This window comes from Mirounga leonina, unplaced genomic scaffold, assembly GCF_011800145.1.
Source record: "Mirounga leonina isolate KUSES-001 unplaced genomic scaffold, KU_Mleo_1.0 Mir_101664, whole genome shotgun sequence".
In the NCBI taxonomy this organism is placed as follows: domain Eukaryota; kingdom Metazoa; phylum Chordata; class Mammalia; order Carnivora; family Phocidae; genus Mirounga; species Mirounga leonina.
Genome location: NW_023270175.1, coordinates 24,386,423 through 24,458,511, shown reverse-complemented (window position 1 = coordinate 24,458,511; position 72,089 = coordinate 24,386,423). Strand labels below are relative to the sequence as shown.

General features: G+C 43.8%; 1 protein-coding gene and 1 pseudogene across 1 annotated transcript; one reads left to right on the top strand and one right to left on the bottom strand.

The window, feature by feature from the left end:
- The first annotated feature begins 23,078 nt into the window (after positions 1-23,078).
- LOC118011652 (40S ribosomal protein S27-like) lies at positions 23,079-23,486 on the top strand. Its single transcript, XM_035006533.1, has one exon. It carries the CDS (start codon positions 23,212-23,214, stop codon positions 23,461-23,463), a length of 252 nt encoding a protein of 83 aa, XP_034862424.1. The 5' UTR covers positions 23,079-23,211; the 3' UTR covers positions 23,464-23,486.
- Positions 23,487-40,131: 16,645 nt separating this feature from the next.
- On the bottom strand, positions 40,132-40,530 carry LOC118011636 (annotated as a pseudogene).
- Positions 40,531-72,089: the final 31,559 nt, after the last annotated feature.

Sequence of the window (72,089 nt, the reverse complement as noted above, 5' to 3'; positions counted from 1 at the left end):
GTGGCAGGCAGTACAGTATCCCCCACATGCCAGATGAATCAAGCTGAGGGCCAGATCTGGGCTGTGGGCCAGAGGCTCCCCACCCTGATTTATAGTGTGGACAGAGATGTGGGTGTTTTGTGAATATATTTTGATGATGATAAAAAAGGGGGGGGGGGAGAAAAAAAAACCCACCCTTCCTAAAAAATGTGCTGAGGGAGGGAGGTTCAGGCCTATCTGCAAGATTAGAGCAGCCTGACTGTGAGCAGGAGTCACTCGTAGGAAGGAGGCCCCGTGGAAGACTGGCCTGTGAGAGGCAATGCCCCTTGAAACGCAGTGAATTGTGAATGAGGCCCCTGTATGCCAGCCATTGGGGGTTAGACCGGGCCTGCTGGCCCTCCGCAGGTGTGGAGTGGGGGACTAAGCCTGCATTTTAACTCCCCACGTGCACGCCCCACAAGCCGGACAGAGACCACCGGACTTGCTGGGCTCTGGGGAGACCCCCGGCTCCCATGCTTCCCTGGTCCTAACACTTCTCCAGAAACTGGCGAGGCTTTGCTTTGGGGGTCGGGCCTACATCATTGCCAACGGGCTGGGGACAACAGGCGAAGTGTGGGAGGGCTGCCTTGGATGGAGTTTGGAAAAAAAAAAACAAACCACCCACATCCAGGATTTATTCTCAACCTTCAACCCAACACATTTGAGAGGGCTCCCAACTCTGGGGCCGAGAGAGCAGAGTGGAAGCAGGGAGGCCAAGTAGGGGCTGGGAGTGCGGGCTCCTTCCGGAATGTTTCCCCTCCCAGACAAGGCAGAGCCAGGCACAGCCCTCCTTGCTTCACTCAGGAAATGTCAGGCCCAGCTGGCCCAGCTTGCTGTATTTCATCTGAGAAAGAACCTCAACCAGGTTCCCTAGGACCCGTACAGATCTTTGAAGACAAGCGGTGTATTTCCCAGACGTGAGGCGGCTAAGCGGACATCATGCTGGAGCGCACAGCACGTAGCCTCACATGGATCTGCAAACATTTTTTCCTGAGGGAAGGGCAGGGAACACTCTCATGCCAATAACCTGTAGTATCTGACAAGTACAATCTGTTGGGTTTTTTGTTTTTTGTTTTTTTCACTTCTTCACCTCTCAGCACTCCCAGCCTGGGGCCCTCCATTCAAGCCAGGCCTCATCTGGGTCCCTAGTACCCCTGCCACCCGCCATGCTCATTTGTGCCTTTACGCTTTCGCTCTGTCTAGAATCTTCTCGTCCCTTGGCGATCTACAACCTCCTTATCCAGTTTTCTGAGGAAACAGCCCCAGGTACCCCTGGCCTCCCCCACCATTGTTGCCGGGCCCAGTTCTTTAGGGGCACATACCACCTGTGTGTACATCTTCACGAACTCCAAATTAGCCCATCAGTACAGAGGGCAAAGGAGCTGGAAAGGAGAGGGTGAGCCTCTCTCTGTTTGGCTGCCTCTTCAGATCCAGCTCCAATGGGTTTTGGGGAGCTTTTCCTTGGGGTTTGGTTTTTTTTTTGCACACACTCCCCTCTTTTATGCGTTCACTCCACCAAAACACAAACCCACCACACCTGCAAGGCCAACCTGGGGTTACTTTCAGAGCCTACAGTGATTTCCCCCATCAGATGAAGCTTCTCTGGCCCTGAGCCCCGCAATTTCTCTGCTTTACCTCTAGGATGAAAAGTCAGGCTCCATGAGAGGGGCTCCAGTCTGTATCACTTGGTGTTGGCTCCTTCGCCAGGATGGTGAGAAGCCCCCGAAAATAAAATAAAATGCCTTCTCAGGCTCTTTTAAATTTCCCATTTCCTTCCTCAAAGCTCAACAAAGGACTTGTGTGTGAAGTGTGAGTGTGTGTGAGTGTGTGTTTGACCATGATGGGAGAAGGCACACAGGATCCTTGTTGTGCATTCCCTTTCCTTGGGAGGAAACCGAAGTGGGTGTCCCGCCGGCTTGCTGGGGATGTCTTTTACTAATAGTTTCATTTGCTGTAACCAAAGAGTTGCATCTCTGGCTTCTGACTACGTCCTACTCCTGATTTGATGCCCGCCAAAAAAGCATGTCCTGTAGATGTTTGGGAGACTGCATATTCCTAGCAGATAAGGGAGTGGGAGGCCATTCCCTTCTCGGGGTGCTGGTGGTTCATTGTAACGAAGGTCAGGGTTTCATTTCCCCCACAGTACTGCTTTTTTGATGATCCGGCTACGGCCAACTTCTGTCCCTGCTTTGGATGGCCCTGTCTCAGCATTTGGGAGCGTGTGCCAGGGACTGGGCTTCATAAAGATTGAGTTTGCTTTGAGATCCTGTTAAAAATGGAGGAAGCATTGTGGGTACATGCTCATTGCAACCCTGGGAACAAACTGTTGGCTAGGAGTATAGTGGGGCCCATTTACAGACCAAATGTGCTAATTATAAATGGTTCTTATCTTGTCATTAAACAGATCTGGCAGGCCTGGGACTTGGCAGCTCTTGGTTAGCTATTAGTTCCACATGCTACTGTACCGGCTGGGCAGTCATAAAACTGTATCTTTTTGAAAAATGGTCCATAATATAGACCAGCCTCCTCGGCACCCATTAGCCCAAATTGGTATGACTTGATGGTCCAATCTTGGGCTGCTCAGATGCTGGATTTCATTTCTTCCTGGAGCTTTAGGCAGACTGGAGGGAGGGTCACCAGAGCTGTGTGCAGTGAGGTCGGGGCAGAGGCTCTGGCCCCCAGCCCCCCACCTCCCTTGGCACCACTTGCCTTCCCGCTGTGAGACAGGCCCTCTATGTCACATACTCATCCTGTGTCCCACGCTGTCGAGTCCTGCTAAGGTTGAACTGCGAGTTGGGGTTTAGTTGATAAGAGCCTGGGGCATAGCAGGTATGCACGCCTGTTAACAAGACTCTAGGAGGCAAAAAGCCTCTGTGGGTGGAGGCCACAGTGCTAGAATGAGAGCTGATAGGGTAGATATTTTTGGATTAAGTTTCCTCAGAAGACCACGCAGACCTTTCTGGCATCAGGAGGGAGTGACTGGGAAAACAGGGTGCGGGGGTGGGGGGACAAGTCCCAATACCCCAGAAGTCCCAACAAAGAGACCACACTGAGTCTCCAGGCAGATGGTGGCAATCTCTCTGCTCCTCCCTGGCAGTGTGGTAGAGAGCATTTATGAAGTACCGGGTGGCATGTGTGTCCTTGCAAGTTTAGGGGCCGGCCCCTAGGCTAGCTTATAAGGTAGATGAGAAGGCTTTACCCAGCGTTTCTAAAGCTTGATTTGGCTTTCATTTGATTTAAATGTCTCAAAAATAGAGAAAGGAACCAATCTTCTGCTTAAAAAAAACACAAATTTGGGAATCAAATCCAACCATTGCTCATTTATTCTCTTTTAAAAGCACGTATTGCACACTCAGTATGTGCCAGGCGCAGGGCTTAATATATGGCAGGCAAGTATGATTATATCCCCATTTTACAGACCAGGAAACTGAGGCTCAGGTACATTAATCCAGGTCCCACAGCTCTGAAGTGTGATCCCGGAATTAAAACATGGTATAGCAGGGCACCTGGGTGGCTCAGATGGTTAAGCGTCTGCCTTCGGCTCAGGTCATGATCTCAGGGTCCTGGGATCGAGTCCCGCATCGGGCTCCCTGCTCCTCGGGAGCCTGCTTCTCCCTCTGCCTCTCTCTCTCTCTCTGTCTGTCATGAATAAATAAATAAAATCTTTAAAAAAATAAAAATAAAAATAAAACATGGTATAGCAAAGAACACGGGTTCTGAGGTCAGGCTGCAGGGAACATTCTTTGTCTTATAGATGGATGTATGAAATTAAGGGATGTTTATTTTTGTAAGTGTTCTCTGGAGGGGACCCCCGCCCACCTAGGACAACAGCTGTAGCTCAGCGGGGAGGTTTAGTGTAAGGCTAGGCCATCAGCACACAGAAGGCAAGTGAGGGCCGGGAGAGAAAGCACCAGCCAGAATGACTTGTTCAAGGTCATACAGCCATCAAGGGCAGAGCCAAGCCCAGGCAAGAGCACTTCCCCCCACTACTCCCTGCAGCTGGCTGGAAAAGCAGAGCTCTCAGCTGCAACCTCCACAGCAGGAGGTCCTTCCCCCAAACTGTTCCTCAGCCCCCTTCCTCTTGCTTTCAGACAGGAGTTGTTTCCCAGGTAGCCATAACCGTATGACCATCAGAGGAATTTGTGCGGAGTAGTATCTCAGAGCTAACTGAGGGCACTTCGGGACAAACAGACAATCCTGGGGTTTTCATCACCATTTCCCCTGAAGAGCCTTGTTCCAAAGGCTCCCGCATGAAGCTTTCCTTCTCAGAAACTCAATGCTGTCTGGGAGGATGTTTGCAGAGCAGTGACTGTCCTCTGACCAGGGCTGGGCCTCTCCAAAACAGTAACATTTGTCTCTTGTTGGTCTCTACCTTGTTCCTTTCTCTCCCATGGAGCCTCAGGCCCTCCTGCTCTTGTGTTTTTCCCTCCCCTGACATGATGGCATCTTATGTTAGCTGTCTGCATGTGCACAGGAAAAGCATCTCTCCCGAAAGAATATCACAGCAGCTTGTGTGCCCTTTCCTAGGTCTTTGTTTCAGGGGACAGGAACTTAAGCCAAAGGAATATATCTCTATCAGTGGAATTTCAGGCATTGGCCAGCAAGTGGGAGGGTTAATAAAGGGATATTGAGAGAAGGCACCTTTCTGGCACTTCTGAAATCATACTACTGGCTCTGGATGTCAACTCATTTGGAAACTAGTATCTATAGCTGGAAAATCCTCAGAACTCGTGTGGTCACGTGGAGAGGGCACAGGCTCTGGAGTCAGACTGTCTGAGGTCACATTCTGGCTCTGGCACTCACGAGCTGTGGGACCGTGCTTAAATTATTTAAATGCTCGGTGCCACAGTTTTCTCATTCTATAAAACAAGGTAGTCCTAGGACCTAATTCACAGGGTTCTTACATGAATGCAACTAGATAACTTGAATGCATATGAACACTTAGCATGGTGCCCGGCACAATGGGAAGCACTTAGTAAATGATACTTAGTCTTGCCATTCCCTCGCGAAAGCTGCTTTGTCCTTAGGTCCCTGAACTATGTAGATCACTCTGGGTGAACTCAGTTCAACTGGGATTATGGAGTATCTGCTGAGTGCCTAGCCCTCTGCTGGGGGCAGTGTGAGTAATACAGTAGAAATCTATGAAGGAGGAGCTGTTTTCAAGGACCTTCTCTGATGGGATGTTTTGAGCTTCTTCCAAAGAGCCCCCTCTGGCAGCTAGGTGGAGACGCCCAGGGTCTTACACAGCATAGAAAGGGCTTTAAACTCATGGGCTCTGCTAGCAGGCAGGCATGTGTTCGATTCTTACCTCCGCCTCTGGACTGTGGTGTGACCTTGGCAAGGCTCACTACCTCCCCATGCCTCTGTTTGGGCATGCCTTGGCTCTTGATCTGTAAAATGAGCATCATCATTACCTTCTTTTACATGATGTACCCGTCAACATAGATCCATACCTATTGCTTTGTGCAGTTATCTTTTCAATCAGATGGAAAAAAGGTATTACAAAATGCATTAATATCTTTAAAATTTACCTATAAATATTAATATTATGTGCACTGGTGCTCTTTATTTCTTTGTGTGGATTTGAGTTACTATCTAGTGTCCTTTCATTCAGCCTGAAGGACTCCCTTTGCCATTTTCCCCTCTCTTTTTTTTTTAGATTTTATTTATTTATTTAGAGAGCAGATGGCGGGGTGGGGCAGAGGGAGAAAGAGAATCTTAAGCAGGTGCCACGCTGAGTGCGGAGCCCATTGCTGGGCTCGATCCCACGACCCTGAGATCATGACCTGAGCTGAAACCAAGAGTCAGATGCTTAACTGACTGAGCCACCCAGGTGCCCTCCACTCTTTTTTTAATTGAGGTATAATTGACATATAATATTGTATTAGTTACAGGTGTAAGACATGATGATTCGATATTTGCATATATTGCAAAATGATCACCACAGTAAGTCTAGTAATATCTGTTACCATATATACTTATAAAAAAAGTTTTTTCTTGTGACAAAGAATTTTGAGATCTGTTCTCTTGGCAACTTTCAAATATGCAATACAGTATTATGAACTATAGTCACCATGCTGTACATTCCACTCCCGTGACTTACTTATTTTATAACTGGAGGTTTTTATCTTTTGACCCCTTCACCCACTTTGCCCACCCCTAGCATCCCCACCTCTGGCAACCACTAGTCTGTTCTCTGTATCTATGAGCTTGGGTTAGTGTTTTTGGTTCTACATATAAGTGAGATCATATGATATTTGTCTTTCTCTGACTTAGTTCACTTGGCATAATGCCCTCAAAGTCCATTCAGGTTGTTGCAGATGGCAAGATTTCTTTTCTTTTTTTTTTTTTTCTTTTTTTGTGGCTGAATAATATTCTTCATTTTTAAGGATCATTTTGCTGGGTATAGAATTCTCAGTTGATAGCTTTTGCCTTTCAACACGTTGACTATATCATCCCACTGCCTTCATGCCTCCCTAGTTTCTGATAAGAAATCAACTGCTAATCTTATTGAGGATCCTTTGTATGTGATGAGTGACTTGTCTCTTGCTGTTTTCAAGATTATCTCCTTGCCTTTGGCTTTTGACAGTTTGCTTATGATGTAACTAGGTGCAGACCTTTTTGAGTTTATCCTGCTTGGAGTTAGTTGAACTTTTTGGATGTGTAGATTAATATTTTTCATCAGATTTGGGGAGGTTTTTGCTATTATTTCTTCAAATATTCTTCCTGCTTCTTTCTCTCTCTTCTCTCCTTCTGAGACTTCCCTTATGTTTATGTTGTACATTGAGGGTGTCCCACAGGTCTCTCAGGCTCTGGTCATTTTTCTTTATTCCTTTTTCTTTCTGTTTCTCACATTGGATATCAACATCTTCAAATTTGCTGATTTTTTTCTTCTGCCTGTTCAAATCCGTGGTAAATTTTTCTCTAGTAAATTCTTCACATCAGTTATTGTACTTTTCAACTCCAGAATTTCTATTTGGTTCTTCTAAAAACTAATTTCTACCTCTTTATTGATATTCTCTCTTTATTGAGATCTCGTTCTCACACATTCCTTTAGTTCTTTAGACATGGTATCCTTTAGCTCTTTGGACATATTTAAAATGGCTGACTTGAATCTTTGTCTAAAAAGCCCAACATTTTGGCTTCCTCAGGGACAGTTTCTAGTGGTTGTTTTGTTTTTTCCTGGGTATGGTCTACTTTGCAGGTATCATAATTTTTTGTTAAAAAACTGGTCATTCTGAATATTATGATGTAACTCTGGAAATCAGAATCTTTCTCCTTCCCAGTGTTTGTCATTGCTGCTGCTTGTTGTAGTTGTTGTTTGTTTGTTAAGTGACTCTATTTGAACTTCCACAAGAGCTGGTTGGCCCTATCTCATAGTTACACTTTACAAAGTATAACTCCCCCTACTGTTTGCTTTGGCTGACCCACAACTCTTTTGATGAAACTTGAGGCCAGTCACTGGGAGGAGCAAATTATAAATATTAAACTTGTCTTATGCTTCTTAGATCTCTACTGATCTTATGCTTCTTAGATCTCTTCATTTCAAGGAACTCGTAAATCACAGGGCCAACCAGCATTCATTATTTGCCTTCATGTCAGAAAGAGAAAAAAAAAATCATGAGAAATGATCCCATTCCATTTCTCCTAAGAGGGTGAAAACGACTTCCCTAAAGAGAATCAGCCACAATCTGGAAAGAGAGTTGAAATCCATGTCACCCAGGATATATGCCCCCAGCCCTCTCCTTCCATTCCTGATCTTCCCTACTTTTTAAAAAATTTTATTTATTTATTTGACAGAGAGAGACACAGCAAGAGAGGGAACACAAGCAGGGGGAGTGGGAGAGGGGGAAGCAGGCTTCCCGTGGAGCAGGGAGCCCGATGCAGGGCTCGATCCCAGGACCCTGGGATCATGACCTGAGCTGAAGGCAGACGCTTAATGACTGAGCCACCCAGGCGCCTCACTGATCTTCCCTACTTTTGAGGGAAGGGGCACACATCCCTGCAAACTGGGATGGGCTAAAGTTCTACAGTGTTGCCAGAGACAGGTTCTCACCCCACAGCAAAAGGGGGCAGTTTTCATGGCAATCTGGAGGCAATCAGAGACTGGGGCAGAGGGACTGGAAATGTAGCCTGAGGAGCATGGGCAGAGTATATCCGGCACTGGACACGGAGTTGGGGAGGAAGGGAAAGGGTGAAAGGGAGACAGGCAATGGGGAAAAGAATGGTTGATCAGTTCTGTGTGACTGGGGCAGGCTTACAGCAAGAGGCAGTTTGCTTTTTCTGATTCTATATTTTCACCAGTTTGTATTTTTTATTTATTGATCTTTTTAAAACTTTTTTTTTAAAGATTTTATTTATTTATTTGAGAGAGAGAGAATGAGAGACAGAGAGCATGAGAGGGAGGAGGGTCAGAGGGAGAAGCAGACTCCCTGCCGAGCAGGGAGCCCAATGTGGAACTCGATCCCGGGACTCCAGGATCATGACCTGAGCCGAAGGCAGTCGCTTAACCAACTGAGCCACCCAGGCGTCCTAAAACTTTTTTTAAGATTTTATTTTTAAGAAATCTCTACACCCAATGTGGGGCTTGAACTTACAACCCGGAAATCAAGAGTTGCATGTTGTACCAACTGAGTCAGCCAGGCGCCCCTCACCAAACAGTTTTTAATATTGTTATTTGGGTTCTGGTGACACTCCCCAACTATCAACCTTGTACATTCATTTAACAAGCATTTACCATGTATCAGGTACTGGGGATACCGATATGAATAAAATAGGTCCCTCGGGGTCATAGGGGAAACCACTGTATAGAAAATTACAGGATAGTGAGAGCAGGAAAGAAGGCCAGAGAACTGGGGACCCCAGAGAGGCCCCTCACTCCAGCGTGGAGAGGGGGTAGGAAGTAGGATTCTGTTAGGTTTCTGGAAGGAGGTAATGTTTCAGCTGAATCTCTAACCTTAAAGCACAAGAAGTTAGTTAAGTGTTGATGCGAGGAGCATGTGAGAGTGCAGGCATCCTAGACAGAAGGAATAGCAAATACAGACAGAAGCCAGAGAGAGCTTCTGGTACATTCTGAAATGGAAAATAGCTTTGGAGGATGGATATGCAGTGAATGGAGGGTACCAGAAGGAGATGAGATTAGAAAGCTAACTAAGGCCAGATCACGAAATGCCCTGTGTGTTTTAAGGAGGCATCTGTGTTTTATCTTAAGGTTGTGGAGGGGTCAATGAAGGATTTTGCAAGAGGATGACCTGGGTAGTGTAATAAGGTGGTTGACTGTAGAATCATATACTATTGATGTTCAAAACTGTAGCCCTTCTACCAACAGCAGCAGTCTCACCTGGGAACTCATTAGAAATAGAAATTCTTGGGCCCCATCCCAGACCTGCTTGATCAGACACTCTGAAGGTGGGACCCAGTCATCTGTGTTTGAACAAGCTCTCCCAGTGATTCCAATGTTTGCTCAAGTTGGAGAACCACTGCCCGAGACAGATCACCTAGGTTGGAATCCTAGCTCTCCCAGTGTATTACCATGGGCAAGTGCAAAATTTTTCTGAGCCCATTTCCTCAGCTGTAAAATGGGGATTATGAAGCTATTGTGAGGATTAAGTACATTGATGTGTGAAAAGTGCCTGGAGTAATACGTGGTCCATCGAATGTGAGCCATTTTCATGAATGTTATTGTCACCCAAATTCTTTCTGGATGGCTGAATGTTTTTATCTGAACTGTGGGCCTTAGTTTAGTGTCATCGTTCTTCTCCTCCCTTCCCTCTCCTCCCCTCATATGTAGAAAAATAGCTATTACATGTCTGTTGCAAGCAAAGGGGTGCTTAAGGGGAATTCACCTGGAGCTAACACTAGCACCCTAATGAGAATCCAGGTTTGCTGACTATAGAAGAGACGGAGTTCAGGGTGTGGCCTTGGACAAACCCCCTTCCCGGGTCTTGTCCTCAGTATGCTCATCTGTGGAGTGAGGGGGTTGGAACAGATGATTTTGGAGGACTTGGACATTCAGTAATTCTACTTACCTTTAAACGTCAGATTCATCAAATGTTCATTAAGTGTTATTCTAGTAACTTTTCACAAGCCTGTGAGATAGGTGGTATTATTATCCCCCAATTGAAAATGAGAACACGAAAGCTGAGAGAAGATAAGCTTGCCCCAGATTGCATAGCACCCCATGGCAGGGCTGAGATTTGAGCCAAGTCTGGCTGATTCTAGGGTGTATGTCTCTTCTGCTTGTCACATTGCCCCCCCCCGTGGCACACTGTGGCTTCCTTCAGAGAGATAAATGGGCTTGCCCAAGGTCACACAATGAAGCAAGGGGCAGAGAAAGGACCAAAACCCAGGTTTTCTGACTCCAGGGCCTGTGTTTGGTCTACAAATCACAGTGGCCTCTAACAATGAAGGCTAACAGCATGCTAAGTGCTGGACAGATTAATGGCCTGCCTCTTGCCTTACAGGCTCCAACAATCTAAAGTCAATAGACAACACACCAGCAGTGTAACGAACGGCCATGTGGCACAGAGGTCAGCAATCCTCTGCAGGAGCCAATTTGAAATGCCTAGAGGGGTCCAAGAGGGTTTGAGGTGGACTTCCTGACTGAGGATGCTTTCAGGAGCTATTTGAAGGTGTTAGGACAAGTGTCATGCTGCCTCTTTCCAAGCAAATAATGGGTAAAGTTGGAGATTTCTCCATTCACCCCACTCCATCTCCAGAGCGGAGTGTGTACATTGGGGGGCAGGAAGAAAATGTTAGAACGTCTATTCCCATTGCCTCTTTATCACTTTTAAATGTCTATTTTCTGTATATGCTTTATGATGTAAAACAGACACACTAAAATTCAGGAGTGCCTGATTAGAATTTACAAATTTCTCATGCATAATTTATAAATTTCTGGTTTTGTATATATTATATAATGTCCACAATTATTTTGTTAGTATGCAGTATGTTAATATAATTTGTAAATCGGCAATATATATGTACTTAAGTACATATGCATAAATTAAATATATAAGTAAGTATATTGAAATTATATAATATTTGGGGATATACCCAAACATTTTTCTTTTTTTCTCTTTTTTTATTCAATTAGCCAACATATAAATACATCATTAGACTCAAACATTTTTCTAAATAGGGGTTCAGGGAGATAGGCACCACACCTCACCATCATCCACTAGGAAGCAATATTCTGAGACTTGCTTATGTTTTGGTAGAGCAGAAACCCTATCTTCTTTGGCATTTATTAGCCACAAATGTCTGTTGGTCCATTTTCTTGGTCTAAGTGCCTACCCGGCAGGCAGAGAATATGGTGGAAACAGAGACCCTGGCTCTGTAGGGTTGACGAGCACAAGATCTCATAATAGGGGGTCAGTGACATCGATTTTGGTGCATCCACACAAAGGAATTTTATCTTGTGATTTAAAAAAAATTAATTTAAATCATGAATGTTAACTAAGTAAAATTTATTTTTTATTTTATTTTTTTAAGATGTTATTTATTTGAGAGAGAGAGTGAACGAGCGAGAGAGAGCACACAGCCAGGGGATAGGGGGCAGAGGGAGAGGGAAAAGCAGACTCCCCACTGAGCAAGGAGCCCGATGCGGAACTCAATCCCAGGACCCTGGGATCATGACCTGAGCCGAAGACAGACGTTTAACCAACTGAACGACCCAGGCACCCCAACATTTATGATTTAAAATGTAGGACAAAAATGTCATGATGTGGAGAGATAGTCTTATATTGTAATTGTAAAAAAAAAGTAATTTGCAGTTATATTGGGATGATTGGTATTTTTATTAAAAGCCCCCCCCCCCAACCATGTATATATGCATGGAAAAAGACTAGGAGGAAATAGCCCAAATTACTCATCATAGTATGTAATTGCAGACATTTTTATTTTCTTCTTTGTAGCTATTTTTGTTTTCCAAAATTTCTATAAGAAGTTTATTATATTTTTTTTACTTTGAGAGAGAGATTGAGAGTGCACGCAAGTGGGGGTGGAGGGTCGGGGAGGGGCAGAGGAAGAGGGAGAGAGTGAATCTTAAGCAGGCTCCATGCTCAGCACAGAGCCCGAGGCGGGGCTTGATCTCACAACCCTGAGATCATGACCTGAGCTGAAATCAAGAGTCAGACACTTAACCATCTGAGCCACCCAGGCGCCCCTCTATAAGAAGTTTATATTGCTCTTGTAATCAGGAAGAACACTCTTTTTAAAAGAAAGAAATAAATAGAGCACCTGCACTCGAGAGCTGTGAGCATCCTCTTAGTGCACAATGCCGACCTGCAGAAAGAAAAATGAGGCCTACTTGTTGCTGTTTCCTGTAAGAGGATGCTAAAGACCTTATCACATCAGTGTGAGGTGAGGGCACCAGGGGAGAAGTTTCTCTCGGGTCTCAGAACCAGGAAGAGCTGCAATGGTTTGCTTTTGTCTCATGGACGCTGTGACTCATGTAACTCAATAATCATCAAACGTTTTTGCCTCACAATCCCCTGTGATTTTCTTAAATGTTTTATTTTGAAGTCATTTTAGATTTATGTGAAAGCTGAAAAAAATAGTACAGAGAGTTCCAGTATGCCCTTCGCCCAGTCTTCCCTGATGTTAACTGACTTAACCATGGTACAGTGATCCAAACCAGGAAATTAACATTGGTACAATAATACTGACTAAATGTCTTAGTTCAGGCTGCTATAACTAAGTACCACAGAGTGGGTGGCTTATAAACAACAGAAATTTATTTCTCACACTACTGGAGGCTGGAAGTCTGAGAAATGGGTGCCACCATGGTTGGATGAGGGCCTTTTTCTGGGTTGCGGACTGCCATCACATGGCAGAAAGAGGGAGAAAAAGCTTTCTGGGGTCCCCCCCCTTTTTTAAAGATTTTATTTATTTGACAGAGAGAGCACAAGCAGGGGGAGCAGCAGAGGGAGAGGGAGAAGCAGGCTCCCCGTGGAGTAGGGAGCCCGATGCAGGGCTTGATCCCAGGACCCCAGGATCATGACCTGAGTCAAAGGCAGACACTTAACTGACTGAGCCACCCAGGCACCCCTGGGGTCCCCTTTATAATGGCACTCATTCCATCCATGAGGGCTCCACCCTCGTGACCTAATTATCTCCCAAAGTCCCTACCTCCTAATGCCATCACATTAGGGGTTAGGTTTCAACATATGAATTTGGGGGGGGGACACATTCAGTCTGTTGCACTAAACAACAGAGTTTATTCACATTTCCCGAGTCCTTCAACTGATTTTTTTTTTTTTTTTCTGTTCTAGGATCCAATCCGGGATCCCACATCGCATTGAGTTGTCATGTCCCCTTAGTCCTTTTCAATCTGTAACAGTCTTTCTCTTTCATGACCTTGATGCTTTTTTAAAGATACTGACCAGCTACTTTGGAGAATGCTCCTCAATGGAGGGTTGTCTGATATTTTTTCATGATTAGATTGACGTTATCCATTTTTGACAAGAATACCACATAAATGATAACTGTGCCATACTCAGTGTCCTGACCTTTTGATAACTAAATGTCCCCTTGCACATTTTTATCATACAGTTTTACAGTCTTAAGTGTAAACAGTTGCAAAGATGTTATTTCCAATCTATTGTAAATATCAGCATTTAAAATATAACTGTTTCTTTGTTCTTTTAAATGTATTAATGGAATCTAAACACCAAAGTGATTTTACCCACCATCATTTTATTTGAAAACATATAAATGAGATCTTTTTAAGCATTTAACACTGTACTCCCTCAATCTGTATTTCTAATTCACTTCCCCCAGAGAATTTTATCTTAAGGTAGTACATTTTTTAAAAAAGATTTTATTTATTTATTTGACAGAGAGAGAACACAAGCAGGGGGAGTGGGAGAGGGAGAAGCAGGCTTCCCACGGAGCAGGGAGCCTGATGCGGGGCTCGATCCCAGGACCCTGGGATCATGACCTGAGCCAAAGGCAGACGCTTAACGACTGAGCCACCCAGGTGCCCCTGGGTAGTACATTTTTATACACAAAAGTCTAATGCTCCCCCTCTCAGACTTCTTGGTAACAAAAATATGCTTATAAATTGAAATTAACTTTTACTTCCTGTGTCCACAAAACACTAATTATTTGAAAATATTACAATTGCTGTACACAAATGATAAGAACAGAATATATATGTTAGAAGGTTTTGAAAATAGGGGAGCCTGGGTGGCTCAGTCAGTTAAGCATCTGACTCTTAGATTCGGCTCAGGTCATGATCTCAGGGTCCTGGGATCAAACCCTGCTTGGGCTCTGCGCTCAGCACAGAGTCTACTTGGATATTCTCTCCCTCTGCCCCTTCCCCTGCTCGTGCTCTCCCTCTCTCTCTCTCTCTCTCTCTCTCTCAAATAAATAAATCTTAAAAAATAGAAATAATTATTAGCTACAAAAAATAAGTTTATATTTAAACGCATCTTTAATGAAATGGGTGATATTTTTTTTAAGGTATCTGTGGATAGGGCGCCTGGATGGCTCAGTTGGTTAAGCAACTGCCTTCGGCTCAGGTCATGATCCTGGAGTCCTGGGATCGAGTCCCGCATCGAGTCCCGCATCGGGCTCCCTGCTCGGCAAGGAGTCTGCTTCTCCCTCTGACCCTCCTCCCTCTCATGCTCTCTGTCTCTCATTCTCTCTGTCTCAAATAAATAAATAAAATCTTTAAAAAAAAAAAGGTATCCGTGGATAAATATTACTTATTGCTAGAAACACAATATTCAGCATCAATTCCATTTCTAATTTTCTTTCTTTATATACATAAAGACTGAGAAATCTTATTCATAGAAATAGGAAAATGAGAGTTGACATAATTCCATGAGTTCCTTCTGAGTTACATACCAAAAATCAGAGTGATTGCCCCCCAAAAACTTTTTCCCATTTTTTTATTGCAATGTAATTCACATGCCATAAAATGTACTCTTTTAAAGTATAAAATTCAGTGATTTTAGTATATTCAAAAAGTGGCACAATCATTACCACTATCCAGCTCCAGAATATTCTCATTATACCAGAAAGACATTTCTTACACATTAGCCATCACTTCCCATTCCCTCTCGCCCCCAGCCCTTGGCAACCACTAACCTTTCTGTCTGTATGGATTTTGCTCTTCTGGGCATTTCATGTAAATGGAATCATATAATATGTAGCCTTTTTTTGGTCTGGCTTCTTTCACTTTGCTTAATGTTTTTAAGGTTTATTCTTTTTATGGCTGAATAAGATTCCATGGTATAGATGTACTGCATTTTCTTTATCCATTTATCAGTTGATGGACATTTCAGTTGTTTCCACCTTTTGGCTATCGTGAATAGTGTTCTTTTTTTTTTTTTTTTAAAGATTTTATTTATTTGACAGAGAGAGACACAGTGAGAGAGGGAACACAAGCAAGGGGAGTGGGAGAGGGAGAAGCAGGTTTCCCGCCGAGCAGGGAGCCTGATGTGGGGCTCGATCCCAGTACCCTGGGATCGTGACCTGAGCCAAAGTCAGACGCTTAATTGACTGAGCCACCCAGGCACCTCTCTCTTTATAGTTCCGATTTGCATTTTCTTGGTGGCTAATGATGCTGAGCATCTTTACATGTCCTTATTGGCCATGTCTTTTCAGATCTTTTGCCCACTTTTAATTGGGTCATTTGTCTTTTTGTTATTAAGTTTGTAAGAGTTCTTTATATATTTGAGATACAAGTAAGTCCCTTATTAGGTGTGTGACTTGCAAATATTTTCTCCCATTCTTCATGCTGTCTTTTCATGTTCTAGATGGTATAGTTTGTGGTACAATGGCTTTACATTTTCACACAGTCTGATTTATCTTCTCTTTTTTCTTTTGTCACTTGTGCTTTTGGTGTCCTTTTTAAGAATCCATTACCCTAATCCGAGGTCACGAGGATTTATAGCTATGTTATCTTCTAAGAGTTTTAGTTTTAATAGTTTTAGCTCCTGGTCTCTTGCCATTTCCATGTGAATTTTAGGATCAGCATGTCAATTTCTGCATGAAAAGCCCACTGGGATTTTGTTAGGGATTGCATTGCATCTGTTTGATTCAAAATGATTGATTTGGGGAGTATTGCGATCATAACAATATTATGTCTTCTAATCCATCAATGAAGAATGTCTTTTCATTTATTTAGGTCTTCTTTTATTTTGCTCAATAATGTTCTATAGTTTTCAGTGTGCAAGTCTTGCACCTCTTTTGTTAAATTTATTCCTAATTATTTTATTACTTTATTGTAAATGGAATTGTTTTCTTAATTTGATTTTCAGGGTGTCCATGGTTTATGTATTGTAATACAATTGATCTTTTAAATTTTTATTTTAAATTCTAGTATAGTTATCATACAGTGTTATGTTAGCCTCAGGTATCACCCATGTATCACCCAGTGCTCATCACAACAAGTGTACTCCTTAATCTCCATAATCTGTGTAATCCAGCCCCCTATCCACCTCCCCCCGGTAATCATCAGTTTGTTCACTATAGTTAAGAGTCTGTTTCTTGGTTTGTCTCTCTCTTTTTTTCCTTTGTGCTCTCTCTCTCTCTCTCTCTTTTTTTTTTTTTTGTAAATCTTGTATCCTGCAATCTTGCTGAGCATGATTACTAGCTTGAATAGGTTATTTTGGTAGATTCTTTAGAATTTTCTACGTATAGGGGCACCTGGGTGGCTCAGTCGTTAAGCGTCTGCCTTTGGCTCAGGTCATGATCCCAGGGTCCTGGGATCGAGCCCCCCCATCGGGCTCCCTGCTCCGCGGGAAGTCTGCTTCTCCCTCTCCCACTCCCCCTGCTTGTGTTCCCTCTCTCGCTGTGTCTCTCTCTGTCAAATAAATAAGATCTTTAAAAAAAAAAAAAGAATTTTCTACGTATAAGATTATATCATCTATGAATAGGGATATTTTTACTTCTTTCTTTCCAATATGGATGCCTTTTATTTCTTTCTCTTGCCTAATTGGCCTGGTTAGAACCTCTGGTACAATGTTGAATAGAAGTGATGAGAGTAGAAATCTTTGTATTATTCCTGATCTTAGGGAAAGAGCTTTCAGTCTTTTTCTTAGAAGAAAGATTTTATTTTATTTTTAAGGTTTTATTTATTTGCGAGAGAGAGAGAGAGCACACATGAGCAGGGGCAGAGGCAGAGGGAGAAGCAGACACCCCGCTGAGCAGGGAGCCCGATGCGGGACCCGATCCCAGGACTCTGGGATTATGAGCTGAGCCAAAGGCAGACACTGAACCAACTGAGCCACCCAGGCACCCCTAAAAGATTTTATTTATTTATTTGAGAGAGAGAGAGTGGGCAATAGAGAGCATGAAGGGGGAGGGAGGGCGGAGGGAGAGAGACAAGCAGACTCCCTGCTGACTAGGGAGCCCGACATGTGGCTTGATCCCAGGATCATGACCTGAGCCAAAGGCAGATGCTTAACTGACTGAGCTGCCCAGGCACCCCAAAGCTTTCAGTCTTTATACCATTACATTTTATGTTAACTGTGAGTTTTTCATAGATGCCCTTTGACGGACTGAGGAAGTTACTTTCTATTCCTGGTTTGTTGAGTGTTTTTATCATGAAAAGATATTGGATTTTGTCAAATACTTGTCCTGCAACTATTGAGATGAACATGTGGTTTTTGTCCTTTGTTCTATTACTATAGCATATTATAGGGATTGATTTTCATATTGAAATGAATTCCTGGGAAAAATCCCATTTGGTCATTGTATATAATCCTTTTTATATGTTGTTGATTTCAATTTTGGGGTACAGTTGACCTTTGAGCAATATGGGCTTGAAATGCATAGGTCCACTTATATGTAGATCTTTTTCAATAAACAGTAAATGTATTTTCTCTCATGATTTTCTTTCCTTTTTTTTTTTTTAGAAAGAGAGAGGGCGGGGGAGGGGCAGAGGGAGAGGGAGAGAATGAATCCAAAGCAGGCTCCATGCCCAGTGCAGAGCCCGACGTGGGGCTCCATCCCACGACCCTGAGATCATGACCCGAGCCAAAACCAAGAGTCGGATGCTCAACTGACTGAGCCACCCAGGCACCCCTCTCTCATGATTTTCTTAATAACATTTTCTTTTCTCTAGCTTATGTTATTGTAAGAATATAGTATATAATATGTATAACATACAAAATATGTGTTAATTGACTGTTTATGTTATTGGTGAGGCTTTCAGTCAGCAGTAGTTAAATTCTTGGGGAATCAAAAGTTACATGTGGATTTTTCGACTGCATGGGGGGATTGGTGCCCCTAACCCCTGCATTCTTCAAGGGTCAACTATATTTTTGTTGAAGATTTTTTATTATTGTGGTAAAATACACATAACATAAAATTCACCATTTCAACCATTTCAGTGTGTCCAACTCAGTAGCATTTAGTACATTCACACTGTTGTGCAATCATCACTGCTATGTAATTCCAGAACATTTTCATCACCCCGGAAGGAAACCCCATACACATTAAGCAGTCACTCCTTATTCTTCCCTCTTCCTAGCCCTTGGCAACCACTAATCTACTTTTTGTCTCCATGGATTCACCTATTCTGAATTTTTTGAGGATTTTTACATCTATATTCATAAAGAATATTTGTCCATAGTTTTGCCCAGGTGTGAGGCGAAAATGAAATTCTTTCTATTTAGAGAATGACTATTATAAATTCTTTATCAGTAAGCAGCCCATAAAGAGGGGGCCTAGCCTTTCTGCCAAACACAATCATTCACAGGCCCCTTTGTACCCAATTCATTTGGCAAGGGAGGGAGGTGTGCAGAGAAAAGGAGGTGAGCAATCTTTCAGCTTTGTCTCCCTTCTGTCTGGTGAGAAAGTAGGACTCTGAGAGAAGTGCTGCCCAGCATGGCTCCAGGCAAAATATAAACAATTTGTTTTCTTTGCCCTCAAATCTCCCTCTTCTGCTGCTGTGTCCAGCCCCTGGTGGCCTCAGGTAGCCAGGTCCTAGGATTAGATCTCTGAGGTCTCTGCCCGCCCCCACCCCTCAGCTGGGACCTTAGGCCCTGAGACTACTCTCATAATTGGTTCCCTATTGAGTGCCCCTTGCCCACAAGCCTTACTAACTGACCAGATGGCATCCACTTGCTTGAGTCACGTGTTCTTGTTTGCTAAGGCCTCCCTAAGTTACCCTGTCCAAATTCTCTGATCATGAGGAATGTCAAGCCCTAAAGCTGTTAAAAGAAAAAAAGATGACTTGCGAGAGAGGCCAAGAAGGAGGTATTTCTGGAGAGCAGGGTGTTCCTTAGGTACTTTTCAAGTAATGTACAAAGGCAAGTTCGTTGTTTGGTGAAGCTTGTTCAGGGAATGGGGAGTGAAAGGTTATACTCCTACCCTCACAGTGCCCTTCAGAGCCCAAGTCCACCCTACTGCTTTGTTGAGAGCCAGAAGTCTCTGGAGAGACTTTGTGACGGGGAACATTTTTTTTTGCTCCATGGAGGCTTCCTGGCTCACACTTCTCCAGACCCCAGAGACACTCCCAGGCTCAAGATGATGTCATTGGAGCGTTTTCAGATAGAGAATTTAAGACTTTCTCTGACTTCATGTGCTTTGTGTTTACAGCTGAACTCAAACTTTACAAGACTTAGGTTCATTTACCTTTAGTCAAAAATTCTCTTTCTTGGCTCCATTTCTAAATACACATGGGCCTCTTAAGTCTTCTTGGCCATCAGGTACCTGTTGATCAAAAGTGCCACATACTTAGGTGGGACTAATGTGGCTGACATGTCCTTTGAAGTTCAAATAGGGTTGGAAATGAGTGCAGTATTGCTCACATGATGTCAACTCACATGTTTGAAATATAGTGTGTGACATTTGACAGACTCAAGCACATGGAAAGACAGTCATTCTTCTTATAGAACCAGAGACTCAAGAATAGGGGAATGACTTCCCATCAGGGTCTGCTTTTTTTGATGAAGAATGCTATTTCTGGGGCACCTGAGTGGCTCAGTCTGTTGAGCATCTGACTCCTGATTTCGGCCCAAGTCATGATCTCAGGGTCCTGGGATTGAACCCTGTGTGGGGTTCCATGCTCAGTGGGGAGTCTGCTTGAGGATTCTCTCCCTCTCCCTCAGCCCTCTCCTCCCGCTCATGCTCTCTCTCTCAAATAAATAAATAAATCTTTTTTTTTTTAAGATTTTATTTATTTATTCATTAGAGACAGACAGAGGCAGAGGGAGAAGCAGGCTCCCAAGGAGCAGGGAGCCCGATGCGGGACTCGATCCCAGGACCCTGAGATCATGACCTGAGCCGAAGGCAGACGCTTAACCATCTGAGCCACCCAGGTGCCCAGTAAATAAATCTTTTTAAAAAGAATGCTACTTCCAACCCTAGGCAAGCAGTGGGTTATTTGAATAGTTTTGGAATTTTAGTAGGCAGGCCTACTCTCCATCCTTGCCTTTACTGTGGGGGGCAGTCCCCACTGAAGCCTTAAGCTTTTTTCTTACACCTGCATGGCTGATAAAAGCAATTTGCCATATGTACACAATGTACTTCTCCCTGAAGAGTATTCCAAGATGGTTCAGGGTTGGCCATTTTCATGGCCAAACCAGAGAAGGCAAATCCCCTGTAAGCAAGCTCCCATTTCTCCTATCTTCACTCATAGCAGGCCTTAGAGCACTGTTTTCCATCGAGTTGGGTTGAGACCACAGAATCCTCAATTCAGCACCCCCAGCAATCTAGACCAGTTGCCTGGAGTTGATATACAAAATGATAATAACTAACATCTTACTGAGGACTTACGGGGGTCATGCACTGGCTCAGTGCATGCATTATTTTTTTTAATTCACACATTACTCTTTTTATGATACTATTATTTTATAGACAAGAAAACCAAGGCCAAGGGAAGTTATCTTTCCCAAGGTCAAACTGGCAGAACTTGGGCTGCAGTTCTGTTCTGACTTCAGAGACTGACCCCTCCACCATTACATTATGCCAGTTCATTCATTCACTCAAGAAGTGTTTAATCAGCACCAATGAGATGTTGTCACTGTTCTAGGCACTGGGGGTACAGCAGTCAGAAGAGCTCTACCCAGTAGAACAGGACACTGTGTGGGCCTCCTGGAGGAAGAAGGCCTCTGTGGATCAATGACCCAACAGTGGGCGATATATCCGTTTACTAGCAGGATGAGGGCTCTCAAAATGCGAGAGCTCCAAATTTCGAGCACAGGGAGTGTATGAAAAACACAAGCCACAAGGCAAAGGAGCAGTGGTGGAGTTTGAGCTTAGCTCTGGTCCCATCAGGGCTCCGTGTGCTTAGTATAAGCGATGGCTCATGCTTGAGGTGGAGAACAGGCCCATTCATCTCTGTAACGCTATAAAGGTCAACCACCCAGGGCCCCTCTAACCATAGGCCAACCTTAAGCTTCTCAAACACCCCATGTCTGCTTCTCTCTTTTGCCATTAGCAGCTGGATGTGTGAAGCTCACAGCTCCCTGCAAGGAACCCTGGGGCAGGTCACAGGTGGGGCTGAGCTCACCCTTCCTATGGATACATTTCTCCCTTGTGAAGGGCAAGGAGATAGATCAAAGGACACCTGGGCCCATTTGCTTGATAGGGAGACCCGGGGGAGCTGGAAAGGAAGAGGGAGGAGGGGACTGGGGCAGCCTAGAGCCGTGCCATGATTTATTGGCTTGTTTTGCTCCTGCACTTCTGTTTACCCAGCTGGGCCTGCTGCTGCCCAGGGTACCGGCATGTGCAGAACCACTCTGGCCAGCCTTTGGGGTAGCATCAGAGAGAGCTGTGGACTTGGCCAGCTCCTAGCAGAACTGAGGCAATTGAGTTTGTGTTTTCTATTTGCAAGTTCCCGGCCCCACTAGGCTTTTTCTCACCTCCATGGGGCACCCCTCCACACCCCCCCCCCCCCCAGTCTCAGCCACAAAGCCCCTCAGCCCTTCTTTTCCTTGGTAGAAAGTGGTGTCACTTGGGCTTCTAAGGCACACTTACACGAACAGGTAAGCATCTGCCAACAGCCTCAAGCCTAATTCTTCTAGCATTTTCAAATGCTGGGCACCTCTGTAATCAATCCATTCAAGAGCAGATTGCCTCCGGAGAGGAAATGAAACAAATAGCTTATGGAAGAGTAGCAGATCCAAGAACACGAATCAAGTCCCGAGTCTAGGCCAGGCTTCTTTCGGCTAATTGATGAACAAAGTTAAAACCAATCCCAGCATCTCAATAATGCTCGCTGCCTGGCTTAAACAGCAATAGAGAAGTCCTGACAGCCCCCAGAGTAGAATGATTTCAGAACTCTTTGTGTGTGTGTACATGCGCGTGTGTGTGTACGCGCGTGCGCACGTGCATGCAAGAGGGGGGTGGCCAGGCTTTCAGGATCCAGAGGGCCCTTCCAGGCACATGTGGTCAATGGTCTGTCAGTGCATAGAGTCAGCTCTACTTTTCTTACAAACCAACCCAATCTGAAACCAAACAGGAGGAACTGGTGGCAGAGGGCCTCTGGGCCTTGCGTAGGCACTGGGAGTGGTGCTTCTGAGTAGAGGCTTTGCAGTCAGACAAGCATATTAACTGTTTGGCCTTAGGCAAGTAGCTTAGCTTTTCTGCGTCTCAGTAGAAGACTCTGTTATACGGGAGAAACACCCACCTTACTGCATTATTGTGAAGATTAAGCACAAGAGAGTGTGCCAACCACTTAGCAACTGGTCTGCGTGCTAGTAATACCTGGGGGCTGTGGTGGTCTGAGACGAGGATTCTGGAGAGCAGAGGATGGGGCACCGGAGAGCTTCAGCACTTCGGGTGTTCATGCCTAATGTTTCCACAATTCAAAGGCAAGTTTAGAAGGTGGAAGCAATGTAAGCAAAAGGTGGTATGTCCATACAGTGGAGTATTACTCAGCCTTAAAAAGGGAGGGAATTCTGACACCTGCTACACACGACAGATGACACCTGAAGATGTTAGGCTAAATGAAATCAGCCTGTCACACACACACAAAAATACCATACGATTCCATTTACGTGGGGGACCTGGAGTAGTCACATTCATGGCGACAGAATGGTGGTTGCCAGGGGCTTGAGGTGGGGCAAAAGGAGAGTTGTTTAATATGTAGTTTCAGTCAGGGAAGACGAATTCTGGAGAAAGATGGCACACAACGGTGTGAATGGGCTTAATGCCCCTGAACTGGACACTTAAAAATGGTTAATGTCAATTTTATGGCCTTTCTGGTGGTGACGACCTGCCCATAAGAATATGCCCCTCACGAAGGACCTTCTCCACCCATCCCTGGAAGAGGAGAAGAGGAAGCACAACAAGAAGCGCCTGGTGAAGAGACTCAACTCCTGCTTCATGGACGTGAAATGCCCGGGATCCTACGAAGTTACTACCGTCTCTAGCCACACACAAACCGTAGTTGTTTGCCGGCTGTCCCTCTGCCCTTTGCAGCCCACAGGAGGAAAAGCAAGGCTTACAGAGGGATGCTCCTTCACACAGAAGCGGCACTAAAAGCACCCAAAATGAAGATGAGTGGGAAACTATCCCAATAAACACATTTTGGATTTAAAAAAAAAATGTCGGGGCGCCTGGACGGCTCAGTCGGTTAAGCATCTGACTCTTGATTTCAGCTCAGGTCATGATCTCGGGGTCCTGAGATTGAGCCCTGCATCGAGCTGCGCATTGGATTCCGCGCTCTGCAGAGTCTGCTTGTCCCTCTTCTTTCCCTTACTCTCAGCTCTCTCTTTTCCTTTCTCTCTCTCTCTCTCACCCTCCCTCTCAAATAAATAAATAAATAAAATCTTTTTGTAAAAATGTCAATTTTATGTTCTGTGTGTATTGCTGCAATTAAAAAGAAAAAGGTGGAGAATTACTGGGATTTGGGGTATACATGTGAGGAATGAGAGAGAAAAACAAAAGCTCTGGCAAAGGGATGAATGCCCCAGGGAAAGCCTTGCTGGGATTCTGCTATATTCTACTCTACTATGAGAGGACAGCCAATTTCCATAAAGGGACAGAGAGACAGACAGACAGACAGACAGAGACAGAGAATACAGAAGCAAGAAAGGAGGGGGGCCTGGGGCTGTGAGTGTCAAATAAAAGCTACAAAGGAATCGAGGTTTCTGAGCTCTGAAAATGCAGCAAGCAAGGAAAGAAGGCTCCATCTCAAGACAGTGGTTACCCCTGGGGTGGGTGAGTCCCCAGCCCCATTTGGGCCTTGGCTGTGCCCAGATGGGGAAACCTCAGGAGGGAAGGAGGAGGTGGTTTGGGCTGGCCCGAGGTAAAAATGGCAGATTCATAAATATGATGGGCTCAGCTCCCCACCACTTTCCAGGCAGAGTGGCTGGGACCAGCCTGTATTCTCTCCCCAGTCTCACTCCCTCTAGGCTCCACAGGGCCCCTGGAGGCTGCCTTCTCCTTTGGTTCAGCTGCCCGATTTCCCTGGAGAGGAGGTTGCAGAGGGGGGCTGCCAGTCCTCACATCCCCAGGCGCCTACTCTCCCCCCCACTCCCCCTGGCCGTGTGGACACACCTGAGTCCAGGAACGACCCAAGCTGCAGGGAACCCAGCCCAGGCACGGAGGTAATTAGGCACGTCTTCTCTGCTCCTGAAGTAATGTTTGTCTTTCAAATTCTGCCAACCAAAATGGCTTGGGCTGTGATTTACCATCACAACGTTATGTCATACTTCCTTACTGCTTTTATGACCAAGAAAGACTCCAGGCACAGTAGCCATATTATGTCCTAGCAAACTCCTGCCTAAATTAAGTCACTATTTCTGGTCCCTGTCGCTGGTCAAAAATGACATCCAAGGGTAATTGCTGTTTTAGGGGCACATTTTAAGGCAAATGCAAAAAATAATGAATGTACCTATTTTTCGGACTGAAATTTGCATCCGTCTTTTTACCCTCTCCTGGCAAACATGTTTTATGTTTATTTAAACGGTCCTTAATAAAAATGTACAGCTGCAAAGCATCTTACTACTCAATGCTTTCTGGTTAAGAAAATTGCCCATAATCACAGTTGACTTTCCTATTCGTAACAGAATATTATTTTTCATCGATGTGTGGCTGCCGCCCAATGTGCAAATGTTACAAACGCGGTGGGAGGCTTATCTGAGGTCGCAAGCACTTCATTCATTCATTCCCTCAGTCAGTCAACAAACTTGTTTTGTGGACTTCTTCGGTGGGGTTTTAGACCTTTTGGAGCAGTGGGAAGAGCATGTGCGGAGGCGTGAGAGAGCATGGCAGGTCACTGACATGACAAGAGGAACCATTGTGATTGGCTGTAAAGTGTTAATGTAAATAACTTGCTACTGATAGGAGTGACTGTACCAACATTGCTGACTGCTTTACTGTAGTTATAAGTTGGAATGGATTCAAGGTTATCCTTCTGTGCCTGCTTGCGTTTCAGTATGTTTTAATGAGAGTTAGAGAAAAGGGCCCGATTAATAGCTGGCGTGCCAAGAATTGTGTAGTCCCCAAGTACACCCATGGGAGTATGTGACACACGTGAATATCATCTGTCAGTTGTATCGCAGTTGAGAACTGGAGCTGCACCTACCCATCTCGCCTCCCCAAGTTCATCTCTCTCCTCTCCCACAAGATGTGTGCTCTCTGGGAGAGGAGAGAGATGAACTTGGGGAGGCGAGATGGGTAGGTGCAGCTTTTCAGAGCTGTAGTACACACATTTTCATTTGGATTGCCCCCAAATTTTGCATAGCAGATTGTCATTGATGTCACGGAGCTACTGCTCATTTGTGAGGTTCCAGTATTTTCCCTGATACAGAGATGGGATCTTAATTAAAGTGGTGACCGTCAACCCATTCTCGCAAATTTAGCTTGTCTTGGAGAACCCATAATTATACTTCTTGCAATCAACTACTTCTAGCACCGGCTGCATTGCATGTTGAGCTCCTTAGAAATGAGAAAGTGATCCCAGAGGCAGTTTCCAGGTTAGGTTTAATGCAGTGTTTGTATTGGGGACCTCAGATGTCTTGGAAAACAGATGGAAATTCTCAGTAATGAGTCAAACTAGAAAAAGGAACTTACTAGTAATGAACTTGATATGCTCTCTCTCTTAGGCACATGGAGAGCCGTTGGGGTACAGAGAAAGATGCCTATGTTGCCTTACCTTTCTGGACTTGACCAGAAAATATTAGGAATGATATATCATGTGATGTGCAAATAGAATAACTGATTGGCTTGGTGTTCTGTTTGGAAGGGTACTCAAAATGTTTCCCTTTCCCTGAAAACACTCTCCCACTGGTGCTTGATTTTCTATTATTAGAAACTGTGGTGGAATCCTTTGTTTTAAAATTATGCTTTAGGGGCGTCTGGGTGGCCCAGTCCATGAAGCATCTGTCTGCGGCTCAGGTCATGATCCCAGGGTCCTGGGATCGAGCCCTGCGTCGGGCTCCCCACTCAGCAAGGAGTCTGCTTCTCCCTCTCCCCTACCCTCTCTCGTGCTCTCTCTCTCACTCTCTCTCTCAAATAAATACATAAAATCTTTTAAAAAATTATGCTTTATTTCTATGCTTTGGGAAAGGAGGGTAGTTCTTTTAAAAATAAGAAGCACATTCAGGAATGAACTGGAAACCTGCTAGGATTGTTGTTAAGAAAACCAGTTGTGTGTAGATGCGACCTCAGTAATTAATCAGTGAGCATCTAGCCGCCAAATATCTGATGGGAGGGAGGAGGCCCTCTCCTTCGAGAGGGGGAAAATGACTCCCTTCTGATTGAAAAAGCACCATCCCAGACCTTCTTGCTGCTGACATGCAGATGTGCATCTGGCTGTAATCTCTCACTCCCTGCTAGCTTTTGCCAAGCTGTGTGGAACAGAAATCCAGTTTCTCCCCCATGTAAAGAGACAGAGAGAAATTGAATAGTTAGATAGTTAAAATTCTGAGCACTGGCTAGGAGAAGGAACATGCCCAAAGCAATAAAAAGACTCTCACTTAAAAGCCGTGGTTGCAGAAAGATTCGAGCCGTTTAAACAACTGGCAGAGTTGATCGGGGTGAAGGGAGTAGGAGTCTCCGAGCTCTGGACAAGACTTGATACTCCACAGACAAACCAAGAAATATTTAAATTGTGTTCAGTCTACTCCAGGTTGACGAGCAGGGTAGAATCCATGCTTGATAAAATTTGAGGGGGTTTGTTTGCACATAGGTGTCCGTGTTTCTATAAACTTGGCTCTAAATTTTATTCCATGTGGAGTTGTTTCAAATGCAGCTGTATTTATAAAGAATGAAAGCATCATTGAATGGGAAAATGTTCTGTTCTCTCTGAGCTGTCCAACTTAACAGGAGCCTATCATTCGCTCAGAGCCGTGGCAACTTACCCAAATTGCAAGACTAGCACAGGGGAGGAAGATAACTCCCTTTGAAGTTTTGTCTTCAAAACTCCCAAACCCACAGTTCATAAGTGACAGCAAATCCCACAGTGCCTCAAGCTTTGGATTAAACACTGCAGCCTTCTTTAAAAATGAAAGTGTCCCTGGGAAGGTTAACATATAAAGTTACTAGTACCTTAATATAATGGTTCCCTAAACTGAGTATTTATCAGAAGCATCTCATGCCACACCTTTCACTTAGAACTTTCAAAATATAGGAATGTTCAGAGAAGAATGTAGCAAGCATTGTGTTCTTGTCATGCAGAGTGGAAATACACTACCATATTTATTTTGTTTTCCGTTTTTTAAAGGTTTATTTATTTATTTGAGAGAGAGAGAGAATCTTTAAGCAGACTCCACACTGAATGTGGAGCCTGATGCGGGGCTCGATCCCACTGACCTTTAGATCTCACCCTGAGTGGAAACCAAGAGTCGGGTGTTTAACCGACTGAGCCACCCAGGCGCCCCTGTCTTCCAATTTTTTTTTTTTAATAAAAAGAGTAAAATACTTAAGGAAAAGTTGAAGTTCCCTTTATCTCCCACTTCCTGTCAACCCATTCTCAGCATTATTTCCTGAGATCAGTCCATGTAGGTTATCTCACTGCTGAACAGCAACCTAATAGTACAGCCATGACACACTTAATTTCCTCATTCCCCAGTTGATGGATATTTAGGTTGTTTCCAATTTTTTTACCAATAGTCCTCCCAGTGGTCTACGTGTTCCCATGACACCATACCACTGGTAACTTTTGAGTTTTAATTTTTGCCAATCTGACAAGTATTTTCTTGAATACTAGTGAGGTTGAGCATCTTTTCATACATTTGTAGATCATTCTAGTTCCTTCTGTTTGTTGCCTGTTGGTATTCTTTGCCCATTTTTCTTTTGGGTTGGTTGCCTTTTCAAAATGTATTTATTATGTATCTTTTGGATACGGTTTCTTTTTCAATTTTGTGTGTGGCAAATGTCTTCTCCCACTGTATGGCTTGTTTTTAACTTTATAGTGTCATTTGTTTTCCATAGACATTTTAATATTTAAAGCAGTCACATTTATCAGTCTTCTCTATTAAAATTTGTGAGTTTGTATGCATGTGTGATTAATAAATTCTTCCTTACTCCAAGATCATAAAGGTATTCTATATTTGCATCAAAATGTTATAAAATTTTGCTGATCTCGGGGTCATGAGTTCGAGCCCCACATGGGGTGTAGAGGTTACTTAAATGAATAAACTTAAAAAAATAACATTTAGATCTTTAATTCATTTTGAATTAATTCTTAGGTAGGATTTGAAGATATTATCTAATTTTATCTTATCTCACATGGATAATTTTAATATTTATTGAATAGTCTATATCATATCTTCCATGATTTATATATATTTTAAAGAGTTTATTTATTCTTTTTTTGAGAGAGAGCACACACGAGCGGGGTTGGGGAGGGGCAGAGAGAGAGGACTAAGCAAACTCCCTGCTGAGCAGGGAGCCCGATGCCAGGCTCGATCCCAGGACCCTGGGATCATGACCTGAGCTGAAGGCACATGCTTAACAGACTTAGCCACCCAGGCGCCCCTCTTCCATGTTTTATAATCAATGTCTGTCATATGCCTACTTCCCACAGATTTATAGGAGTTATTTTTAGGCTCTTTTTCTATTCCACTGATCTATTTATCCATCTGCCAATACCACACTGTTTTAATTGCTATACCCTGATAAGTCTTGATAATCTGTTCTCCATTGCTCTTCTTCAAAATTGCTTTGTCTATTCTTGGTGCCTCACTCTTCAGCATAAACTTTAGGATCAGCTTGTTCAGATCCATTAAAAATCCTGTTGCAATTTTTATTGAACCTGAATTAAATTTATAGATCAGTTTGAAGAGAATTGACATCTTGATGTTGAATCTTCTCATACATGATCACTGTATATCTCTGCTTTTTGAGATTACCTTTTTGGAAAGTTTTTATTTCAATGTAATTATGGATTCACGGGAAAATGGAAATGTAGTACAGAGACATCCCCTGTACTGTTCACCCATTTTCTCACAGTGGTTATTTTGTTTTTTTTTACACAGCTTTATTGAGGAACAATTGATATACCGAGAGCTGGACACAGTTAATGTGTACAATTTGATGAGTTTGAAGATATGCATATACCTGTGAAACCACCACCACAATCAGGTGATAAGCATATCCATTACCTCTCAAAGTTTCCTCCTGCCCCTTTTTGTGGTTGTTGTTTTATGGCAAGAAACTTCACATGAGATCTACTGTTTGTGTATAGTTCTAAGCCTTTTTATTATGTGTAGATTTGTATAGACACCATTGCAATCAAGATACAGAACTAGTCTATCACCACAAAGATATCCCTCATGCTACCCCTTATAGTTACACCCAGCCTGTCTCTAACCCGCAGAAACCACTAATCTGTTCATCTCTACAATTTTGTCATTTTAAGAATGTTTTATAAATGGAATCATACAGGGGTGCCTGGGTGGCTCAGTTGGTTAAGCATTTGCTTTCAGCTCAGGTCATGATCCCAGGGTCCTTGTCCCTCTCCCTCTGCTGGTCCCCCTGCTTGTGCTCTCTCTCTCTGTCAAATAAGTAAATAAAATCTTTTTAAAAAAAATAAAAAATAAATGGAATCATACAGTATGTGACTTTTTGAGAGTGTCTTTTTTTTATTCATCATAATTCCCTGGATATTCATCCAAGTTGTGACGTGTATCAATAGTTTTCTCATTTTTATGGCTGAACATGAGTCCATGGTATGAACGTAGCACAATTTTTTGAACCATTCACCTGTTGAGTGACATGTTGGACATCTCCATTTTTGATGTTTTCTGTTTGTTCTATCTTTTGTTTTCTGTTTTTATTTTTTTAATCTTCCTGTGGGTTACTTGAGCATTTTTTAGAATTTCATTTTGATTTATCTATAGGTTTCCAAGAGTATCTCTTTGTATAGCAATACTATACAGTATCTCTTTGTATAGAGATACTATACTATACAAAGATACTATACTAACTGATGTCATTTTACCTAGTAGAGCAAAATGTGAAAACTTTGCCTTCCTTTATGTCCCTTTACCTCCTCCCCAGTTTATAAGATAATTGTCTTAAATATTTCCTCTACAGGTGCACCTGGGTGGCTCAGTTGGTTGAGTCTGACTTCAGCTCAGGTCATGATCTCAGGGTCCTGGGATTGAGCTCCAAGTCAGGCTCTGTGCTCAGTGGGGAGTCTGCTTCTCCCTCTCTCTCTGCCCCTGCCCCTGCTCATGCTTGCTCTCTATTTATTCATAAATAAATAAAATCTTTTAAAAATATTTCCTCTACATATATTGATAAACATATTAGACAATGTTTTTTTTTTTTTATTCAACCAGCAAACAATTTAGAAAACTCAAAAGAAGAAGGAAAACCTATTGTATTTACCCTTATTTTTTGCTCTTTCTTTGCTCCTCTTTACTTCCTGATGTTCTAAGAGCCCTTTTTTTTTAATCCTTTCTTTATTTTTGGAGAACTTCCTTTAGCCATTCTTTAAGTGTTGGTGTACTAGTGACAAATTCTTTTAATTTTCCTTCATCTGAGAATGTATTGATTTCCCCTTCATTTCTAAAGGATACTTTTGCTGGACAGAGAAGTCTGTGTTGGTGGTTCTTTTCTTTCAGCACTTGAAAAACATTATGCCACTTCCTTGTGACCTCCACAGGTTCTGATGAGAAACCCACTGTCATTGGAATTGTTTTTCCTTGATAGGTAAAGGTATCATTTCTCTCCAGCTCTTTCAAGATTTTTTCTTTGTTTTTAGTTTTCAGAAGTTTGACTATGTAGCTCAGCCTGGATTTCTTTGGGTTTATCCTCTTTGGGTTTATCCTCTTTGGGATCCACTACACTTCTTGAATCTGTAGGTTTATGTCTTTTGCCAAATTGAGAAATTTTCAGCCAGTATTTCTTTGACTACTTTTTCAGCCCTGTTTTCTTTCTCTTCTCCTTCTGGGATTCTGATGCCATGAGTACTATATCTTTTGATACGATCCCATATGTTCCTAAGGCTCTGTTCATATTTTTTTTGGTCTACTTTCCCTCTGTTGTTCATCCTGAGTAATTTCCATTTTTTTATCTTCAAGCTTACTACTGCTTTTTTCTGTCTCATCCATTCTGCTGTTGAGCCCATCCATTGAGTTTCTGGTTTTTGTTTTTTTTTTTTAACCCATCATTGAGTTTTTTATTTTGGTTATTTTGCTTTCTCAGTTCTGAAATTTCCATTTGGTTCTTCTTTATATCTTCTATTTCTTTGCTAAGAGTGTTTTACCCTTTGTTTTTATATTTGGAATTACTGGCTCAAACATTTTTATGATGGCTGCTTTAAAATCTTTGTTGGGTAATTCTAACACCTGTGTCATCTCAGTTTTGGCATCTGCTGATTATTTTTTCTCATTCATGTTGAAATCTTCCTGGTTCTTGACAATGATTTTGATATTTTGATATTTTGGGTATATATTGTTATCGGGCATATATATTGTTGAAATCTTCAGTTTTATCAGGCCTTCTCTGACAATGCTCCAGTGGAGGAAGAAGAGCTATAGCTTCATTACTGCCAGCTGGAGGTGGAAGTGTAGGCTCCCCACATAGTTGCCACTTTCACCATGTGAGGAGGGACCTTGTTACAGTCCTGGCTGCCCATTCAACTGCCCTCTGACAACACCCCAGGTGGGTGGTTGAGGTACCTCTTTACAGTCTAGGGAGGGTGAAGTCCAGGCTCTCCACTCTGCCTTTGCTGGCATAAGTCAGAGTGGGATCACATTTTTTTCCCCCTGTGTGTATTTAGCTGGAGTAGAGAACAGTTATTGTTAAAAGTTTTCCGTCCTAAAAAAAAAAGTTTTCTGCCCTACTGCATTGCTCCTTTCCTGGTACTTTGGCTAGAGAGAGGAGGCTTTTGTTAGGACTTTTTTGGCCTGTCCTTGTTGGTGTTTTGGGGTTGCCAGTTTCTCCAGCACCCAGTCTGGGATAGATGAGGCCAGAAGAAAACAGAAGGAACTTACTGACATGTCTCCTCAGTTCCCAAGGTCCTTGGGCAGTCTGAGTCTTCTCTCCCCACCTATCAGAGTCTTCTGATGTTTGTTTTCTATGTAACATGAAGTTTTTACCTATACTTAGTGGGACAAATAGGGAGAAGCACTTCTACATCATCTTGTCCTGCAACTGGAAGTACAAGGTCATCTTTTATGACTTCCAAAATGTTTCATAAAGGTCTTACACAAAGTTTGTGTATATGTATTTCTAGATCCTTGCTAAGAATATATATTTTGATTAGTATCATTCCTTTTTAAAAAATTACATATCCTGATTGGTTGTTTCTGGTATATTGAAATGATACTGATTTTTCATATTACTATATCCAGCACCCTTGTTGAATACTCTGTTTTAATGACTTGTAAATCCTCTTGTATTTTATATGTCAGCAACTATATCATCTGCAAGTATGATCATTTTCTCTTTCTTTCCAATCCTTATATATCTTATTTCTTTTTCATATACTATTGTGTTTGCTGGGTCTTCGATTACAGTGTCAAATGCAATCAGTAATGACAGGCATCCTCATCTTCTTTTCTCTGAGTTTTCAAGTAAATGCTTGTATTCTTTTATCATAAAGTATGATTATCTTTTTTAAAGATTTATTTATTTTTGAGAGGGAGTGAGCAAGCGGGGGCAGGGCGGCAAAGGGAGAGGCAGAGAGAGAGAATCCCGAGTAGACTCCCTACTGAGCACAGAGCCCAACACAAGGCTGGATCTCACGACCCTGAGATCATGACCTGAGCTGAAATCAAGAGTCAGATGCTCAACAGTCTGAGCCACCCGGGTGCCACATTAAGTATGATTATTGTAGATCTTTGGCTACTATGTAAAGAAAGGACTGTAGAAGGGCAACAGGGGAAACTGAAAGACCAGTTAGGAGGTTAATGCAGTAGCCTGGGTGAGAGGCTGGAGTGACCTGGATTAAGATGGTAGCAAATGAATGTAGCAAATATAGAGAGAAAGGGACATATTTGAACTATATTTTGGAGACAGACTTGAAAACATTTGAAAGGGGGCTGAGGGTAAAGAAAAGCGGAGAAATCAGATTGATGCCTTGTTTGGGGCCCAAATAACTGCATGGATGGTGATGCCATTTTCTGAAGTATAGAACACTGAGGTAGGAATATATTTTGGGGACAAAATTAAGGGTTTTCTTTGGGTTACATTAAATTTGAGATTCAATGACAGACATACAAGTGGATATTCTACAAAGACCATTGGATAAGAGTCTAGAGCTCAAGAGGAGATATCAAAATTGTAGATATAAACAGCATATAGATACCGTTTAAAGCCATGGGATTGTATGAGATAATCTAGGGTGTAGTAAAGCTAGAAAAGAGGGCTAAGGACTTTAACATTTAGAGGTTAAGCAGAGAAAGGGAAGGTAACAAAAGAGACAGAAGAAACAGCCAGCAAGATAGGAGTAAAGCTAGGAATTTATCCTAGTTAGATGATTGAACAAACATGTAGAGATATACATGTACAAGTATACTCATCACACTATTTTTTATAATAACAGAAATTGGAAATAAATGTTTGTAGGGAGATGATTAAATAAATTGTGGTGCATATACACTCTAGAATGTACTAGGCAGACATTAAAAGGATGACATAAATCAATACTTATTGACGTATAGGGAGGTATACGACACATTATTCCACCCAAGAGCAGGTTACAAAATAGCATATATAGTATGTATCCATTAATGTAAAATTGTATGTGTGAATGTATTTGTATGTGTGTGTAATTAGGGCCATGTGGGTAGTTTTGTTTTTCTACTTTGTTTATTGATCATCCCGTGTGTCTAAAACAGTGTTTTAGCACACAGCAGGCACTAATACATGTTTTTTTGAAAGAAGGAGTGAACAAATGAATATTGGAAAATGCTCCCCAAAATGTTCCGAGTGGTTATCTCTAGGTCTTGTGATTAAGGGTATTTTATTTTCCTTTCTTTTACATTTTGTTTGGATTCTCTTACAATAAGCATACATTCTTTTAGTTACCTATGACCTCGAAGTACCCCTGTTTGGCTGAATTCAGAGCAAAGCAGTGGCTTTGCCATTGTAAAGCCATATTTGGGCAGGAAGATCAGAACGATAGCAGGGAGATATGTTGGCTCTTGGAGAGCTGGAGGCAGGAAAAGTGAACTAGAAGATGAAGACTGACAGGAGCCACGGGGAAGAAAGACTTGCGCCTTTCAGGAAAGAAGAAAGCAAAGCTGGGTTTTGCAGAGCAGAGCAGCATAGCACACGAAGCTGGGAACCCCTTGCAAAACCTGGCCTGGGGGGAAAGGAGCCTGTGGAACCAGAGAGCACAGTGAGTTTTGCAATCTAAATTCTTGACTCACAATTGTGGATGGATATAGGAGTTGATAAAAAAGCCACACTGTGGTTCCAAGATTGTGCTGCTTGGTATAGAAATGCCTCATTCCCTTTGGTGGTGGCAGTGGAAAATGATGAAAGCCTTGTGTTTGAAGAAGTCCTTGGTTCTCTATTTTTTCTGAGGCTACAGGAGAAGCAAGTTGGATTATGTTCCTCGAATAACTGATTGGACCTGCTTTGGAATTCCATGTGTGTGTGTTTGCCCAACCATGCTCTGTCCTCCCCTCCATTCCCCCACGTTAGCCTCTTGCTTCCCATCACCAGAATATACCTAGATTTCTCCAACGTGGAAGTTTAATCTCCTGCTAGCATTTCTCCTGTACTGTATTATGCTAAGTGAGTGCTCATTTCCTTCCTGGCCTTGAGTTACAAAATGCTCTCTTCTGTTGCCCAAGTCTTGGAAAGTGCAGGCTCCAGGAAAAGGGTGGTGTTAGAGATAGTGTTGCCAGATAAAATACAGCATGCCCAGTTAAGTCTGAATTTCAGATAATCAATGAATTTCCAGGATAAGTATATCCCGGATAGTGCATGGGACAGACTTACGCCAAAAAATTACTCATCCTTTATCTGTAATTAATTTTTTTTTTTTTGCAAAATCTGGCAACCCTAGGTAGAGAAAAAACTCATCTTGTGATACATGCATTTTCCCAGTGCTTTTCATCCAAAATTTACCAGATGTTTCTTAGATGGATTTTCAATTTACAAAAGGGGAAATAACTAACTTATTACGTCAAAATTAGACTGCAAATTAATACTGGAGCTGAAATTTTAAGTTTTCAACTTCTCCAACACATGATTTAATTCAGTGATCTCTACATCAGTAATTTATTGTCTAGAAGGAAGCAGGAATAGAGTTATCAGAAAGGCGCATATTCCCGTGAAAAGCAAAATTTGAAAAGAATTTAGAGGCAATGACTCTTAAGATTTTAATTTCCTTTGGACCGTGGGTATGACTATGTTTAGTCTCTAAGGTAGTGTTTCTCAAAGCGTGGTCCCTGGGCCACCTCCATCAGAATCTCCTGGGAAGCAGTCTGTAAAGACAGGCAGCAAGTAAAGCTAATTGATCCTGTCAAGGATTGAGCCTATGGTGTTTCCCTCACTGGCACCACAATCACTTCCTCCTTCATCTCCGGAGCTTTTATTTCATTCCACTAATAGCTTTTATCTGGAGGATGTCAATGACAGAGGGTTTGTGAGTTACTTTTAAGGTTTTATTTTTTTCCATTGGACATTACAAAAGTGAAATTGTGAAAAGGCAAAATTGAAGATGGATTTGACACCTCCCCGACACACCCTTGGATTAAGGAATCCAAAATAACTGTTCATTGTATGACATGAGATGATCGTCCTGGCCTATATTAAATCACCAAATTTAATTTGATCTTGGAAGCTGAAGAAATCTCTATCACCTTCATCTTGCCTTGGTACCTAGCCATTCCATAAAATTGACTCCCTACGTCTCCTGGGCCTTCCTCCAAGAGAACTAATCATATCTTAATAATTTGGTCCAGAATCATGGTGTAATTGCTCCAGGTCAGTATTGTACACTATTATACTCTATGGAGAGCAGAAATTATTATCACGAATTAAAAAGAATGAGGTCAAGAGGTACAACTTGACTCTCAAAGCATCCCTAGGACATATGTATAACCAGAATGACTTTTTAAATTAAGGAATTACAATTATTCTCTGGTAGAGCAAAGCAAAGCAAAGCAAATGTGTTCCGTCAATCTGTCATTTCACATTTATAGCAAACAGTCTCACATTTGGTCAATTCCTTAATCACATGCTTATAAAAATAACAGAAATAGTTTGGTAACTCACCCCATGCTACTAAAATGCAAGTAACCCAAGATGGCTTGGCTGTGTTGTTCTCATCTCTTTTTTATCACCAGGGACTCGACTCTTCTTAGTTAGCCTTATGTGCTGCCAGTTGATACTTGCCTAAATATTTCCTTCATACTCAGAACATTATAGTTCCTTTTTCAGGCTTCAAATATTTCCACCTAATTCTAGAAATACGTGAGGTACGCCTGAAACGCTGACAGCTGTAGCTCAGACCCAAAATAGTCAGGCCCATTCTAGAAGACACACTGAGCAAACAGAACCAGGAGTTTGAAGGTGACAGCTGAACAGGCATCAATAGGAAACTGCCAGGTGCTCAGTTGATCCAGCTAGGGATGGGAACAGACAGATTCTATTTCTAGAAATAGTACAGAGGATGCCAACAAGTCATGGGATATACGTGATAGTACAGATCTTCCCTTCCATTTTGTGGGTAGCTTGAGAGGATGTCTCAGTAACCTTAAACTTGCTGTGAAAATGAACATGTGTAATGAATAATCTTTGACATTGACTCATTCAATCCTATTATTTTCAAGTGACTTTGCTAGGCACTTCGAAGGAATATAAAAAAGTTTAGGACACTGGCTCTACTCACATGGAGTTTTCACACCAGTTGGGGAATCAAGACAAATATGGGAAGGTCCTGTCTTATGAGGGGTTAGGTTCCTGGTGCAAAACATAATAATTTATAGACAAAATACCCCTCAAAGTCCTTTGAAAGGGGCTACACTGAAGACAGAAATACCATTGTTTAGTAAGTCCAACACAGGTTTGTTTTTATTATTTCCTCCAACATTATACCAGATCACTCTTTAGTTGAGAACCAAGCCAATTGGCTTGCATTTAGGGGCCATGTTGAATTTGTAGAGCACATACATTTAAGCATGAGAATCACTAGTGAGAGGCTCACAGGAACCAGCACCATGTGAGGGAACAGCAGATTCACATCTCCCAGTTTAAGTTAACTCCAGGGCAAAGCAAAATGGAATGATGGATAGAATTACCCACACGATTTCAATTGCCTTCTCCCTCTCCCTTTCTCCTTCTCTCCCTTTCTCCTTCTCTCCTTCTCCCCACCCTCTCTCTCAAAGTTTCTAAATATAGATGGATTCATATAAGAATGGTTTGCGTATATTGTACCTCTCTATACCCATGTACCCAGATAGGAGAGGGCATGAGAAGGTAAGCTTCACCACTTACTGATTGTATGACCTTGGCCAAGTGAACCCCACCAAGCATCCAGTCCCTCATCCATAAAATGAAGATAATAATTGCATCTTCCTGACAGGATAATTCTGCCAATCAAATGCAATGCTCACAAAATGTTTCACCTAGTACCTAGTAACATAAAAGCCTTAATAATGCTTAACGTGTGTGTGTGTGTGTGTGTAATTGCTTTTATTTTTTTCAGCTCTATTGAGGTATAATTGACAAGTAAAATCATAAGATATTTATTTATTTATTTTAGAAAGAGAGAGAGAGAGCAGAGGTGGGGGGAGGGATGGAGGGAGAGGGAGAGAATCTCAAGCAGACTCGACACTGAGTGTGGAGCTCGATGCAGGGCTCCATCTCACGACCCTGAGATCATGACCTGAGCTGAAACCAAGAGTCAGATGCTTAACTGACTGAGCCACCCAGGGCCCGAAATTGTAAGATATTTAAAGTATACATCACAGTGATTTGATATATATATATATATACAGTATGAAAGGATTCCCATCTAGTTAATCAACACATCTATCACCTCAGATATTCATCTTTTTTGGTAGAACATTTAAGTTCTACTCTCATAGCCAATTTCAATTATATGGTACAGTGTTATCAACTATAGTCACTATGTTTTACATTACCTCCTCAGCCCTTATTCATCTTACAGCTGAAACTTGATATAACTTTTTACCAACCTCTCCCTATTTCTCCCACTGCTCCCAGCTCTTGATAACCACTTTTCTACTCTCTGTTTCTAAGAGTTTGACTTTCTTTTTAAGATTCCACATATAAGTGATACCGTGCAGTATTTGTCTTTATTTGGCTTATTTCACGTAACGTAATGCCCTCAAGGTCCATCCATGTTGTCACAAATGGTAGGATTTTTCTCCTTTCTCATGGATGAATAATATCCCATTGTGTGTATCACATTATATTCTTTATATACATATATCACATATATGTGTATATATATAAGAAATATATATATACAAGAAATACATATATACACAATATATGTATATAAAGAAAATGTGATTATATATATTTTTCTTTATTCATTCATCCACCAGTGGATACTTAGGCTGTCTTCATATCTTGGCTATTGTGAATAATGCTGCAATGAACATGGGAGTACAGATATCTCCTCGATATCCTGTTTTTATTTCCTTTAACTATATGCCTGGAAGTGGGATTGCTGGGTCATATGGTAGTTCTGTTTTTTGAGGAAGCTGCATACTATTTTCCAGAGTGGCTATATCAATTTACATTCCTATCAACAGTGCACAAGGGTTCTCTTTGCTTTATATCCTTGCCAACACTTGTTATCTCTTATCTTTTTGATAATAGCTATTCTAACAGGTGTGAGGTGATATCTGATTATGGTTTTGATTTGCATTTCCCTGATGATTAGTGATGTTGAGCACCTTTTCATGTACCTATTGGGCCATTTGTATGTCTTCTTTGGGAAAATGTCTATTCAATTGCTCTGCCTGTTTTTTAAATCAGATTGGTTGGGCGCCTGGGTGGCTTAGTTGGTTAAGCGACTGCCTTCGGCTCAGGTCATAATCCTGGAGTCCCAGGATCGAGTCCTGCATTGGGCTCCCTGCTCAGCAGGGAGTCTGCTTCTCCCTCTGACCTCCCCTCTCTCATTCTCTCTCTCTGTCAAATAAATAAATAAAATCTTAAAAAAAAATAAATCAGATTGGTTTTTTTGCTATAGAGTTGTATGAGTTCTTTTTATATATTGGTTATTAACCCTTATCAGGTATGATTTACAAAATTTTTCCCTCATTCAGTAGGTTGCATTTTTATTTTGTTGATGGTTTCCTTTGCTGTGCAAAAGCTTTTTGGTTTGGTGTAGTCCCACTTACTCATTTTTGCTCTTGTTGCCTTTGCTTTTGGTGTCAAATCCAAAAACTCATTACCAAAACCGTTGTCAAGGAACTTTGTCTGTTTTCTTCTCGAAGTTTTAGGGTTTCAGGTCTTATGTTCAAGTCTTTAATTTATTTTGAGTTGATTCTTGTGTATAGTGTAAGGGTCCAGTTTCATTCTTTGCATGTGGCTGTCCAGTTTTCCCAACACCATTTATTGAAGAGACTATCTTTTCCCCACTGTGTATTTTTGGCTCCTTTGTCATAAATTAATTGACCATATATGTATGAGTTTATTACCGGGCTCTCTTTTCTGTTCCATTGATCTATATGTCCTTTTTAATGCCAATACCATACTGGGTATGCATTTGTGTTAATAAAACCATAAAATTACCAAAAAAACCCAAGATGCTGTCTATTCATTTTCTTCACTGCACAGGCTGGCATTGGGTTTGGTGACTCTGATGGCCAGCTGGGCTGCTCTTTTCACAATGGCTTTGGGATTCTTAGAGGAGACACTGTGAGATAAGTAAGATTTTTTGCACATCAGCAGCACTTCAAACTCCTTGATGTTGTGTACTAGGAATTCTGGAAGCCACTGGGCAGCATATGCTTTGTTTTCTTGTTGCTCCAGTAACCAAATGTTGGGTGTCAAGCTCTGGCCCTTGAATCTTCTGCACACCCTATTGTCAGTGCCTCTGAGTTTCCACCAGTTGTGCTTTATTTTGACATATTGATCTGACTGGTGCCAGATGAATTTCTTGGTCCTCTTTTTAATGATCTTGGGCTTCACCAGAGGTCTGAGGGCAGCCATGATGCTGTGTAGGAGATGGCTGCCATCTCTGCAGGCAGCACTGAGGAAGAGCCCATACTGTCTTTTTTTTTTTTAATTTATTTGACAGAGAGAGAGACAGCGAGAGAGGGAACACAGCAGGGGGAGAGGGAGAGGGAGAAGCAAGCTTCCCGCCGAGCAGGGAGCCCGATGCGGGGCTCGATCCCAGGACCCCGGGATCATGACCTGAGCCGAAGGCAGACGCTTAACGACTGAGCCACCCAGGCGCCCCGAGCCCATACTGTCTTAATAACTATAGTTATGTAACATAGTTTGGAATCAGGAAGTGTGATGCTTCCAACTTTATTCTTTTTTCTCAAACTTGCTTTGGCTGTTCAGGGTCTTTTGTGGCTCCATACAAATTTTAAGATTGTTTTATTGTATTTTTGTGAAAAATGCCAGTAGAATTGTGATAGGTATTGCATTGAATCTGTACATTGCTTTGTGTAGTATGGGTATTTTAACAGTATTAATTTTTCTTATCTGTGAGCACGGAATATCTTTTTATTTAGTAGTGTCTTCTTTAGTTTCTTTCATCAGTGTCATAGTTTTCAATGTACAGATCTTTCACCTCCTTGGTTAAATTTATTCCTATGTATTTTATTCTTTTTGATGCAATTGCAAGCAGGATTCTTTTCTCAATTTCTCTTTCTGGTAGTTCATTATTAGTATAGAGAAATGCAACTGATTTTTGAATATTGATTTTGTATCTTGCAACTTTACCGAATTTGTTTATTAGTTCTAACAGTTTCCTCGGTAGAGTCTTTGGGTTTTCCATGTATAATATCATGTCATCTGCAAATAGAGACAGTCTGACTTCCTCTTTTCCAATTTGGATGTCTTTTATTTCTTTTCCTTGCCTAATTGGTGTGGCTAGGACTTCCAGTACAATGATGAATGAAAGTGGTGAGAGTGGGCATCTTTGTCTTGTTCCTGATCTTAGAGGAAAAATTTTCAGCGTTTTACATTGACTATGATGTTAGCTGTGGGCTTGTCATATGTGGCCTTTATTATGTTGAGGTACATTCCCTCTATACCTGGTTTTTTTTTTTTTTTGTTTTTTGAGTTTTTTTTAAGATTTTATTTACTTGTTTGTCGGAAAGAGAGAGAGAGAGCGAGCACAAGTAGGGGTAACAGCAGGCAGAGGGAAAAGCAGGCTCCCTGCTGAGCAAGGAGCCTGATGTGGGACTCAATCCCAGGACTGTGGGATCATGAACTGAACCAAAGGCAGACGCTTAACCAATTGAGCGACCCAGGCATCCCTATACCTGTTTTATTGAGACTTTTTTTTTTTTAAATCATGAATGGATGTTAAATTTTGTCAAATGTTTTTTCGGCATCTATTGAGATTATCGTGTGCTTTTTATCCTTCATTTTGTTAATGTGGTGTATTGCATTGATTTATTTGTGGATGTTGAGCCATCCTTGTATCCCTGGAATAAACCCCACTTGATCATGGTGTATTATTATCCTTTTAATGTATTGTTGAATTCAGTTTGCTAATACTTTGTTGAGGATTTTTACGTTTATGTTCATCAGGAATATTGGCCTGTAATTTTTTTTTCCCTCTAGCGTCTTTGTCTGGTTTGGTATCAGGATAATGCTGACCTCATAAAATGAATCTAGAAGTGTTCCTTCCTCTTTTGTTTTTTGGAAGAGTTTGAGAAGGATTGGTATTAATTCTTTAAACTTTTGGTAGAATTCACCCCTGACGCCATCTGGTCCTGGAGTTTTCTTTGTTAGGAGGTTTTTGATTATTGATTCCTTAACTAGTAATTGGTCTCTTCAGATGTTCTCTTTCCTTATGATTCAGTCTTTGCAGGTTGTATATTTCTAGGAATTTATTTATTTCTTCTAGGTTGTCCAGTTTGTCATCAAATAGTTACCCATTGTAGTCTTTTATGATCCTTTGCATTTCTGTGGTATCATTTCTAATGTTTCCTCTTTCATTTATAATTTTATTTATTTGAGTCCTCTCTCCTTTTTCTTGGTAAGCCTAGCTAAAGGTTTGTCTGTTTTATTTATCTTTTTAAAAAACAGCTCTTAATTTCATAGATCTTTTCTATTGTCTTTTTAGTCTTTATTTCATTTATTTCTGCTCTGATCTTCGTTATTTCCTTCCTCCTGCTAACTTTGTACTTAGTTTGTTCTTCTTTTTCTAGTTCCTTGAGGTGTAAAGTTAGGTTGTTTATTTGAGCTTTTCTTTTTTCTTAATGTAGGAATAAATCACCATAAATTCCCTCTTAGAATTACTTTTGCTGCATCCCATAACATACTACTGTTAATTGTTATAGCAAGTGGTTTATATGTGGTATATGAGATGAGAGAGACATGCCTTCTGTGTTGAGGAATTTCAGGGGAGGGAGACATAACTGGATGTGTGTTGGTAGGGACGGGTCAAGGGTAAAGTGATTTTTGAACTTGACAAGGAATGGGTGACATTGGAGAATTGGAAGGGAGGGAAGGAGTGAAGATGGAACACAGAGAAAGCCAAGGTGTGGACAAGGGGGGATGCTCAAGAGACCAGATGTGAATGCAGGTAGGTAAGGAATCCTGTGTAGCAGAACATTAGGAGTTACTGTTGGAGAGGGAAGAAGGGGAGGTGGGGCCATATGACTGAAGGCCTTGAATGCCAGGCTGTGATTCTGGAGGAATTTTTTGAGATATTTTATGCAAGGGTGATAGGATGATAAAACTTACCTAAATATACTTTCCAAATGTAGTTCATCTGCCAAAGTCCAGCTTACAGCCACTTCCTATTGGAAGCCTTACTGGACCACTTCCCCTCTTGGATTTCACTCTTCCTTTTCCAAATTCTGTTGACACTGATTGCTCTTCCCCTGCAGTAATTTTGACCTTAACCTTCTACTGTCTCATCTTGGGAGCTAGCTATGTTTTGTGTATGTGTGTTGTGTAGGGAGAGGCTATCTTTTCTCTGAAGATGTAACCTTGCCTTTCACTTCCTCTTTCCCACACAGAGCTTAGCACAATGTGGGCTCTGAAGGAATAATTTTTTTTAAAGATTTTATTTATTTATTTGACAGAGAGAGACACAGTGAGAGAGGGAACACAAGCAGGGGGAGTGGGAGAGGGAGAAGCAGGCTTCCCACTGAGCAGGGAGCCTGATGTGGGGCTCGATCCCAGGACCCTGGGACCATGACCTGAGCCGAAGGCAGACGCTTAATGACTGAGCCACCCAGGCGCCCCTGAAGGAATAATTTGAATTAACTCAGTGATTGATGATGGACTTGCCTAACTGGAGTAGGAAAAACAAAGTGTCCCACAGGCAGGATGTGTACTGGCTCTGTGAGGAAAGTAGTAAAATTAAAGAAAGGTGGACAGGCCTCACTGTCCTAGGCTCATTCCCGAAGCCCCAGATTCAGGTTTTTTAAACATTTTTCTAAATATCTTTGCCTAAGTTAGTTGGGACCTTCCAAACCAAACAAAGGCTGGCTGGACTAACTGTTGTAATGGCTTCAGAGAATGGAGGGCTGGCCAGGAAGAGATGCCCCAAGTGCTGCCCAATGGGGGAGACCAGCTTCCTCACAGCCCAGGGAAGGAAGAAAAAGAACCTCTGTCTTTAATCACAGCTATTCAAGAAGCCAGCTCTGCTGAGAGCAGCAGACTCTGGGAGGAAAAAAATACAGTCTTTGCAAAGGAAACTTTTTTCCAACCTGAGGTCAAGCCCAGGAGTCAAACTGTAAAGGGACTGGGAGGGAGAGCCTGGGTATGAAATGAAACAAGAGAGCCTGTTACAGGCCTGATTCCAAGGAACCACATCTCCATGCCTGTCACAGTCCATCTTCCCAAACACCCATCAAATGAAAGAACCCACCTGAACAGATCTTCATTTGTTCAGTGTGGAAGCTCGATGCTTTTCTAATATCTGCATGTTATCCTGGTTTGCAAAAGCCTCTAAACACATCAGCGGAGGAAGTTATTTGAAATGGATTCTGGTTAGGACTTGTCTCCTTCCTCATGTTCACAGTGATATCATCATTGACAATTTAGAGCCCTGATACCTGCTGCTCTCCCTGAGCCCCCACGCTGCTTTCTGGATTCCCAGCTGAAACTGTTTCTGAGGCCTCCAAAATGACCCTTTCCTGGGCCTCCACCAATCAGAGCCCCAACCTCAGCCCACCCATCTTGTCCAGATGTTGAGGAGAAAGCATTCTGATTTAACTAATGCACACTAAGGTGTAAGTGAGGTCATATACAAACTAGCCCAGGTGTGTTTGCATTTCCAGAAGGGCCATCATAAGGAACAGAATTCTAAACAGTCAAATTTCCAGTGTTATTTTGGGGCGTTGTGTGATGAGACAAGTCTTATTGGGCCAACTCAAATATACCACATGGGTAACCGCCTCAGCCACGTCTGATGCCATTCCCTTCTCTTGGAATGTCCTGGCCTCTTCTGTCTCTCTCTCTCTCTCTCTGTCTCAGCCCTGTTTTTCCTTCAGGGCTCAGCTCAAATCGTACCCATGAAAGCCTGCCCAGAGTTCACCTGGCTTGAATTTCTGCCCCACTCAAAAGTCATTGTTCCTCACTTCTTCCATCTGGGTTAGTTTGGTTTCCTCGAGCAGATCCCGAGCTCTGTGAGAACAGAAATCATGGTTTAAACTTCTTGTCTATCTTCCACAGCCCTTGGCATGCTGCTGGGCTCCTAAGAAGTGGACAAGCAATTTTTATAATAACAGTCATTGCTTTCCCACATGTTAATCCAATTTGAGTCACAGTTACCCCCATAAGGTCGGGTGTCATTATTCCTGTTTTACAGAGGGACTTATTGTGGGGAGGACACTGCTGAAAAGGAAAAAGTTAATTTAAAATCTTATCTCTTTTCTACTTCTGGAAATTCTCAATTTATCAGTCGATACGATATTTTTTAGTTTGACCTCTGTGACCAGCCCTGTGCTATTGGAAATGTGAAAGAGGCATAGGCCTGCACCCTGCCTTCAAGCCAGTCATGGTGTTATGCCTCCAAACCTGGTTGACCACCACGAATGCCTTGGGAGCTTTTTTTTTTTTATTATTATTCTTATGTTAATCCCCATACATTATATCATTAGTTTTAGATGTAGTGTTCCATGATTCATTGTTTGTGCATAACACCCAGTGCTCCATGCAGAATGTGCCCTCCTCAATACCCACCACCAGGCTAACCCATCCTCCCACCCCCCTCCCCTCTAGAACCCTCAGTTTGTTTTTCAGAGTCCATCGTCTCTCATGGTTCGTCTACCCCTCCGATTTCCCCCGCTTCATTCTTCCCCTCCTGCTACCTTCTTCTTCTTCTTCTTTTTTTTTCTTAACATATATTGCATTATTTGTTTCAGAGGTACAGATCTGAGATTCAACAGTCTTGCACAATTCACAGCACTTACCAGAGCACATACCCTCCCCAGTGTCTATCACCCAGTCACCCCATCCCTCCCACCCCACACCCCACTCCAGCAACCCTCAGTTTGTTTCCTGCGATTAAGAATTCCTCATATCAGTGAGGTCATATGATACATGTCTTTCTCTGATTGACTTATTTCGCTCAGCATAAAACCCTCCAGTTCCATCCACGACGTTGCAAATGGCAAGATCTCATTCCTTTTGATGGCTGCATAATATTCCATTGTATATATATACCACATCTTCTTTATCCATTCATCTGTCGATGGACATCTTGGCTCTTTCCACAGTTTGGCTATTGTGGACATTGCTGCTATAAACATCGGGATGCACGTACCCCTTCGGATCCCTACTTTTGTATCTTTGGGGTAAATACCCAGTAGTGCAATTGCTGGGTCGTAGGGTAGCTCTATTTTCAACTTTTTGAGGAACCTCCATACTGTTTTCCAGAGTGGCTGCACCAGCTTGCATTCCCACCAACAGTGTAGGAGGGTTCCCCTTTCTCCGCATCCCCGCCAACATGCCTTGGGAGCTTTTTAACAGACAGACTCAAAGGCCAACCCCAGAGATTCTGATTTAATGGGTCTGGGAGAGGGCCCAGGTCTTTTCTCAAAGCCACTTGAAGACTTCTGATAATCAGCCATGTTTGAAAGCTACTGCTGCAGTGAAGAACCATATGTTTTTAGTGCTTGACAAGCCCGTGGAGATGATTGAGGCAGGTGTTCCCTGAAGAGTGGGGGACACACCACTGATGGGACCGAGGCACACAAACTTTATTTTTATTGTCACAGATTTATTTTAATGTATATTAGAAAAAAATATAGCCATTCCATAAAACCATGATTTCACAGATATGATCATTTCCTTTTATTCAAAATGTACTTAATTCTGACACATGCTACAGCATGGATGAACCCTTGAAGACGTTATGCTAAATGAAATAAGCCAGACCCACAAAAAAACAATTACTATATGATTCCACCTATATGAGATGCCTAGAGTAGTCTCAGAGAGACAAAAAGTAGAAAGTAGAAAGTAGTGGTTGGTAGGGGCTGGGGAAAGGGGAAATGGGGAATTACTGTTTAATGTGTATGGACTTTGAGTTTTGCAAGATCTGGGTGAGGGTTCTGGAGGTGAATGGTGATGATTGCACAGCAGTGTGAACATACTTAATGTCATTGAACTGTACACTTAAAGGTGATTAAGATGGTAAATTTTAGGTTATATATGTTTTACCACAATGAAAAATGTATTTCAATGAAAAAGCAAGATTTCTTCTTGAAAAAGAAAAATTTTAATTATGTACAAGTAGAGACAGATTGCGGATACAGCAAACATGAACGTGCTGTGCAAATGACCAGTATTTGAGAAACATTATTGTAGTTTACCCATCTAATTTTACTTAGGAGGACACCAACACCCAAAGAAGGGGAGTGACTGCCCAATGTCCAGTGTCGCATATTGAGTCAAAGGCAAGGCCAGGACTAGCACCCAGGTTTCCTGACTCTGTCAATATTTTTTCCATTTATGTCATCTGATTAGTTGCTAAAATATCACAGTGAAGACAACAGACACAGAAGGTGCTCCGTGTATGCCAAATCAGTCAGGAGGCGCTTGATGAAGGAACTGGGCCTTGTCATAGGCTCTCAAAGATAGAAGGATGTTTAAAGTAGAGGAGATGGAAGCGGGACACAAAAACAAACATAGTCCTGGAAACAAGAATGGATGTGGTTTGTGGTTCATACTGACACGATGAAGCTGGAACCCTGGCTAGAGCTGTGGGTTTATGTTCTCAAATAATCGAAAGCTCTTGAATGATAGGTCAATTTAGACTCGATACAATAAGCAATAGGCAACCCCTGTAGAATTTTGAGCAGAGGTGTGACATGCCGAAGCCCGTTTGTAGGAAGACTCACCTGCTAGTGGCCAACAGGATGGGTAGAATGAAATCAGACCAATGAGTGGACTCTTCTAGGAATCCTGCCATGGTGTGAGAAGAACCAGAGCTGAGATGGTGGCAGGGGGAACAAAGAGGCAGAGGAGAATCAAAGGCTTATTTAAAGGCAAGTCATAGAGCAGAACAACCAGAGCTTAGTCATCTGTGAAAGGGCAGATGAAGGGAAGAGAGAAATCTAGGATGACTCCAAGGTTTCTAGGCCTGGATGATGGGGTCATGGTAGTGCCATCCATGGAAATGAACAAAGTAGGGAGAGGAGAGGCTTTGGAGCAAAGGGAAAACATTTGGTTTGGGACACAGGGAGTTGGAGGTGATGGTGGGACATCTGAGTAGAGATGGTCTCCAAGTAGCTTGACACATAAGATACAAGATTGGAGTGACGTTAGAGGTTAGAGGTCATTAAACTCTTTTTTTAATTTTGGATACTTTACACAAAGATGATCTTCCAGTGACATATTCACTTTTATTTAGCATTAATTTAAAAGACATATTGTTTTCATAAAGAAAGTGTGGTGTAAGACTTTGAACGCAAGGGAGCAAGCATTTAAATGCCTTCAAAGCCAGAAAACATCAAGGAGAGGGTGGGAATGGCCCAAGTGAGTAATTATATTTTCTCTTCTGGAAAGAAAAGAGAGAAAAACCATGGTGTAATTTCCAGTTGTCCTTTCTTGGAGCTCGAGTGCATAGAAGGATTTAGTGTCCTTGTCACCCAATGCAACCTTTCAAAGAACGGCTGGATGAGTATTTGGTAATGAACCTTTGGGAACACCTTGTATGGAATCCAGCTCCTCTGCAATTAATGCAATATGGCAGCTGCCTGAATGATTCATATCAGAGCGTCACGCAACACCACATCATTTGACAAAGTGGGAACAGGCGGATTGACAATACTCGCTGCGTTGTCTGTTACACACTTGCTCAGTGTATGAAACGCTATACCCCCTTAAGCATGACTGACAAAGCTCTTGGATTTGCTACCCCCCCCACCCCAAATCTCATCTCTGATTTCTATGAGTCAAATGAATGGAAGATGTCCGAGTTGGGGAAAACAGCAGGTTTAGCAGATGTTCTCGTGCACTCTCACAGAGAGCAGGAGGGAAAATGGTTTGCTCTGGCCGCATTTACAGAGAGGACTGTGGGAGCCTTTTCTTCTAAGCTTGTTTCCTAGGGTCTGGGCTGGTCATCAGGGAAACAAGTGAAGTTTCTCTCTAGCCCCTTCACCTCTCTTCATGTCTTCTGTTTCTCTCCTCACAACGACTTGCAGGAGTCCACAGGCTTATGTCCAAGTGCCCAGAGCTACCACCCAGCCCCCCGGTGAGGCCTCTCTAAAACTAATAATAACTCCTATGGATTGAGAATTGACAATGTGCCAGGCAGACACTGTGCTAGGTGCTTTATATATGCATTATCTCATTTAGTCCTCAAACAGACTTGTGAGGTAAGTAACTATTATTCCCCTCCGTGTACAGATCAGAAAAGTGAAACTTAATGAGGTTCAATCAATTCCACTAAAGGCACAAACCCAAGTCCAGTGCTCATTCCACTACATCGCTCTTGGTCAAAGAGTAGGAGGAAGGAAAGGGGCATAACCTAGTCAGCCAAAGCAGCCACATCAACCATAGCAACCAGTAGACTCTCATCTAGTAGACTGTCAACTCACATCGTGTATTGAGCAGTGAACTTCCCAGAAGACTTTAAGTCTGCCCCCTAAGACAGACTCCACGGATGGTCTAAAAGAAAATAGAAAGACATTTTCTACCCTTGACATGAATAAAGGCAGGGTTTTGATTCAACAAGAAGTTTATGGTCACTCTTCAGATGATTCCAGATGAGAAAACTATAACACACATTTTCCTTGGGCTTTGCAAATGATTTCGAATTTGCACTTTGTTTCTATCTCGCTCCTCCCATGACTGATCTGTGACAGAACCTTAATGCCAATATCCCTCTCATAATCTCTTTCTGCTGATATGTCACTCTTTTTTTTCTTGTTTTTTAAATTAACATATAATGTATTATTTGTTTCAGGGGTACAGGTCTGTGATTCATCAGTCTTACACAACACCCAGCGCTCACCACAACACATACCCTCCCCAATGTCCATCAACCAGCCACTCCATCCATCCACCCTCCTCCCCTCCAGCAACCCTCAGTTTATTTCCTAAGATTAAGAGTCTCTTATGGTTTGTCTTCCTCTCTGGTTTCGTCTTGTTTAATTTTTTCCTGTCTTCCCCTGTGATCCTCTGCCTTGTTTCTTAAATTCCGTATATCAGTGAGATCATATGATAATTGTCTTTCTCTGATTGACTTATTTCGCTTAGCATAATACCCTCTAGTTCCATCCACATCATTGCAAATGGCAAGATTTCATTTTTTGATGGCTGCATAATATTCCATTGTATATATATACACCACATCTTCTTTATCCATTCATCTGTTGATGGACATTTGGGCTCCTTCCATAGTTTGGCTATTGAGGACATTGCTGCTATAAACATTGGGGTGCAGGTATCCCTTTGGATCACTATATTTGTATCTTCAGGGTAAATACCCAGTAGTGCAATTGCTGGGTCATAGGGTAGCTCTCCTTTCAACTTTTTGAGAACCTCCATCCTGTTTTCCAGAGTGGCTGCACCAGCTTGCATTCCCACCAACAGTGTAGGAGGGTTCCCCTTTCTCCACATTCTTGCCAACATCTGTCATTTCCTGACTTGTTAATTTTAGCCATTCTGACTGGTGTGAGGTGGTATCTCATTGTGGTTTTGATTTCTATTTCCCTGACGCCGAGTGATGTTGAGCACTTTTTCATGTGTCTGTTGGCCATTTGGATGTGATATGTCACTCTTTTTTTTTTTTTTAAAGATTTTATTTATTTGAGAGAGAGAGAATGAGAGACAGAGAGCATAAGAGGGAGGAGGGTCAGAGGGAGAAGCAGACTCCCCGCCGAGCAGGGAGCCCGGTGCGGGACTCGATCCCGGGACTCCAGGATCATGACCTGAGCCGAAGGCAGTCGCTTAACAAACTGAGCCACCCAGGCGCCCCTGATATGTCACTCTTAAGAGTGTCATAAAATCAGAGGGGCACTGGGAAAGCTTTATGATTTGCACTTATCACCCTGTTAGATCGTAAGTCCTCTGAAAGAGAAGGCTATCATTTCTTCTTGAATTACTGCCCCATTCCTTACTGGGATTAATTCATCCCATTGGTTTCCGAGATGAAGGCTAAACACCATGATTCTTGGTCATGCTGAAGAAGAAAAGGGGCAAGGGCCAAGCTGCAGTTGGGGCTCTGGAACGGGACAACCAAGAGAAGCCTAGGCTCCTTTCCAAATTCATGAAGGGTCAGCACTGGTCCTGAGCACATGGCTGTCAGTATAGTTGACCAATGAAGAGTTCAAACCAAGACATTTGTCTTCTGCCTATGATTTGCAGGAGGCTGAAGGAGGGTTTAAAAAAAATGATAGTAATAATGAAAGTGCTGGCCTACCTTGGGGAAGCTGACCACTGCTGACCCACCTTGAGTAGGACTGGGTTTCAAGGCAGTTTGTCCAGCAGCAGACAGTGCTCATACTGAATAGTTCACACTCTGTCTCCTAGTCCTCCCTGTGCCCAACAAGATGGCTGGCAGAGATGAAGGGAGATGTTTAGCCAGGCAAAGGCATTTTTCTTTATTTATTTTTCAATAAAAAGTTAAACCAGCAATTTTGTCCACCTTGGTATACCCTGAGTTTGGCATTGTACCCTGCAAGAGATACTCTTGACCACCAACTTTCCTATCTTCAAACCATAGAAAGACAGGGCCGGAAAGGAACTCCTAACTCATCTAGTTCTACCTTAGTTGCACAGATGCGGGACAGAGAGGCTCAGAGAAGGAGATGGATTTGCTCAAGGTCATGCAATGAGTTAGTTGTGGGCTAGAACCCAGATGTCCTGACTCCTGGCTGAGCATTCTTCCACTCCACCGCATTATAACCTCATCAACAGCAGACCTCCGATTAAGGACCTCTTGGCCTACATCCATTTCAGGTTCCAAAGTATTCTCCTAGCTGGCTTTTGGGACTCACTTGGTAATCCAAGGCCGTTTGGATAGTGCCTAAGTGTCATCCTGGATTGTTCTTCCCAGATCAGCTGCGATCCAGGCCAGGATGGAACACTGCCACAAAATCAGTCTTCCCTGGCCTCTGCACTATGAGTAAAGGAAAATGAATGTCTCCATCTTCTATCTGGGGCTTTCAGATTGCTGAACAGATGTCTGTCTCAAAATGACTCCTCAGCTACCAGGCAGGGAAAAATATCGGCTACAAGCCCTGATAAGGGACACAAGTTTTTTGAGTGTGAAAGTGCTGCTGTCGTCTACCTCCCTCTCCCCACAGGACCAAATGTACAACATGGTGAATTTCCCTTGTCGAAGAGGATGTGCACAGACTCCCCTGACTTGAAATGGCCTAGTGAGCCCCGTGTTTTGGAAAATTGGCTTTTAAGCCCAAGCTTGAGTCCCTCTCAGAGGACCTTACCTGTTCCTCTGCCAGGTACTACACTCTGGTTTTTCCCATTCACATGAAATAATCAATATTTTTCTAGTCCTGACCAAAAAAGGGAAAGATTCCACTTCATCCAGCCTGCCATGTTCCATATATTTCCATGCTTCGCCTCCCCTTATCCACCAGCCTGTGGCCCCGCGTGGGCACTATTTTTGGAACTAAACTAAGAGAAAGGATGGTGGCACGGCAGTGAGGAATTTGAGAAGGGATTCCTGTGTCTAGTGCTAGGCCCGGTACAAATAACGCTCTGGGGTTACTACTCAAGGCTGCAGGTGTTTAGTTTCTGCTGGGGCTACTTTCAATAGCCCAAATATAGCGGGGGACACAAGTCGGAGCATGTTTCTCAGGAAAGGCGCATGACACATGGCCACTCACTCAGCAGGGCCGAAGTTACTCCTCTGTAGAGAACGGCAGCTGCTCTGCGGAGGCCCTCTGGAGGGGCTAGGCAGCCTTCCAAGATACAAAAAGCCATTTAATCTCCACCACACCTTCCGCCATCAATAGAAAAGCTCTGGTGAAATTGTCTTTCTCCTACACAGTCCACGTCAGCAAGGGCCCTGCGTCCACTCTATGGGATTTGAGGAATATGCTTAGGACCAGCTTTAGGCAAAGCAATAGGTGACCACCTCACATTCTGATGCAAGGGGTGTCTGACAGGGCCTTAATTATCTCTCCTCCCCAGCCATTATGCTGTCAGAAATCTTAGACCAGACATGCCAGTTAGAGTCTGCCTCTCCACCATTTCCTTCTAAGGGAAACTGTATGGTCCACAGTCCCTTGCTGAAGAAAATGGCCCTAGACTATTCTTTGAAAATGGAGTGGTGACTTCTTAGGTCATGGGTGGACACCTGACCCAAGTTCAGTTAATCTATCCACTGGTGGATGACCTTTGTATGAAGTGGCCTAGCAAGAACAAATGTACTCAGTAGGGCAATAGCAGGTAAGCTAAGACATACAACTTGTCTCCCTAGAAATTAAGTGGGGAAAATACTGAGGTTTTCAGTTTATTGGCAGCAAGAGTATAAGTGAGAAGACGCTAGATCAAAGCAGAGACCAATTACAGTGTCTTTTTTCATGGCAGGGCATTAGATGATAAACTGGCTATTGAGGAGATAATGAGATTTTAATCCTTAGAACTCTTAGTTCCTGAATGATGCCAAATCCTGTTCCCATGAGAAGTTTTGGAGGGACATTCATTTGCCTTCATGTAGTTGGGGACCAGGCTGAAGTATGCAAAAAGGGATCATTCTTCTGTTGAGGGTGATGGGGGAAAATTCTTAGCACCAGGTGGGCTCCTTTTCCTTGGAACTCAGTTTACACTATTGATAAGCCTTAGTAAATGGACCCAATCGCTTACATGTTGTATAGAAGTCCCATCCTTAGTCCTTTTCTCCCACTCCACCCCTCTGCCCAATTCTAGTCCAAGTCCAATTCTAGTCCATCATTTGATGTGGCCAGCTTCTCATCAGGGTGGCAAAAGATCACTCTCTCTCTTTCTGACTGGGTATTTCAACCCAGGTCAGTCCAGAAAGGCAATGCACAAGGGCCCTCTGCCACCTTGCCTGTAATGGGCATGCCAAATTAGCTTTCCCTTCAGATCTAGGCCAACATGATTGCAGATACCCAACTCAATTTTCAGGCCTTAAACATGGTACCCACACAGACTGATGTGGGCACCAGGAGGGCACAAAGCCAGTGTTGACTTGTGGCGGCTCCAGAAGCAGGAGGCCTTTCTTGGGAGAATAAGCATCCTTCCAAGCCTCTTGCCACAATAGCTACCATGGATGGTTTTCAATACTTCACAAGTCACATAGACACTCTATGTTTGGGCTCAGTGTTATGGACAGGACTCCGGAAGAACCCGATCCTTTGGCTTCACCAAAAGCCAGCCCTATCATCTGTTTTTAATCTGGGCTGAATTAGTCTGTGATGGGAAGCAGAGAAAGATAAATGATACAAGGCCACTGTTTGCAAACCTCTGGCAATCTGTGGTGGAAAAGATTTGTGGCACTCAGATCTTTGTGCCATCGTGTGGTGAGAACAGACTAGAAATTCTTCTAGAAAAGGAACCTAGATTCTAGACTCCTCTGAGTGGGTCCATTTGAACCAGCTTGTGAAACTAACCTCCCCACTTTTGCTGTTTATGATGGCAGGGAGAGTGGGTAGGCCCGCAATGATGGGGAAAGGGTGCTGTGGCTGACATCTCTAGGATCTCTGCAGATGGTGTGAGAAATGACCACGGAAGTTCTGGGATGATTCCAGGACCTGCTGAACTAAGCCAAATCCCGCTTCACTGCTGAACCCACACCCCCAAAACCAATTTTGCAGCTTCAATCAGAGGAAGAATGAAAACTTGAAGTTAACGTACCCCTTGACTTTTCTTAGTGTACTAGGACTTCATGGAAAATTCTAGAAATGGAGGGAAAGAAGAAAGTGTAGAAACTGAACAAGTAAATCACCCACAAAATAATACTGCACATATTTCCTGGGCTTTTCTCTACCACTTGTGAACTGAACAAGGATGAAAATGACATCTTGTCATCACAGTTGAAGAGTTCATATGCCCTTTTACTTTATCTTCCCTTACTGTCTGAGTTTGGCTTTACAGGGATGTATGTGACACTTCTTTTGGGCCATCTGAGTAGCTTGCATCCTGAAGTCAAGAACAAATAGGGAGGCACTTGAGTCACCTGTGGCAAGGCCAGGCTTCAGTAACTCTGATCAAGACAAGAGGAACCATTTGGCCAAATGGTTCTTCCTTCCTCCTCAAGCACCTCAGAATCCATCTGAGCTTGCTTCCCTCCCTCATTGGCTCAGCAGCCTCGGCTCCGTGCCCCATCCAGCTGTTCTATGAAGAGCTTCATTAGTCAGTGGCCCTCCTCTCCAACGTCCCTGCTACCAGATAAGTGAAATCGGGTTTAATGATAGAAGCACAAAACATCTGAGTCAGAAAGGACCTTAAAAATCACTTTGCCTAGAAGAATGCCAACAAATACAGAAGAAATCACAGAATTAGCAGATCACCATTTTGCAACCGTCATCTTACTAAGGGATTCAGGCAATGGTCATCAATATGTGCTGAAATACTAGGGTATGTTCGTTTGGTTTCTTGTTTATATTGGTGTCCGCCTGATTTCTCCATTGTAAAATATCTTTTCCCCTTTGAAATTACAAACCTAACATCCACAATTGAGCAAACTTGTATAATGTGCCTCCTGATACAATGCAATGATAAGGACACAGCATCATTTATGTAATATTTTTGAAATAAAAATCTGAGGAAAAAAGCACCTTTTTGCACACATTGGGAAATACCCCAAAAGGAGAAGAAACTGAGTCAAAAACTAAGATTGGAGTCCTTTTTTCCATGACCTTTTGGTGAGCCACCTAGTTCTAGCCATGATGATGTTGTTGCTGCTATTGTTATGTAAATTTTCTTCTAGACCAACGCTGTTATGAATTCCTGCTGTGTCCTAGGTACTGTGCTTGGCACACTGGAGTCGTTGGTGAATAAAACATCTCTGCATTCATGGAGCTTCCATTCATTGTCATATTATTTCCTTTTTTTCCTTCTTCATTCCCATTCTCATTATGGTCATTTCATCGTATTTTCTTTCTTTAATTTTTATTTGTTTTCAACTTCCCAAGGCCATTTCAGCTAGTCCTCTGTCCCCAGTGGGTTAAATGCAATGGGTTTATTAAGGAGGGCACTTGATGTAATGCACACTGGGTGTTGTGTGCAACTGATGAATCACTGAACTCTTCCTCTGAAACTAGTAATACACTCTATGTTCATTAATAGAATTTAAATATGAATAAATAAATGCAATGGGTTAAATGCTCGCCTTCGTTTAAATTTGTGGTCTTGCGCAGAGAGACTCCTAAATGGGTATATCTCTAGAGCCTGGCACAGAGTAGGAGCTTTATAAATATTGAATTAATACATGTGTGCATGTGTGTGCACACATGTCGAGACTGTGTGTATATTACCACTCTCTGTCTGTCCTTTAGCTCAGTCTATCCCCCTTGGAGAAGCATCTCCCTTCTCTCCCATTATCCTTTAAGGCAGCCTCATTTCCTCACTGTCTTCCCCAAGAGGATCTCTTCCTCTTAACAACCAAAGCAGTTACCACTCATTTGATTCTCATCACGCTGGTAGGTTCCTTCAAGGTAGAATAATTTCCAGTTTCCCAGGGAGCCTGTGGAAACAACAATGAGCAGCTAATACAGTTTCAGGCCCTGAGAAGAGGAAGCGACCCCTTGACATGCAGAATTTTTTCTGGCCTGGTCACAGGAGACTGATTGCAATTCTTCCCCCCAACCTGCTCGTATGACTCTGGGCAAGTCTTAGGCCCTTGAAACTCAGTACGTTCACCTGCACAATGAAGGAGTTGACCTCTGGCCACTGGAATCCTTTGCACTTTTCTATCTGTTAGGCTTGATTCCTCCTGACTTCAAGAAGGGAAGAAGTAGCTATGACCAAAGGTCCAGTGACTTCTCAAATAGCCTTCTGCATCACGACGTCTGTGCCCTGTTCTAATTAAAGTGCAGTGCCAGACACTTGGCTATTGGCCTTAATTAAGGCAGCCAAATGAAAAGTCTAGAATTACAGCCAATGCCCCACATATAGAACAGCTTTTCCAAGCCTTGAACTGCATCATTTTCTCAAGAGGCCACAAACAAGTGATGTAGGGGAAGGGGAAGGCATTTTCACTTTTTAGAATACTGGCTCATACAGAAGCCCTTCCAGAGACCAGGAAATGGCTAACCTCTGAGATGGGACTTGTTTCTCCTTTTCTCTCCCCCTGCTCGACAGCTCCAGGGCATACTGGAATGTGATGTGACAAGCCAGGTGACAGAGTAGCTAAGATGGTGCACTCTGGCATCAGGCAGACCTGTCTTCATTTCAGCTCAATCATTTGCTAGCTGTGTGACCTTAGCCAAGTTACTTAACCTCTGACCCCTAGTTTCCTTATCTATAAAAGGGAATGATAGTGGTGCTACCTCATTGGGTCATGGTGTGGATTAAATGATGTGATGCACTTAGAATAGTGCCTGGCACTTAGTAGGTGCTCTATCAGGGTTAGGAAAAAAAATTTCCAAATCAAAATATTGGGACGCAAAAGTACCCATGTATGTGCTTCTCGGGATTCGGGGTGGTAGATGTTTGAAATTGGGGCTGTCCTAGAAAATTCAGTCTCTGTGACTAGGAGGTATCTTGCATTCTTCTCTTTGTCAGCTAGTGCTAAAAACTCTGCCCAGTGGCTTGTCCCAAGTGCGATTTACCTCTCGCTGCGGGGAAGAACAGACATGCAGACTCTAGGGCCTGGTGGAAAGCTCAGAGAGCAGCTAATGCAATCAACCTGCTCCCCGCCCATCACCCATAGCCGCCCCAAGAACCCAGAAGCTTAGAAAAAGGAAGTACATTGCACCAGGTCACACACAATAAACTAGTAGTGGAGAGTTGGTTGCCACCTCTTAATCTTTTCCCTGAATCTTTTCTAAATAAGAGTTTAGAAAGAAAATGTATGCATAATGATGTACTATATGCTGGCTAATTGAACATAATAAAAAAAAAAAGAAAATGTGTGCAGCACAAAATAAATGAAGGGAAAAAAAGAAGAAAAAACCCACAACACCAGGAGACGTAAGCCAGTCCCTATATATCAGGGTTTCTCATCTTCAGCACTGCGGGCAATTTGGGGTCAGATAATTTTTCATTGTGGGGCTGTCCTGTGCATTATAGGGTGTTTAGCAGTGTCCCTGGCCTCTACCCACTAGATGTCGGTAGCATTCCCCCCACCGCAGCTGTGGCAACCAAAACCGTCTCCAGACATTGCCAAATGTCCCCTGCTGCGGGAGGGTAGCAAAATCGCCTTAGATTGAGAACCACTGCTGGAAAGAAACAGCACTGTAACTGTTTCCTCCTCAGCCTTCTTCTCAATCTTAACTATTCTGTCTTCAGTGGGGATACCATCTAGCCCGGGGTTGGTGGTCCCCAAGTGCATGTCTCTAGCTTTGACCTCTCCTGTCTCGTATATCCACTGCCTACTGGACATCTCTCTTATACATGCAGTGGGCATCTCAGACAATATGTCCAACACCAAACTCCTGATTCCCGATCTTACCCTCTTCCCATCTCATTCTTGCCCACATTCATTCATTCATTCCTACGTTATACGGCATTGCACACCTATTGTATGAGTTTCTTGTGGCTGCTGTAACAAATTACCACAAACTCCGTAAGACTTAGAACAACAGAAATGTATTCTCTTGCAGTTCTAGGGGCCAGAAGTCCTGAATCAAGGTGTCAGCAGGACAATACTCTCCCCAAAGTAACACTCTGGGAGAGAATCCTTCCTTGCCTCTTCCAGCTTCTGGTGGCTCCAGGCCTTCCTTGGCTTGTGGGCCGCGTCCCTCCAGCGTCTGCCTCTGTCTTCACTCGGCCTCCTCTTCTCTGTGTCTCTCCTCTGTGTGTCTCCTGTAAGGACACTTGTCACTGGATTTCAGGCCCACCCATATCATCCAGGATGATCCCGTCTCAAGATCTTTAACTTCATTACATCTGCAAAGACCCTTTTCCCAAAGAAGATCACATCCACACGTTCCTGGGGTTAGGGTATAGACATCTACTTTTTAGGGTGCCACTGTTCTCATTCAACTTACCAGGCCCACGATGCACCAGGGGTGTCCCCAGAGCAAAGTCCCTGATCTCATGGGAATTATACTAGATTGTAGGCAGTTGCATAATAAAGGCATGGGAAGGCCTGGGGGGAGGTGCTAGAAGCAGAGGGAACAGCAAGCCAAAGGCCTTTAGAAAGGCCCCTTCTTGGCATGTTTGAGAAAGAGGCAAGGGGGAGTGACCAGAAGTGTTTGGAGAGGCTAACAGAAACCAGAGCACCCAGGAAATTGTGGGCCTCTCCATGGTGTGATGGGAAACCATTGGACTGAGGTCTAGAGATCAGGGGGGTGACCTGGCCTGATTGGCGTTTCGAGAAGGTCAGCCTGACTGCTGTGTGGAGAGGGAAGTGTGGCAGCAGGGTGCGCACATAAGGACAGGTGGGGACTCCAGCCAGTGGAAAGGAAGAGATGGTGTCGCCATCCAGTCGCTCGGGCCAAACGCCTGGGAGGCGTTCTGGATTTCCTTCTCTCCCTCTTCCCCACGTCTGATCCATTGGCAGATCCCATTGGCTTCATGTTCAAAACATATCCAGGGGCTGACCACTTCTCAGCACCGGTGGCCCTACCATCCTTGCCCAAGCCATAGCTATCTCTTGCCTGGCCCACCGCCATGGCATCCTAACTGGTCTCCCCGCATCGAACCTTGCCTCCCTAGTCTAGCTCCAACACAGGAGCCAAATCTATCTTTTAAAAGCATGCATCAGAACATTTCCCCTGACCCCGGCTTAAAACCCTCAATGGTTTTCCAGTGCACTCAAAATCCAAATACTCTATCATGGTCCCATTATCTGGCTTCCCCCTATCCCTCCAACCTCATTGTCTACCATTCTTACCCTCACTTGCCACATTCCAACTACTCTGGTCTTCTTTCTGTTTCTTGAACCTTTCAGCTTGTCCTTACCTCAGGGCCTTTGCACTAGCTCTTCCCCTAGAGAGTAATATAGGTGTTCTCAGCTGCTATCACCTCCTCTAAGAGGCCTCCCTGATTACTTTCATGAAAGTAGGACCCCCAACAGTCACCCTATTTTCTTGTTTCCCTCAGAGCACTTATTACTCTCTGAAATTAAATTAGGTATTTAATGAGTTATGTATTTATATGGTTACTTGTTTACAATCTGTCTCTCTCTTCTAGAAGGTGAGTTTCTTGAGGCAGCGTTCACATCTGACTTGTTCACTGTCGTATCCCCAGCACCTAGCACAGTGCCTGGCACAGGACGGTCCCTCTGTTAATATTTGTTCAGTAAATGCACATCGCACAGTACGCAGCTGGATGCTTAGGGACCATCTAGCGTCTGGGCTTCAGAATCACCCGGAAGGCCTTTTAAAGATCCATATTGCCAAGGCCCCTTCCAGACCCACTCAATCAAAATCTCTCAGGGCGGGGTTCGGAAATCTTCATTTTGAACAAGTTTACTTGTGTGACAAACGCTTAATATTGCCCTTACTGTTCGGGGCACCTGGGTGGCTCAGTCGTTAAGCGTCTGCCTTCAGCTCGGGTCATGATCCCAGGGTCCTGGGTTCGAGCCCCGCATTGGGCTCCCTGCTCGGCGGGAAGCCTGCTTCTCCCTCTCCCACTCCCCCTGCTGTGTTCTCTCTCTCGCTGTGTCTCTCTCTGTCAAATAAATAAATAAAATCTTTAAAAAAAAAAAATATTGCCCTTACTGTTCTAAGTACTTTAGCAGTATTAACTCATTTGACCCTCGCAATAGTAATTTTAATATTTTAATATTCCCATTTTATTGATGGGGAAGCTGAGGCACCCAGAGAGGTTAGTAATGTGCCCAAGGTCACCCAGGTAGGAAGCAGTAGAGTCAGAATTCAAACCCCGGCCGCCCGTACTTGGAACTGCTATTCTATGGTGCCCCTGCACAGTAGATTCTGTGAACAGTTCCATGCAGGACCCACGGATACATTTTCTCTGATGAGGACAAGCTGAGGCCCAGACCAGAGAATGGGCCCTCTTTAAAGCCATGGTCAGGGATGAGCCAGGTTTTGTGTCTCCCCATCTAAAGAGCGTTCCATTCTGTCCAGTCATTCTGTGTTCTGTGAGGAGCAGGGCCCAGGAGCATGTTGCTCACATAAAAATCCAGTCACAAGATGTTATCTAGAAATGTTTTTGCTATCAGTGCTTGTTGTCAGGGAATGCCGGAACGCACCCTGGCCCTGGGTTCTCTAACCATCTCTCCGGGAATACAAGCTTAAAGTCAGAGATCCCCTTCGGTCAGGACGCGGTCAGCAAAGCCAAAGGCGCCGAAGCCTGGAGCAGTGGGGCGTGGACTCGGTCTAGATGGTGTGCAGGGACAGCCCCTATAATGTCTGTGGTGGGGGGCAGTATGGGCCCTAGGCACCAGGCCCAGGCCGTCCCCACTCTCCCCCCCGCCCCACCCTGGCCCGGAGTCCCCGCTGAGGGAGCAGAGGATGGCCCGGCCAGATGACATGCATCAATTACTCTGCAGGGAGGCCCAGGGCCAAACAGGCTTTTCAATTTCCAGATGCTTTTCAATTAAAAGAAAGACCACTCTGTAACCTGCCTTTGAATGGACAAAGTTTCCATAGTAGAATAACTCGACGAGTTCACCCTTTTTCCATTACTTTTCACTGAGCAACTGAAACGTTTGTAACCAATAAATTATGGCCCGAGTCCCATGGCAGCAAGGGGCATGGAAGGGTTAAGTGACTTATGGAAGGTCACTCTGCTAAAGAAAGGCTCCTTTGTTTCTGCCTCCCCTTTCACTCCTGCGAGCTGGTCTACCTTTGGGGGAGACCGAGAGGCTAGGCTGCCTCGCTCCCAACAACAGAGGGTTGAGCAATGATGTGGTGACCTTGTCCATCTGGGAATTCAGGCTCTCCATCCCTGCCCCGAAAGGAATCTTCTGAGCTCAGATTTTCTGTATTGGGAGGCCACGCTGTTAGTTCTGACTGTGCCTTATCCTCTGGGGGCCAAAGTGGCAGGAGCAGGGGTGAGGTGGGGGGCAGAAAAGGCCACTTTTCTTTCTCTCCAGGCCACAGCGAGAGGAAGTAGTTGGAGGGAGGGGCCTATGGGGAGACAAGAAAGCCTCACTAGTTTTTGTCTTGGACTTGCCTTTTCTCAAATTCCAGCATTGTCAGGGAGGGAGGGGCCGAGCGGTACTGGTTGCGGTGGGCTCTGTCGAGATAGGACAGCTTACTCGTTTTTCGTGATGATAAATGGGCTCAGCCGTGAGCAGAGATCAGAGACAATGGCTGGGTACGGGTACTTATTTCAGGGCACCACAGAAATTTGGGGGTTATGGTGCATGCGACTGAGGTTAGGGGAAGAATATTCTAGGAACCAAGTTTATTTTGTCTTGGGTCGTTTCTCACTTTGGCCTTCTTTTGTTGAGTGTGTGAGCTTTCCTTGTTTGGATCTACTGAAGACACAGAAACTCTCCCCCGCCCTTCCACCTCTGCCCTACCCGTTTCTCTCCTGCGTGGCCTCTGGGATGGAGGCTCGCTTGGCTTTACAAAGATTGAGGGTGTCTCCCCAAGTCCTTTTTAAGCTTCCCAAGAGTCTTCAAGGCGTGAGGCTGTGAAAATGAGTTTTAGGATTTAGTGCTTAGAATATTTTTCCACATGTCATCCTGAAGCTAGAATTTCCAGGGAAGATCCATGATATCAGATCACTTTGGACAGCCTCAGTGTCTTCCCATATCCATTAAACTTGTGAAATATCGCAAAAAGGCCATATCCTAAATGACTCCCAAGTGGGCTGTTGGGCCAAGATTTTGTGTCCAAGGCAAGCTTCTTGCGTTTCACCCCATAGGGGATTGTTGTAATCATATCCAACAGATGCATAGCTTCAAAAAAGCCAAGGATGGTAGCCTTTAGAAATATCCATCTGTTGAACATTTTCCCTTTCATCTCCAGAATAGATAGAAACTGTGTGAACAATGCAGCCCGGCTCTGCACTAGATTACAGTCACATTTTTTCTCATTAACGGAAGAGTAAAGACAAGTAAGGAACACTTGGGGATTGGCCAGCAGTACCTAGGTCACATTGTTAGGAGCTCTTCGGGCCTTCAATCTGAGATTAAGTTATATCAGAACAAGGCGAGCCAAATTCCTCCCTCTACAGATGGAGATCAAAAGGCTGCATCAGCCTTGCCGACCACAAATCTCTCTGGTGTTTGACGCTCACTGTCGATAAACACCCTCTCTGCTAGCAAGGTGGCAATCTGGAACAACCTCCTTCGCCAGAGGGCTTGGGGACCACACTGGGCCCTGCTTCCTCTGCCATTTCTCACTTGGGATCATTTGGCCAACTAAATCTCTCTGTAGAATTTAATTTTTAGGACCATGATGAGGCTTTCACGTGATAGAGTTTCTAGGTGGAAAGGAAATGACCACGGAATAATGGGACATTTCCTTTCTCACATCCTGTCAGAAATCTACTCAGCTATTTCTTTTCCTCCTTCCTTCCTTCCTTCCTTCCTTCCCTCCCTCCCTCCCTCCCTCCTTCCTTCCTTCCTTCCTTCCTTCTCTTCTTCCTTCCTTCCTTCCTTCTCTTCTTCCTTCCTTCCTTCCTTCCTTCCTTCCTTCCTTCCTTCCTTCCTTCCTTCCTTCCCTTCCTCTTTCCTTCTTTCCTTCCCTCCCTCCCCACTCTTTCTCTGTCTCTCTCTCTAAACAAACAAACAAATAAACCTGCAGAGGTTCACCCCGTATAATTTCAGCAAGTTCACAAACCCTGGATATTTCTCTCTCTCTCTCTCTCTCTCTCTCTCATCTTTGCTTCTGTTGGCACTAACTGGATTCCCCCAAAGGACCGTTTCAGCTTAAACAGCTACAGAGGAGGAAAAATCCATCTTCTCGTAACTTACATAAGGAGTTTGAGCCTCCCACAGCCCCCAGTAAGCCTTGAGTTTGCCCCTAGCAGCACGGCTGAACGAGCCTCTGAAATCCCAGGAGGTGTGCTTGTTCCCGGGCGGGGCAGTCAATGGAGAAGACTCGGCAGCTCCAGTCTCTGAGATCTGGAGCCTGACCCCTCTCCTCACCTGCCAACCAGTCACCTGCTACAGCCCCCCCCCCCCCCCCCCCCGGGGGAGGCACTACTTGTTGTTCACTAGTATGTTGTCAATTGGGATTTTTTTCAAAGAAGCCCCCTTTGGGGGTAACCCTCGTGACTTCTGAAAGAGTCACTTGCTTTGTTTCATCAGAATCACGACTTTCTTAAGGCTAGTATTTATCAAAGATATTTTCTTCCGAGTGGGGAACAGAGTGTTGCCTGATTTTAGTACAGCTTCTGCAAGACACTCTCGAGACCCCATTTTTAAAAAAGATTTTATTTATTTATTTGAGAGGGAGGGAGAGGGAGAAGCAGACTCCCTGCTGAGCAGGGAGCCCGATGCAGGGCTTGATCCCACATCTCTGAGAGCATGACCTGAGCTGAAGGCAGACACTTAACCGACTGAGCCACCCAGGTGCCCCTTTAGACCCCATTTAACAGCAAAATGGAAGGGAAGGGAGAACAAGAGAGAGGGAGCGAGTAAGTACACGAGAGAACTCATGCTTCATATGTCTCTGAGCCCACAGCTAGCTAGGATATTGGGACCACCCAGAGGCACCAGGTCAGCCTCTGCTTTTCCCACAGGGGAGGTTATTATAAGCCCTCAGGACTTGTGGGGAGGTGTGCTTATTATAAGCCCTCTACAGTCCCCACGCCAGTGGCTCTCCGGCCTCTCCGTGCACTCCTCCAGTGGTGGGGACCTCACCTCCAGGGCTGGGTCGGCATTCTTGAGTGGCTCGGACTGAAAAAGATTCTCCCTTCATTTGTTCAGTCTCTCACTTCTGTTTACTGAGCACGTGCTTTGGGACAGGCACCATACTGTGTCCTGGGAATACAGCAGTGGATAAAACAAGTATGGTCCCCGCTCATAATCTAGTGGGGAGATAGGTAATAAAAGAACACAACTCTCCCCACCCAGCTCAACTCTCTATCCCCTTACCCACCAGTTTGCGGTGGCCAAAATGCCACCCAATGACCCAGGAGGATTTTGCTTGTATGGGGCCAGAGCCGAACTCCTTTATTCTGAAGAGTAGACTTTTATGAATGCAACCACTTTTCTTTTTGGTTTCCTGGCCCCATCACATGCTGACTTACCTTGGGCCAACTCACCAGAAACCCCTAAGCACCCCCCTTTTTTTCACATATTATACCATTAAGCCAGTTTTTGCCTATCTTGTATTTGTGCAATTGATTTATTTTGTACCAAGTTCCAGGGCTTTACATTGATTTCTGTTCACATTTCTTTTCCTAAAATACCCTGTCATTCCAGTCTATTGAGCTACTTTGTGATTCAGCAGGATAGGAAGTCCTGTGTAAAATTTACTCAGGGGCCTGTATATTAAACTAATAACACTGGATTATCACAGGGAGAAATTGGGCCTTCGCCAAAAGTCAGAGGACTGACAAAAACCAATGTGTCACAGGAGTTTCACCCCGTGGGGTTACTTTTTTTTTTTTTTTTGAAACAAGGAAGCATAGCATAGATCACAGTCTTCTCAGAAAACTCCCCAACTGTTCACCATGTGGTTGATACTTGATGGGGTCTGTGAACTGAAAATCCGGCAGTATCTTTGTTGGTGACGGGGGGGGAGGCGGCAATGGGACATGATTGGAAAAGGTGCCCATGGCCACTAGCTCTTGGTAAGAGCTAGGGCATCTCCTTGTCTTGTGTACATGGTGGGGCTGGCGACTACACTGTGGCTTGGTGTTCTATGGGACAAAAGGAAAGAGTGGCCGATGACCTTCTGTCCCGTGGAGGTCAGACAGAGTGGGTTCCTGGGGTGGTGTGCTCAGGGGGCTAGGTGTGTGGTCAGAGACCGGGATTCAGGGGCTAGCAAACTCAGCCAGCTAGGCAGGCCGGCAAGCCTCACTTAGGCAAACACCCCTAACCTCCTCCACCCCTCCCAACCAGCTCCACATTCTTGAGGTTTTCGTTCACCAGACCTGAGTGAAAGACTGGCTGCTTGACTGCTAATTATTCCTGGAAGTGGCATGCTATGAAGTCTGCAAACATTTTCTGCAAACATTGGCCCATAAGAGGCGAGCTGTTGAGTTCTGGAAGCCAGGAGGATGGAGGTGGGAGGGAGCATTCCTCAAGCATGAGGCAGTAGGGTCCCTTTGCCTGCTGGATCTCTGCTGTAAGGTCAGTGGGAAACAGATGCGTCAAGGACAGTCCCCAGGTAGAATGGGAACCCCCCCCCCTCGGGGACATGGGCTTTTCAGACGAACATGTGAGGCCGATTGGGGGCTCTCGTGTAGCTGGACTGTTGATGGCTTTCTGTTGTCAAAAAAAAGTTTCATCTGCCACCCAGCCAAACTTTGCTTGCACACATGTTTTCCAGAGACAGAGACAAAAATGTGTTTCGGGGGGTGTTGGGGGGGGAAGACTGGAGTGACAGTTACATTAGCCGTATGCAGGGCCATCCTCATCACCTCGGCATTTCCTGAAGATTGTTGCAGCCTCTTGTGAACCCCAGCCAAGGTTCTATCGAGATCCAGGGCAAGCCCCATGACCAAAAGCAGGCTGGCCTGGCTCAGAGGGAGGGAAGGGAGACTTCAAGGAGAGTAGTCAGGTTGCAAAGGCCCTCTGCCATCAGAGCCTACTCCACCAGCCTCTTCAGCCTCCTCTACCACTGCTCTGTGTCTCTAGCTCTAGCATTACCAGACTGGACCCCTAGCACCCCGCTGGGGCCAAGCGGTTTCCAGCCTCTCTGCCACAGTTCATGCTCTTCCCTCTGTGCACAATGTTCTCTCCCCACTGCTTCTCCATCCTAACTCCTACTCACCCTCCCAGACTCACTTCGGTGTCACCTCCTTTGGGAAGCCTTCCCTGATTCCCTCTGTCTGGGTTTGGCCTTCTCCTCTGTGTTCCCACAAAATGCTCACCCTTATCGTCTGAACATAGGAATAATTACCTTGGACTTAGGATGCCTAAGTCACTGTTCTAAATCCTTCGCACGTATTAACACTTAATCCTCACAGCCCGATGGTGCTATCGATATCTTGACGTTACTGATGAGGGAACTAGGAAACCAAGAGGCTAAGGAACTTTTCCAGTGTCCCACAGGTAGGGAGTGCGGAGGTGGGGATTTGAACCCAAGCTGTCTTTCTCTGGACACTGAGCTCTTTGAGGGCAAGTGAGTAAAATCAGCCCTGAATTCTCGGAGTAGACACTCCAGAGATTTGGATGAACTTAACCGAACCACATGTGACCACTAAGCCCATGGGGAAGAACCTGAAAAAGTGGAAAGGGGTCAGAAGAAGAGGCGGCCCCTCGTAACACACATCTCCCTGCTGATCCTGTGGACAGATGTCCAAACCTAGCGGACCCCTCTGTAGGTGAGCTCCCTCCTCCCAGCCCATAGCATGAAAGCTAGAACCAGGCCGTGGGTCCCACCTTGGGAGGCAGTCTCTGGGAGGCCATTTCCCAAGGCCAGACTCATTTCTACTGGGCCTGCCTTCCTCATTGACACCAGGGTAACCATGACTGCTCATTTGGTTTTGGTTAAGGACAACAATGTACTTGCTCACTGGGGGAGTGGGTGGGGTGGGAGAGGGCTTTGTTTGGAAGATTCACGCTTAGCCCATCCTGCCCCAATCCCACGGAGAGATTTGGAGCAGCCAGGAGGAAATCTCTCTGAGTTCTAGAACTTTCTGTCTTCAGCCTCGAAGCCTTCCTGTGAAGACTTCACCTATGCGCAATTTCTATAGACAAGTGTGAGCCGGGCATTACGACTGGATTTAGACCTACAACCAAGTCCTTCCCAGGACTCTCAGAGGACCTTTTGAGGAAATAAATAGATTATCCCTGTAAAAAAAAAAAAAAAAAATTTAAAAAACAGAGCATGATGCTCGGGACCCAGAGCTTTGGACCATGAGTCTGAGCATTCAACTCTGCGGAGAGTGGCTATGGGTGTGGGTGTTGGAGTAGGACTGCCTAGACTGGCATCTTGGGCCCATCACTTGATAGCTATCTGGCCTTAGGTTCTGCATCTGTAAAATGGGTATAACAACAATAGCTACTTGCCTCGTAGTGTTAGTGTGAGCATTAAATCACTTAACTGAAAACAGCTCCTGGCATATAATGTATGTTCAAAGATGGCAAATTGTTATCAGACTTGGTTCTTATGCCAATTAGCTCATGGCTTTGGACAAGCCTTGGATTTTTTCGGTTTCCTTATCTGTAAAAGAAGGGGTTGGACCTTCTCCCCACGGCCCCTTCCAGCTCTCACTTTCTATAACAACATAGTTTGGCCACCTTAGTTTATATTTCCCATTTCTTTAGTATGAGGTACAATTGACCTTCAGTTAGGCGTTCAAACCTCATGGTACAGTTCTGTGGAATGTCATATACGTGTGGCCCCATGTACGCATCTATACCCACCACTCAGATCCAGATCTAGAAGGATTCCAGCAAATCGCAGGTTTCCTCATGGCCCCTTCCGGTCAACACCTGCTCCGGAAGGTAACTACCCTGCTGACCTTCATCACAAGAGATTGGTTCTGCCTCCTTCTGTATTTTCTATACAAGACACCATAGAATCACATAGTATGCTTCACGTTTGGCTTCATTTTGCTCAGCTTTCTATCTCTGAGCTGCATCTGGCTTGTTATGTGTACCAGTAGGCTTTGTCAAAATTGCTGAGTAGTGTTCCATCCTACAGCTGTGTTACATTTTATCCTTTATCCCGTTGATGGACATCCTAGTTGTTTCTAGTTTGAAGCTATTATGAATGGGAATACTGTGTCCCTTCCAGCACACGCCTTCACGCCTTTCGTGAATGTTCTCATGCATTACTGTTTGGTGTAGATGCAGGGGTTAAATTGCTGGGTCATAGGGCATGCATCTGTTTAACGGTAGTAGGTACTACCAAACTGTCACAAAAGTGGTTTTACTAATTTCCACTTCCATTAGCAATGTGTGAGAGCTCCATTTACTCTAAAGCTTTGCCAACGCTAAGTACTGTCCGTCATTTTACTTGCCCCGTTTTGGTGTGCCTGTTTTTGACTATAGCTCTATCTAAGTTCTTATGGGCACGGTAGGTACCACATGAGTATCATTGCAGCTTCTTCAACTAGCCAGATGCGACTCTTCAAGAAGAAAACCATCCCTAGCATAGCCTCTGAAGTAGGCACTACATTCAGGGTAAAAAATATCCGAGGGACATATGTCCAAATTGGCCTTCTGACAGGGGCTGCTTCGGAATAAAGGCTGCACTGTGCTCACATCATTGAGAAAAATGTTACTTGGGAGCAAAAGACAAAAGCAGCTCCAACCTTAATTCCTAACTTCTGACTGTGCAGGCCCAGGAATTTAGAATTGAATAAAACCGACGACCCATCCAGGACAGCTAGAAGAATCCAAAGCTGTGAGTACCAGGTGATTAGGGGCCTCCACACAGGATTTTTTTTTTTTTATAGCAGCTTTAGAGAGATCTAATTCACCTACCATACTATATTCACAGAGTTGTGCCACCATCACCAGCGTTCTAGAACATTCACCAGCATTCTAGAACATTGTCGTCACTCCAAAAAGAAACCCTGTAGCCATTAGCGGGCAATCTGGTTCTTTCCCCTTCCAGCTCCTCCCAACCCCCAATCTACTTCCTGTTTCTGTGGATTTGCATGTTCTGGCCATCTTCTATAAATGGAATCATACAGTATGTGGTCCTTTGTAGCTATACGCTTTCACTTAGTGTAGTGTTTTCAAGGTTCATTGTGTTGTAACACATGTCAGTGCTTTATTTCTTTTACGGCTGAACAATATTCCATTGTGTGGGTATGTTCATTTGTCGAGGTGGACATTTGGGTGGTTTTCATTCTTGGGCTCTTGTGATGAATGCTGCTGTGAACATTCACGTTCAAATTTTCATGTGGATATATGATGTTTTTAATTCTCTTGAGTATATTCCTCAGGGGTGAAACTGCTGGCTCATAGGGTAACTAACTCTATGTTTAACTTTTTCGGGAACTGCCAAACTGTTTTTTCCTTTTTTAAAGATTTATTTATTTATTTTGAGAGCGAGAGAGAGAGAGAGTGAGAAAGCGCAGGGGGGAGGGGCGGCGGGAGGGGGGAGAGAAAGAGTCTCAAACAGACCCGACGTGGGGCTCCATCTCATGACCCTGAGATCACAACCTGAGCTGAAACCAAGAGTTGGCCACTTAACCGGCAGCGCCGCCCAGGCGCCCCTGCCAAACGGTTTTTTCAAAGTGGCTGCACAATGTTATATCCCACCAGCAATGTGTGGTGGGGTTCTGATTTCTCCACATCCTCACTGACACTTGTTCGTTCCCTTCTTCTCTTTTATTCTAGCCATCCTAGTGGGTGTGAAGTGGTACCTCATTGTGGTTTGATTTGCCTTTCCCCAGTGACTAGTGAAGCTGAGCATCGTTTCATGTGCTTATTGGCCATTTGTATATCTTCTTTGGAGTCCTGTCTATTCAGATCCTTTGATCCTTTTTTAGTCATTTGTGTTTTTATGATGGCGTTGTAAGTGTTCTGAATATTTCCTAGATACAAGTCTCTTATCAGATACATAATTCGCAAAAAGCTTTCTCCCATTCTGTGGGTGGTCTCTTCACTTTCTTGACTGTGTACTTTAAAGCACAAAAGCTCTTAATTTTGATGTGGTCCCATTTATCTATTTTTTTCTTTGGTTTCTTGTGCTTTTGGTGTCATATCTAAGAAACCATTGCCTAATCCAAGGTCAGAAAGATTTATACCCATGTTTACTTCTAAGAATTTTATAGTTTTAGCTCTTCTGTGTAGACCTTTGATCTGTTTTGATTTAACTTTTATATATGGTACAAGGTAAAGGTCCGGCTTCATTCTTTTGCATGTGGATATCCACTTGTCCCAGCACCGTTTATTTAAAGGACTATTCTTTCCCCATTGGATTGTCTTGGCATCCTTGTTGAAAGTAAATTGACCATAAATGTGAGGGTTTGTTTCTGGTCCACGGCATTTTTAACTGACAGAAATGAATGGTCAGATATGAAAGGCCCACAATAGTCCCAATGTCTCAGGCCAGCACACCCAGAGGCCTCCTGTCCCTCCACTCTGCCGAGAAAGGGCACAGCCTAGGGAAACAGTAGTCGCCGAAGTTAGGTCTAATGACTCTAACCTGGAAGCAAATCATGTTGGAAAGTTACACGTGTCTCCAGAACCAACCTTCCTTTCTCTGGAAAGTCACACTTCAATATTCCTCTTTCTGAGCATGCTGCCCTGGGTTTCAGAGAAGTCTTTCCCTCGGTCTGAGGCCCCTTTCCTCTTAGCTGGGCACTTCATCTAACGTTAACCCTCTTACAACTGATCACTTAAGAGTTTGAGCTGTAGTTGAAGCCCAAACTTTCAGAAAGAAGAAGAGCTTGCCTTCATTTCTCTTTTTTCTCAAAGCAAAATGCTCTGGACTGCGACTTATTTGCCTCACATACAGCCTTACACTCTGGGCAGCACCCCAGCGAGTGGCAATGGATTTGTCTTGGACATGTCTGTCCCATTTTTGCTGTCAGGACTCCAATTGATGGTAAGCACCTGACAGTTGAAGCAAGCTGTCAAGGACAGAAGGGGGGGACCAGACCTGCCCCTAGCTTTGGCCTTCCCTAGCACCTGATGACCATGGCTCATGCTGTGAAGAGATTCTTTGCCTCCTGACTAGATGACTTTCTTGACCTGGGGAAGGCAATGTGCCCGAGTGGCTCCAGGTGACTTGGGTTTGAATCCCTGATTCTGCATTTGCTTGCTGTGGCGGACATGGAGATGTACTGCTCAGAACCCCTGTTGAGAAAGAACCCGCTACCCAGCTGTGAGTACTGTGGTTAGTTGAGAGCCTCCAGCTGTTAGCTTCTTCAAGGTCTGCGTCAGCTTTGGCGCCAAGGCCATCCCGTTCTGGGAGTGGCCCCCAGCCAATGACTGATCAAGGAGGCGATCCAAGGCCCATTTCCGC

Coding starts and splice junctions, on each gene's coding strand:
- LOC118011652 (XM_035006533.1), top strand. CDS start 23,212: ATGCCCCTCACGAAGGACCTTCTCCACCCATCCCTGGAAGAGGAGAAG.